Consider the following 72,089-nt stretch of genomic DNA (forward strand, 5'->3'; position numbering starts at 1 on the left):
CTCTCTCTCTCTCTCTCTCTCTCTCTCTCTCTGTCTCCCATCTTTTCCCTTTCTTTACCAAACACAGACGAGTTCATTTTAGATCTTAAGAGCTCAGCCTCACTTTTACAAGTTTCCTGAATTACAATAGGACTATTATTATCATCAGACTATTGTCGTTCTGCTCCAGTTTGAGGGAAGTGAAGATGTGTGGCAGCTGCTGCAGGTTATTTGTGATGGAAGTAAACACCATCTATCTCCATGTCCCTAATGGAGACGACCTGGTTGCGCTCCTTTTAAGACGGGCCTACATCAAAGCTCTCTTTCTACTTCAGAGATCACTGCACCCCTACATGTCGCATATGGACTCACACACATGTAGACACACACACACACACACACACACACACTCACCCTTGAGAGCATGCTATTGGAGAGTGAAATCTTGTGATGCTCAGGAACTTTACACCACAGAGAGTCTGCTAAGGGGGAAAAAAAGCCTAAAATGCATGAAAAAACATGAAGTTGCCGCTGTTTCAATGGACCAGAAAAAACAGCAGAGAAAAATGTCAACAACAAATAGCTGCTGGTTTCTGTTGCCGCGGGCGACATGGACTTTGGTTCCCTCATGTTTCTTTCCTCCCGCATTATGCATCATCTTTTCATCCAATTAAACACACACACAGGCTACAGAGCACAACTCGGGGAGCATTTTAGAACTGCATGTTCTGGAGAAAAAGAAAAAGAGGAGGGAAAGAGAGAGAGAGATGCATGAGGGAGGATACAAGATAGAGCAATGGGCAGATGTGTGAGTGTGTGTATTTGTGTCTGTGTGTATGTGTGTGTGTGTGTGTGTGTGTGTGTGAGAGAGACTGGGTGGCATCTGCGCGGCTTCACTTAAAAAATGGACCTTTTGGCAGACCATCTCTGTGTGTCTGCCAGTGTGTCTCCCTTCATTTCTTCATGTTTCTGAGAGTCTGTGGAGGGCAGCGCTTTGCCATTGTTTTGTTTTGATACAGCAGCATGAGCAGAATGCTGTGCGGTTTATCTAAATGAAGATTGATGATGTTTGCTCAATTCTGTCTCAGCACAGACATGAAGCATGGCAGGGCTACTCCATAGCTACCCCCCACTGAACCTGAGTCGTCCTTGCCCCTGTTGCCTTGGTTACGTGCAGGTAGTAAAGTGAGGCAGCCCATGAGAGGGTGTGAAAAGCCATGTTTAATTCCATCTTCAGGCAGCCATTGAGCCACTGAGGGTTTCACACCTTTCCCTCCGGGCACTTGGGCGAGTATTGCTATAGCAACTGAGCACTCTTAACCTTTTGACCTAGTAGCGGGTAGAGCATGGCTGCCACTGACTTGCTGTCTCTCATTTGCATAAGAGGAGACAGGCAATTTGGCAAACTGCCTTTTCACTCTGATTCTGACAAACAAATGTAAAGATAGAAGTTTAACTGAAAGAAAGATACCTTTCGACAAATTCCCCTGTTCATTCAGTTCTGCATGGAGTCGTGGAATTCCAGTGAACTCTACGACTCCATTTTCCCTTAAGCGTTCCTTAAAGGGAATACTGTAACATTTTGGGAAAAATATCATTTTTCTGACTTACCCAGGCTGGGACAATATGTTCAATACCATTTTCACATCTGTACATCCACTGCTTCAGATCCTATTGGTAGCATTTCGTGTTAGCAAGTACCTTCAGTGGTCAGCAGATCACTGCATCAGATGGAAGGATACATGTATTATATTGGAGTATTCCTTTAAGTAGATTCAGTGTCAAATATTGTGAATCATGGTTGCAACACTTCAGCTGAAGCTGCATCACACTCATACTGAGTGAAATATTTAAACCTAAGATGCCATTATTTTATGACTGCATTACATCAAATAGAAAATACCTAGATGTCTTGTGCATTATTTTAGACACATTTTTTAGTAACTCACTGTGGCACAAACCTTGGGATCTCCACTAGAATGTAAAATAAAGTTGTCTGAATTTGAACAGCTTGGACAAACCGGAACTTTTACATATAAATGAACATTTTCTTTATGTTCAATCTAATGCCAAACAGGATCACACAATGATTATCAAACCTATCCCCCACCACTAATATTCCTTGCATTTTGTATAATCACATTGTAAAACTGTTGTGTATGGCGGCATTCCCGTGCTGGTGCAAAGACCTTTCATCACAAGTTTTACATAAGCCACATTTCACAATTTGTTTTGGAGGTGTATAATTGAAATCATAACATGGCTAATGATTTCTCTCAGTTGATTCGTGAGTAACTTAATATGGCTTTACATCGTGGAAAAGTAACATGTGCAGGCATATGTTTTAACAAACTTCATGCAAACTTCGAACTAATGTATTAAAGCAATGACTAAATTTTGCAATGAGGCTCTTTCCACTGTACCGCCGGCCAGCAAACGGAGGAACGACAGCCGGCTGGAGAGTATGAGCTCTGGCCGTCCATTTGGCAGTACGATGACATTGTGCTTTTGGGAATCCAGAATGGAGTGTTTCATGCTGCTCACACAGACAAAAGTTGATTAGGCATTCATTATGAAGCATGTACTTTGTCACTTGTGAGAGGCATATTGTGGCAATGTTTGTACAAGCCTTTAGTGTTGGTCCAAATGTCTTTGTTATGTTTTGGGGTACGGTCAGTGTTAACAACAGTCCATCTGTGCATTTAGGGACACGTTGATGCTGTAGTGGAGTGTATACATGTGCCTGTGTTTCAGTGTTTGTATTTGTGCATTAATACAAGCCAAAGATTGAGAGCTCCATCAGCTTAACTTTATCCTTTGTGCCCATTGGAATACCTAATGTAGATTCAACATTCTGGAAACTCTAAGGAAGCATATGGTCTTTCACTCCTATTGCATAATAACTCAGCGGCACCACCAGCAGCAGCAGCAGCAGCAACATTACGAAGATCAATAACAGCCACAAGCTCTGTTATAGGACAGACTCCAATGTTCACTAGATGGATGGAGCATCTCCATGCACTCCAACTTTGCAAAATCCAATTAGAGTGTCTGTGAATGTCTGAGTGATGATCTACAGTCTAGTCACTCACTGGGCCAGTCCACCTGTCTAATCTAACTATGAAGAAAACACTATGCTCCAGCTGAACTCTTTCACAGTTCATTGTCACAGTGTTTATAATTCTCCTCACTTTCCAATTATTTGGAGAGAATTCTCCTGGAACTCCTGGAAACTGAAAATCTATATAATGATAGGCTTGGCATCAGTGGCTCAATACAAATAGTCCCATCTGGACAGCCGAGTTTTAATGCTTAAGAACCTTGCTCTTTGACAAGCAGGGTGCCTGTAGGCATACACACAGTCCAATACACAGCTGTGCATAAGTGAGAGAATGTGTGGGTGCACATGGACACATAGCGACACAAACACAACCACGCACAGAGTGCAGTTCAAATATGAAAGCAAAAATTAAGACCAAACATCCACACTGTAGGTCAACAAGTCCTCTCAACAAACCCATAAACATTAACCCTGAAGGGAAGCGTGAAAGGGAGAATGCAATGGGAGAGAGAGAGAGAGAGAGAGAGAGAGAGAGAGAGAGAGAGAGAGAGAGAGGGAGAGACAGAGAGACAGAGATGTTATAATAGGATCGGTGAGAAAGCAGAGATAAAATGGGCTCAATGGGATTTTTTAAATGCAGGTTTTAGTTCTGCATCTGCTTTACACAGTGCAGTCACGTGTGAAGAGACGGAGAGCAAGATGGGCGGAGGGTGAGAGACTCTGTCTGTCTGCCTGAGAGGACATGCAGTAGCCCTCAAGGTTTATTTTCTCCTTTCTCTTTGCCTGGACTGGCTGGGGGATAAAAAGAGAAACAGGCTGCATCTTTGACAAATGGGTCATGGCTTGTTTCCATTTACCTCAGAAATCTCCCCAAGCCCTCCCAGTCTCTAAACTGCAACAGGGGACCTCTACATGGAGATGGAAGATAGCAACCAGAAGAAGGCAGGACTTGGTTAGTAAAGTGTATTTCCTGAGAATGGCCATTAAACATGCTGGCACTCTGACCTGTGCAATGACTCAACATCACTTAAACTCACCATGGCATCTGTGGGCTTCTCTATTATTCCCTGCCTCATGTTCTACTGCATGTATCTGGGGTGAGACAGGATCCATGATGAGACAGTAGAGTACAATAGTAGTCTGTTCATAAAATGATGAATACAGACACACAGGGAGGCAAGGATGACTCCTCCATGTATTTTTTATTCTCTTTCTCTTTTTTTTTTTGCTCATCCCACTGGATTCATTGGCTTTTCTTTCTTTCTTTCTTTCTTTCTTTCTTTCTTTCTTTCTTTCTTTCTTCTTTCTTTCTTTCTTTCTTTCTTTCTTTCTTTCTTTCTTTCTTTCTTTCTTTCCCTCACTCTCCCTCCCTCCTTCTATCCCAGCTACTCATTTCACCTCCTCATGGCTTGTCCTGCTGGGAAAATAGAGGGATGTGCACCATGCAACTGAGGGCCGCAGCAAGGGTAGAGAATTTCAACCTTACTGAGCCATAAGCTGGGAAGAGGCCATCACTGTGGTTGATCAGAAACTCCTTTTGGGTGTGCTATAAAGTAATAGTAATGTTCTCAGAAATTTAAACAATAGTATTTCTGTTATTCCATCTAATGTGGTTTCAGCTCATATGTAAGGCAGCCCTCTGGGGCAGCAAGCTCTTCTATATATCTCAGTCACACTTCAGTTGTTAAATGAGTTGTTAAAGGAATGACAGAGGAGACATTTACCTTTTAATGCATTACACACACACACACACACACACACACACACACACACATACATTTAGCTATAGATAGATAGATAGATAGATAGATAGATAGATAGATAGATGGATATGTAAAAAAAAATAATAATAAACTTGGGGTAGGATGGGCAGAAGATGCTGTTATATTATTCATACCCAATTCAGGATTGCCAGAGGCCACAAGCTCATCCTGTCAAAAATGCAGGGTAATCACAGGCCCACCAGCCGAGCCCTGGAACACAGAGCTCGCATGAGTGCATGTTCACACAGGAGACAAACATACATTCACATACTGAACACTCATGGGCACACACGGATACACAAACACACACATGCATGCACGCACACACACTTAGAATACATACCACTCCCCAGTGCGAGTACATGTACACATACAGTACTCAAATATATACAAGCCCTATGTGCACCAGCCCCAACAGACACCTGTCACAGAAAAAACTTATTAGAATTCCTAACCATGACTTCATTATCTCTGCTGGCTAATGACATTCATTATCTTCATCTTAATCAGGACAAGAATAATCTTTATCATTTCCCTAAACCCCAGATAATCCCTCCATGTTAGCACCTATATTAATTGAACACGACATGAAGGTATTAATGTTGTTTTGACAATCACTATCCAGGTCTTTCACAATGCACACAGTTATCAGCTCCAATCAGTGTGTGCTGATAACCAAGACGTCATTATCTCCATGCTAAATGTCAACCCTTTCTTAAATCCTGTGTATCTGTCATTGTGCTGGAAATCCATATTGTGATGGTGAAAAACACTGTCAGTGAAAGCATGTTTCTCTATCTATCTATCTATCTATCTATCTATCTATCTATCTATCTATCTATCTATCTATCTATCTATCTATCTGTCTGTCTGTCTGTCTGTCTGTCTGTCTGTCTGTTTTGTTGAATTAAATATTGCCAGTGCAAGCAGGTCTCTCTCTCTCTCTCTCTCTCTCTCTCTCTCTCTCTCTCTCTCTCTCTCTCTCTCTCTCTCTCTGCCCCCACCACCACCACTCCCCCATCCCCCGTAGACGCACGCACGCACGCACGCACGGCTAAGCTGGGCTGCATCAAAGAGTGGTACTTCTTTGAAACGGCTCCCAAACACATAGATGTGCTGCTCCTAGCGTCGACACCTCGCAAGCACAGCAGTCACCTTCCAACCTCTGCGACTCTCCTCCGCTCTCCTCGCTCAATCGCAGCTGTCTTTTTTTATTATTATTCTGCGAGGAGAGGACCGCTTGTCGTTTTCGCCCAGCTACAGCATTTTGAGAGACTTTTCGAGATTCGGAGAGATTCGAGATTTTTGCTTTTGCTGCCCACAAAAGAGTCTATGCTCCACAAAAGACACAGGGCTGGTCGTTTCTCCGAGCCAGAGAGGGCTGCCGTGCGTCCTGGTGATGAGGTTGGTGGCGCACAGCCGACAAAGCATTAAAGGAATCCCTCTACATCTGAAGAAACCGCCCCAGTAAGGGAACAGGAGAGAGGGGGGAAGAGCTGCAGGAACTAGTGTGGGCTGGGACGCTGTCATTTCGACTAGGATGCATCTCTTCAGTGCCATGTTCCTACTTGTGATGTTAGCTGTCATGCCCTGTGAGGTAAGGACTCCAGCACAACCGCTTGCACGCTATGAATAAACACTGTGTAAAAGTTGCTAAAGCAGCGCTGGACGTCTATGTATGAATTCTCAAATATAGAGAATTCAAGTAGGGGATCAACGCCTCAATAAGAGCTGTACTACAGCAAAGAGGGGGGGAAATGCTGGACATCAAGTGCGAGGACTGTGTGCATGGTGCAGCATTAAACAGGCTACGGAATAAATTGTTGTTGTTGTGAAGGTTTCTTCATCTATAGTGTATTGTCGAGAGTCAAGGGCAGAGAGAGCACAAAGTTCAGAGGAGATAAGCAGGAACAGTGATGTAGTGGAGAGTAAACCGCCTTAACTCGATTCATCCACCTTCTTATGTCGGGAACAGCGTCGGCACACGTTTCTAGCCTGACAGAAATCTTGATGATGTTAATTTGTATTTTACAGCCCTGAGGAAAATGATGCTGGTTATGTGAGGGTAGAAAATTACAAAAATGTATGAGCCCTTGTTTTCTAAAATAATAATTACATAATTAGTGTCTGTTAAATTTAGCAGCTCCTGTACCTAATCATGATCTCCGAGTGGAGGTCATAGTTTACCCACCTTTACATCTAGCCTACCTCCACATCACAAAGCCTCAGGGGCTTCCAGGGAAACACCGATTATATCCGATTACGTTGATTAAACCGGGAGAGAAACGAGCAATGAATGACAAGACTGACAGTTTAGTTTGCAGGATACGTGCGCGATTTGTGGCTGTGAATACGAGCCTGGGTTATTAGTGGTGAACGAGACCAGCGCCTATAAATGTTTGTTTCCTGGAGACGTGTGTGTGTGTGTGTGTGTGTGTGTGTGTGTGTGTGTGTGTGTGTGTGTGTGTGTGTGTGTGTGTGTGTGTGTGGCCATAGGCTATGAGACTCGAGAAAAGCCATGTCCGTTTACCCAAAATGACGAGCCCTGATGTGACACTTGTAAATTGAAGTGAAGGACGGTAAATTATTTGACCCAGAAAAGCTTTCCGAGTCAACGCAGGAGCATTTGAACTTGCAGGGGTTCAGCTGGCCATGACCGCTGATATAGTATTGAACAAAACCCCATGCCAGCTTAGAAAGTATTACGCTTAGGGACTGCAGTCAGGGAGGGTACAATTTGCCTACCATTTAGGAATGCATAAATCGATGGATAGGAAAAAATGAGCGTGGACAGCGCCGTGTGGCACCTTTGGTTAAAAACAGCAGTCCTGTAGCGATTTCAGCACCACGGACAGCGCCTCACCGTACCTTTAATGTTGAGCATCTCCATTTGGCCACTAGGCTACCATACAGCTTCCAGCCAGTTACAAGGAGGAACTAGAGTAATCCCAAAATACATGTACGCAAATGCAACAGCAAAATTATAAACAAACGTATAGGAATATGCCATCACTACCAGAAGAGATGAAATATGTGCCATAAGATTACAATCAGGCCTCCAACGTTGTGTCCCACATAAGAACATCATACAGATTTTTATATATTATGTTATACAAATATTATGTAGATATTATACACACTTTTTCAGTGACTCCCGCTACTACTCTCTGACAGCTCTACAGTGTAGAGTGACTAGTCTTTAGTAGTGCTGGCAAGATGTCTCTGTTACAAGCCCTAGTCTAGAGGAAAGGGGCAGCACCATAAAATAGCGAGCAAGAAAAACTTTAATTATATAGCACATTTCATCCCAGGTGCTTCACAGAATGTGAGCTACCATGTAAATTACAGGCACAAAAAGTGCATGCATGGAGTACAAATGAAAACATTAGACATAAGTAAACAAAATTAAGACAACCACATGAATAAAACCAGTGAGTTAAAAACATTAAGAGCAATTAAAATAATCATAAGAATAACCCTGCCACGAATTGGAAATGGAAGAGTGGCCTTTTGTTTTACACAAAACTTAAAGAGCACCAACTCTTTAAGTTTTGTGATGTTTGAGACAGTGGAAGCTACCTGCAGTACACATCCATCAATAAGATGTTTCACTCTAATCATCAAGTAAAAAGCAGACAATATTGCTAATTTATCTATCAGACTGATAAGTGTTTTAATTTAATTCGATTAGAAATGGAGACATACAGAAATATGCAAGGGCAGTTCTGAATCAGTGCACATCAATGTCTCATGCCATGTGTCATGTCTACTGGTAGGCAGGAGACTGCAGTTGACCTTTAACAGAGGTGGAGCCCACAGTATGTTTTCAGTCTGAGGGATGTGCACTCCATGCAGTGAGAGACGAACAGATTGTAACCCTAAGAGTCAGGGTATAACATACTGCACATATGGTATTGCACTGATGCCATTTAATATCGCACTGAACTTTATGAAACACTTGAATTCGCTGTCTTCTACAAAGACACAGTACTGTAAGAATTTTGAATACACTTCAATTCATATTTCCCCGACAGTAATCCGCAAGTCAATTTTTTAAAACAGTCGAGAATACGACAGAAAATGTAGCTGATGTTTTACTATCATCTCTGAATTGGTGGAACCATTTCCCCTGCCTCAGAAGGTTCATAATTTGCCTTGGGGGACAATTTGTTATAAGTGTTTACATTAAATATTTAAAGGACTGAGAGAAAATATGATGCCACCCATCTTCCCCAACATGGCGCTGCAAACATAAAGAATTGATGAATTCTGGTGTATCTCCTGCAATAAGGGTAACTTTCCCCACCAGCAGAGTTGAGATATCCACATATTTTCACACACAGTCGCAGCACAGGCCTGTATGAAATATTCAGAGGGCTTTAATGAGACAGATGCAGTTGCTCATTCACTGCATGTGTTTGTTAAGTACCCACAAAGCCCAGGGGTCCAGACTGCCACTGATACAGATGGCACCTGCTTGACCTTGGCACTGATGCCTTGCTATGGTGAGCACGTCAAGCCACACGACAGGACAGGCTGACATGAGTGCTCACCATACAAGCATGCGTGTCTCAATGTGTGTCAAAATGTGCAGTGGATGTGTGCGTGTACATGCATGCTAGACATTATTGGCATCTGCTCAGACAGGGTGAGAACAGAGGTGTATTCCTCCAGATGCAATGCCAAAGAAATGTCAAGAATTCATTTCCCATAAATTTGTAAATCTAATTTGAAAAATAAAAATAATTCGAGGTGTCCCAAATATGCAGGCTGTTTGTGAAAAGTGTTATCATTCTGAATCAATCTTTTTTCTGATGTCCTTTTGAAAGTACCAGAAATTGTTATCATTTTGTGCAATAAATTCTTTCACAAGGCGTCAGTCTTATTCAAATGATGGATATCTCATTTTAGCACAGAACTTTTCAAATGCAGGATATGCCACGGGAGAAAACTACATGGTAATGACTGTTGTCAGTGCAGTTTGAAACAATACTACGCTGGGAAAATGAGGATTCAATAGAGTTTTCTGTGGTGAAACTCAGCTGCTTCCTCTGAACCGCCTGCTTGTTATTGTTCTGTTTAGCCTCTTTATTGTTCAGAAAGTGAATTTATTTTAACAGAAGACATTTTGATTCACAAGTGAACTTGTTTCATGGAAGATGCTCCCTTTATGTAGACTAGGACTTGAATCTAATGTGATTAAAGAAATTCATGTGAACTGTGACACAGATATTTTAGAGCTGTTTAACACCAACAGATAAAGATAGCAGGAAAGCAACATTCAAACAAGCAGTCGATGCCAATGGTTCTGATACAGATGGCAGCACTGCAGTGTTGTCTTAGCAAGATTTCAGTGTTAGTGAACACTTTTATCACAAACAAGGTTTTTTGATATTTGCCTGGTGAGAAACATCATCTCCACTATCATGAATAAATATAGCTTTTTTGTTCAGAAAGTAGGGATTTAAATAAATCAAAGTCAAACTGTCAAGTGGATATGTGTTTAGCAAAATGATGCTAGAGCACAAAGATCAGTGTTCTACGAACACTGCTTTCAAACTGTCTTAAAAAGCACAATGGAGGTAATATTGTTGAAGTAGACAAAAAAAATGTAAAAATACTTTGTCTTGTTTTCTTTAACAGCTGAAATTCTAAGTTGTTAGGTATAAAGATTGTTTCATGTACATGAAAGACTCATATTACAGCTTGGAGCATGAAACGTTGTTGTGGTCCCATCAGAGCAAAGTGGTGTCATGGGAATGTAGTTATTGGTTTAAGATGTCTGGCCTCGAAGACTCCCTCTGCTAGCATGGCTGAGAGTGATGGAAATGAACACTTGCTTTGGTGTTTCTCTGTTCAAACACCCAATGCAATGGGGGGAGAGAACATAATTGCTTGTCATTGTCAAAGAGAAAGACAAAACCCTCTGTAAGCAATTGAAAGGCTGCATTTTTCAGTAATTTACTTGATCCCCTCTCTCACTGGGGAGCTTGATAAACAATCAGTTCAAATAGACTACCACTTAGGACTCTTTAAATTTTGCTTCCTCATTCTAGATTGGCGTGATGATTGCACCAGAAACTAACCCACCGGTGGTCGATTTATCGTTAACAGGCAAGCAAAGGGGGGAACTGTTGTAAATGCATGTTGCTGTTTAAAATCCAGTTTAGCCCAAAACATTAAGCTTATTTATGTTCAGCTGATTATACAGTGCCTCTGAGTGCTGTAATTTAACTGTTACTGAAAGGAGATGGCATTATTGAGGCAAGTGTAAGAGTAGCTTGGATAATTCTACAGAGAGAGGGCTGCGTTTGCTGTGTCAGGCTCAAGGTTATTAGCGAAACCTGCCATACATTAGCTCTGAATCCACACACAGACAGCCTCAGTGATATAGAGCAGTAAGCTGACCTAATGTTAGAACTATCTACAGTATCGCCACATGAGAGGACAACTAGGACAGACCTCCGCTCAATCAGAGCCAGGCAGGACAAACAGCTGGGTTGGCTGTTGTCCAGTTCAGACAGCTTTAAACAGTCCACTGACCTGGCAGTGAAACCCTTTGGCCGAAAATCTCCTTTCCTGGTGCCAGTCCAATGAGAGTAAAGCAGCACGGACGCAATTAAACCCAATCCCTGGATATGAGTGTGATCGAGCCACTTTGGGTAAATTCCTGTCCTTGTCTTTGCGCCAAATGCCTATTACACAGCAATCTTACCAAACCAAGTAAGCTTGTCATACGTTGTAAAAAAATGTATTTTTTTTTATATCCCTCTGCTATGAAAACAGTTTACTGCCAGTGAACTTACCTGTTAAAAGTCCCGAGGAATGTGACCGAGCAGTTGGACAGTAATCAAAGAGGAGTGGAGATGTGAGAGTCGTCCATCCTTCTCAGGATGAAGGACACGAGGAAGCAGGGCTGGAGAGAGTGTGCTGTGCCAAGCAGTGGCCTAACTTCCACCTAGGGAATTAAACAAATGAAAAGCTGCAGGAGCAGGGATGTAAATCTGCCAGTGAAAGGCAAGGACACACACCACAGTTAACCTCACCTTGCCCTGATAGGGCCTGTCCAAAGCTTCTCTTGACCACCTTGGGGCATTGCATGATCCACATCGTGTCTTTACTCCTGGCCCTTGTAAGTAGAGGGCCAAGCTGAGACACACAGACACAGTTACAGTAGAGTGCATCTGAGATAAGATCATATAAGAAGCTCACATTTTCTCAGTTGTGAAATGTAACAATATTGGAGACATTTTCTCACATACACTAACTACACATTCCTAACTATACAAACTAATTGCCAATAAAATCTAAGCTTGTTGTAATTTTCAGGTGTTCCGTGCCCTGCTTAGACATTTAGCCCACCTAACCTAATTTCTGTGTTGTGCCTGTCAGTCAGCCACAATCATGTTTAGCAGTGTGTGGGTGAGTGAGTGAGTGAGCAGGCACAGCTAGATTAGGCTTACATCTGCATCCACCTTCATGCACCCCCTATTAATATACAAAGGTGCTGCTTCACAATCAGCCACAGATAATGAGGTTGCATTATGTCTGATTCATCACTGCTTGAAGAGATTGAATAGTATGTGCTCGTGTCATGGCTGATTAGTGTAGAGTTTGAATCAGTGCCAGATAATGAAACTGTATTGTGTGAGTCAGAACCTCACCAGTGTAAAGAGATCTGTTTCATAAAAGAGATACTGCTTAAGAAAGGGGGTGGGAGGAGAGAGGGCTATTGAGCCTTTTGTGCTGCCCACTATTCACTCCCTCATCTTAATGTTTGATGTGCTTTCATGTAGCCCGCTTCTTCTCCATCAGAGTAAATTTGTGTGTGTGTGTGTATGGTGAAGGGAGGGGTGAGGACAGGGGGCACTGGGGTGTACATGAGTGTATTTTTTAAATGGAATAGTCTGTTCATATTCCAGTGCAGCGTGGTTTGCATTGATGCACCTGTTTCTGGGTCAGTTTTCTAAACACAATGTGGCCATGACTCACAGAGGGACGATATTAGCGTGAAATGTGGTGGCAGTGAGTTTTCTGCGGTGCGGCCCCGGGTGAAATGGGTGAATGATTTTACTACTGCAGTGGCTCGGACGTGGCACGGAGGCAGGCAGCGATCTGCGTGGTAATTGGCTAACAGATGGAATACTGGGTAAAGGAGCGTGTGAGGTCAGTGACCTGATTCTCATAGTAACGCCGCGTCCCTGTCAGGGTCGCTCTCCGGAGGTAGATAGGGTGTGTCAGCATGTCCTTACCTTTCCCCACTCGGTCGCCCTTTGCTCCAAACCTGTGTCAGAAATTGACCAACGATGCTGTTGCGTGTAAATGCTTGTATTTAGTCCATGTTTTAAATGACCACTTAGTCATTCGGAGCCACAGACTGACCACTACTTATCCCTGGGGTCTTTTGATGCTCGGAATGACCTCTGATGCTGTTTTCTGTCTTGCTGAAAACCCCAGAGGGGTGTTGTCCTAAAATGACGATCAGCATCCCCATGGACCGGTCAGCCTGTCTCTACGGCTGCTCATAATCATCATTAGAAAGGTCTTTGGGGTTTGAGCACTGACCTTTCACATTTATACATGGCAGCTAAACAGCAGCTGTAAACTTTAGGACAGACCACTTTGGGGCCTATATTTTTCCTTTTTTTTTTTAGCCTTCACTAACCCTTGATTTCCTTTCCAAGTAATGTTGTATTGACTGATGGATTCACAAACAATTTCTCTTAATCCTTTTCCCAACTCAGATAATATATAGGTTGTTGTGTACTTGCTGTCGACAGTGTATAGTGAGATCAGCTTGACTGGTGGAACGAATATCATCCCTATATCGCATTCTCTCCCCCACTTTCTCTTTTTCCTTCTGTGTGAGTGTGCTGGAGGGTGCAGGACTCCCAGAGGTTTATGTCTGTGACTCTAAGCCAGAGTGACATTTCTCTGACAACACCCAGAACCAGGCACACACACACACACACACACTCTCTCTCTCTCTCTCTTTCCCCTCTGCTCCTCTAGTTCACAAACATGTCAGCGATGGGTTCCACCAGGGACAAAGAGCTGAACAACCAGTGGAATCGATACAAACAAACAAAACATTGCTGAGGCTCTTAAGGCAGTTGCAGGGTGTCATATGAGTGATAGATGCCAATTAGAGCACAAGGATGGGTAATCGTCTGATCAGCGCTTGATACGCTGCCACCAGTCACCAGGGTAACAACAGAGGTAACCTTAGTAACTGCTGCCATGGGGATCACCCAGCATTTTTGCGTCCATCTGGTCTTTTTTTTTTTTGCGTTGCAGCAGGCACCTCCTGACCAGTTTTCTGTACGACCTTGCTTTCCCCTGCTCGATGAATCTTTTATGAGCCTGGCGATGTGGGTTTCTGTGTAGAAGATTGGAATATAAATATGGCTGTTGCGCCTAGAGCTCCTCTTCCCTCTCTGATACAACAGCTTTCATAAGCAGAGACTGAGCAGATTGGGCAAGCTGCTACCTGAGCGGTGCTCCTCACATCTCTTCACTTTTATTGCAAGACACACATCCTGTATCAGAGAGCCGCATGCATTCCCAGTCACTTAGGCATACATTCTGGCTGTGACTGCTGGATGTCACATCACTGGACAACATATGACACTCCTGGGAAATCTTATTTTCTCTTGACATGGGATGGATTTCATGTCAAATTCCTCGTGGACATAGATTTTATGCAGCTACACGGCATAGTTTGCTCTGTCTGACAGAGGCTAGTTGATCATCATTATTTTTACACATGCACGTCACCTGAAGTTGAAAGTACTATCACCATCTGACATTGAATGACAGGAGATAAAAAGAGGACACCAAAGTAAATCTCAGTTGAACTCTATCTACCCTGTCTTGTTTTCTCTCTTTTTCCTTCCCTCTTTTATCTCTGTCTCCCCATTCCTCCCTTTCCTTCTCACTATTTCGTGGGATTCTTGCTACCTTTATTCAAGAAAATCCTGTCTTCACCACCATGTGTGAGTGTGACAGCACTGCCTCCCATGTTGAAAGCTAACTCAATCGCAGGGCTTTCATTTTAGGGATAAGGGATGAGAGCTATGTAGCGCGGCAGAGGCGGGTGGCGAGAGGAACCTTTTAATCGATGTGTTTGTCGCGTGGCACTGTCACAGCCACTCAGTAGGGCCATTGATGAGGGGGGCTCTCTCTGACTGCGCCAAGGCTTAAAGGCTCCAGTCAGGGAGGCGTGGGAGCCCAGCAGCCACCAGACACTGCTGCATATCAAGCAGGCTGGCAGAGCTGCTCTCTGCAGCCCCATGGTGGGGAAGGTAGAGAGGTCCTTTGATAGAGACACTACATGTAGGAGAGAGGAGATAACAAGATGCTCCACTGGAAGGAACACTAGCTTACATCACATTATGCTGCCTTCTAAACCACTGGGATTCCTAAAAGTCTCCAAATACACGCAGACACAGAGGCGTGTAAATTTTGACCACACGCCACACCACAACACACCTGGAAGAGGTAGTCAAAACTAGAGACTGTCGTATGTCTATGTTGCTAAGGAACTGGAAACTCATTCACTAAAAATCTTGTTTGACTTTATACTTGAATGATTCGTTTCAAAGAAAAAAGAAAAATGCATGAATTAAAATACTATCTGTGGCTTTCAAGGCGTGAATAACAAACGCAATGCACCTCAGCTTTGATGTATTACAGACAATTAGAGAAAACTGATGTAGCCTGCTGACTTTTGCATCAATTTTTCATACATCAGAAGTTTGGCTTGGATTTGGTCAGAGAACCTTTTAGAAGCAAGGATCTGTCAGCACAATGCATTGACTGCTCATTATGCCATTTTTGATTACTGACTGAGTATAAACATAGAACTCACTTTTGAAACACTGGCCTTGAGCTTGCCCTGAGTTTCTCACTCGCAACATTTTTCATTTCCTTGTTTCAGTAATCTGCAGCCAGTTCATCTTTTGAACTGTAAAGAGAGCATCCTTTTCCTCCACTAGGCCCTGAGTAAAACTCTTGGTAATGAGCATGCATCTCTGGACCTCAATACTGTGTAAGAGCGTGTGCATGTGTATGTGCATGTATGTGTGTGTGTGCGTGTGTGTGAGTGTGGGTGGGTGTGTGGGCAAGGAAAGTGCTTAGTGGTGAGCACCTAGTATTTATTTGGCTTCTTCCATGACAATAAACACATACAGTTTACACACACACATACACACACACACACACAGATGAATGCTGTGGGTTGAAGATACTGTGGCGATCAGTGGTGGTGGGCAGGTTGAGGCGGTGTCAGAGTACAAAGTGGGAGGATGTGAAATGGGTTTGAATTAGTGCCCAGTGGAGTAGCTGAGAGACAGTAGCTAAGCATGGTAGCGTGGCTGGGAAGTGAAAGGGGAGAGAAAGAGAGAGAGAGAGAAAGAGAAACAGAGAGTCGGAGAGTGAAAGAGAGAACTGAGACAGTGGAGTTGGTGGGAATAGAAATTGGAGTAGATTGCGGACAGAGGTGGAGGGAGAAAGCAAGCAAGAGTTCCTGCCGACTGTGCCTGCAGGGTTATTATCTCTCCCATCCTAATGAAGAAGAGAAGAATAATTAGACGCCTATCGCTCCGTCACCATGATTTTATTCCCTTCACTGGCACTGACACTCCTTGCAGATTTTCTTTAATTAGCTCCACATCGCTAAATCAATATGGCCATGACCATGACTAAACAATGGCATGCGAATCCTGTCTTTTGGGTGAGAGAGGCACATTTGGGCAGGAAACAGCATGACGAGAAGAGGAAGTGTTGACAGACAGGATGAGAGGAGAGTGTGATGAAGACTGACATTTCTGTGAGACGGAAAAAGAAACTTCATGCTCTGATAAAAACCTGCTCTCAGGATGATTAGAATCTCCGCTTGCTTCATGTGTGATAATATTCACATTCACATTTATTGCACTTCCCCTCCTTTTGTTCATGTGTCTATACTGGAGACACATTCAATGTCAGTAACTTGCTGTATTGCGCGGCGAAGAGGGAAAAAGGGACGGATTGGCACAAATGCCTTAAAAACATTCCGTGGCACATATAGGAGACAAAGGCTGATTTGTCTTCCTTTGTTCGTCGTGACCAAGACAGTTGATGGCACTGTCATGTCAGGATGCTATGGGATCCAGTGCTTTAATCCCCGTCATGTTTCTGAGCTGCAGAGTTAAGTGCTCAGGCTACATTAATGGTGCTGTGATGAATAGGTATTCAGGAGAGGTTTCTGTCTAAGACTTAGTGCCTCAGGCAACTGGCCCTCTCAGGCCCAGTTCTCATCTCTTGCACTCCCCTTGGTGAGAGTAGCAGCATGCAGGCAGCTGGTGCAGGCATCTCCAGAGAAGGAGGAGTACTTCTCACTTGTCAGACACATTTTTCTACTTAGTATGTTAGGGGTCGATAGCTGCAGCCGCCATGCTTTAATCTGTGTCGATTTCACCCAGACAGCCCTGAATAAGACTATTAATGAATTAATGAAATTATTAATAGTGGCCAGTGAGATTCATCCGATTAGGGGGTACTGCATGCTCACTGTGTTTCCTGTTGAGACGGATTTGTACCTGCAGCAAGATGTCAGATGTGCTTGATTGCAGTTAAGCACCACATTAACGTGGAGGAAATTTGAAAATTGTCATATTATCATTGACTGCGGGGGGGGGGGGTTGACTGAAGAGTCCTCCTTATAAGCCTTTGCTCTGCAAATCAACATGAACACCCGATTGTTGAAGCGCAGAGGTGGGCTCTTTCATGGATGTCATTAAAATTTAGATCGGTGATTTAATCTGTGGGTGGCAGAACTGTCCCCAGAATGTGTTACCCTCTCATGCTCATTATTAAAGGGTATTTCTATTATTGTAATCTCCCACGCTGAGAGGTTGGGGCTTATTTCTGAATGTATTCTTGTCCATATTACCTAAGGCAATCAAGTATAGTCAACAATGATATGTCCCAGGATGGATGAGCCACAGACTGGCATGTCTTAAGGAGAGAAAATGGAAATATTTATGTTCACGATTAGCAAAGGAAGCGCCTCCTTAAGGGAAAAATCATTTCCCTATCCCTCCTTGTGCCTGAATGGAATATTAATGCAAGAGATGGCTTTTCTGATATCATATCTCCCAGGCTCTACTCACAAATATCATCATTAAGCACCATAGATACGTGGCGTGCTCAGACTGGGAAACAGATCGACGCTGCACAACATCCTGCATTGATTATATTCCTGCAGACTGAGACACACACATACACAGAACTACACACAGCGACTGTTTGCACTGTGTGCACCCACACACCCACACACCCATTTTCATGAACACACACAAACCCTGCAGTTAAATATAACACTTTTTTTTTTTTTTTGGAGGGGTGGGGGGGGGGGGGGTGGGGAGGGACTGAATTGAGGCAATGCTGCACAAGAAGGCCTCATAATACTGTCTGTATTACTGTCTGGTACTGTCTAAATGTTGCATCTTTAACTAAGAGAGCATTGTGTGCCCTTTGGCAAACAAACTAGCCCCCTGCAGTACCACTGAAGGAGTAAACTGTTCACTGGCATTATAGGGCCTACATCTCCACCTTGCACTCACCAACACTCCCCACGCATGACAATTCTCATCTCACACTTGGCTAACTCTGCGGAATATTACGGGCTTATATTTGATGTACAGCCCTCTCATTTCTGCTCTGTGTGCTCATTTTCTCAAGAATGTTGATTTTTTTCCCTCGATATTTGTTTGTGTAATCACTGTACGGATCGGTGGCTCCTCATACTGACAATGCAGCCAAGAAGTCGCAGATTACATAGCTGGAATCATTGGCAGGGTGTTGGGGGAAGGCAAAAGAATCATAGGCTTATACTCGACTGTTTATTTACAGTAATAATCCTTTCTAGTCTTTCCATTGGCAAGGAAGAACTCTGTGAAAACATACAACAATGAGCTAATTTGTTTATCTACAAGTTTCTCCTAACCATTTTTGCCTATAAGTCATTTTGGTTGTACAGTAAATGTAATATTAAGTTAAGGGCTGTTTTGGGATTTCTCTTCACTGCACAATGTGCCTGTGCTGTACTAATAATGTCTGTCTAATTAAATGTTACAGCTTCCTTGAACACTAATGACCTGAAGACAGAGGATGCAACTGGAGGGTTCAGTGTGTGAGCTCTGTTGGCTACCTTGGCCCCTTTATGTATATATATATATATATATATATATATGTATATGTATATACATAGATAGATAGATAGATATAGATAGATATAAATATAGATATATATACCACATAGCTTATGCGTCTTGGTCATTGTTTTTTTGTTCTGGACCATGTCTGAGCACAGGGCTTGAAGGTTTTGTTTGTTGTTGTTTTGTATTTTTATTTTTATTTTTATTTTTTTTCCTAACAATTGGCTGCAAACTCACTGTCAACCACAGACCGGTTAATTGGCACAATCTCACTGCTCCTCTCTGGTCCTGTTAGATCTGCTGTTGCAAACGTGGCAGAAAACAGACAAGATGTAAATTTATCACTTCAGGGAGCTTCAAATACATCACCCGCTCTCTTTTTTTCTCTCTCTCTCTCTCTATCTCTCTCTCTCTCTTCCCAACACTGCTCTCTCTATTTTACAACCTTTTTGTCACTGCTTTCGCCCACTCTTGTCTTATATTCTCAGGCTTACCTTCCTCTGGTGTAACTTCCTTTAGTGATTAGCTAATCACTCTAATACCTTCAGTCTGTGACTAGGTGACATGTGTAAACATTGACTCAGACGAAAGGCGAATGAGCTAACTCAGGCACTTTGTCCACTGGCTGTCTTTTTAGACATCTGACAGAGTACAAGGCATCTAAGATTCACTCTCAGCCCCTGAATCTTGTTAATGAATACATCATTAATAAAACAATGTACTTTTGCCAGTACATTAATAAGACAATGGAATGGCACTCCGCTCTAGCAGTGCAGAGGCAAATTAAAAAATGCTGTCAGCAGCAATAGCAATATACAGTATAGGTGCCTAATAGAGATATATAAACATTAGAATGGCAAAACAGATGCACTTTATTGGCCTCTGCTGTCTAGCACTGAGCTGCTGTTTGAGAAAAAATGATCCTGCTAGCACTCAGCCGAAGAAAAGTGACCATTTGACGGAAAAAAAAAAAAAAAAAAAAACTCCAATTATTCTGGGAGATAGTGACAAGACCAATACCACAAGCTCGGTGAAGGGCATTTTGATGAGGGAAACGGCCATGGGGGGCAGTCTCAATTATCAGGCTTTCTTTGAGCTTCAGCTACCTTTCTGTCAGGTTGAAGATTCCTAATTTGCAGTCAGTAATTACTCCATTTACAGGAATTCCCTTTCCTGTCCTTACTCCCTAAGCAACAGAGTGAATGTTTGATTAGTTGGATGGGAGAAAAGGTCAGGATCTGGCAGTGGCTTCCAACTGCTTGGATCCAGAGAGGGGAGGGTTTTGTGGCACATTGGTAATCAGGTCATGGAGGTTGGATGAGCCAGGAAGTGATCATAGTAATTGTGTGTGAGAGTGTGTATCTTTGTGCGTATTCGTGCGTGTGTGTCTGTGTGCAGTGATTTCAGTCAGGGACATTTGCCACAGGAAGTGCTGCGCTGAGCACTCATTCAGCTGCTACTGTTGGCATGGCTAGGTGCAGAACAGTGGCTAGAGTCATGCTGTGCTGCAGAGCGCATGGCAGCTGATTGCTGCATGTACTTCTGGCCCACCACTTGGATCAAGGCTTTTCTGCTGCATGCCTAAACTCAAACTCCGTCTGAGATCAGTGTCCTGCTTGTCCCTGATTGAGCTGAGATTCAACCTGATACCATTCTGTAAAACCCTGTGAATAATAATGTATCATAAGCCCTCAGCAGTTGGCGGGATTGTAACCGGTAATCAGTGACAATCAATCCTGCTATGGATAAAATATGAAAGCACGGTTCATCAGCATGTTCATGAAGCCTCTAAGAAAAAGAATATTGATCTGGGATCACTGTTGACAGCAAACACAACAATGTCAGCCTCGGTGTGGCTAAAGATGTTATTTTAGTCCTGGAGATATTTTCTAAGTGAGGGCACTTGTCTTCAGTAAGCTCTAATAGCTGTACTGTAAAGACAATGGATAGACACACCACAGGCTATTGTTGGTGTGTTACAGTCAATACAATGAGGCAGACACACTTACTCTATTGATTTTCTTTCCCATTGGAAGGACTGATTCACACCTGTTAACAGCCAATATCATGTAGTTAGGCACTTCAGGGCTAAGCCTCGGGCCTAACACTAGCATTGTTGGGTTTCTTACTTTTCTTTCTTACATCAGTGACTGAGGTACAACACATGTGCATGTCACAGCTCAGCCAGTCTCTCACGCAACACTATGGGCACCAGCGTTATAGGGTATAGTAAACATTTCACAGCTCAGTGGAGAGAAAGGGCTGCACATGCAAGCACACACAAACACAGACACAGTATTAAAACACATAAACAAACATAGGCAGGTATATATAAGGCATCAACATATGAGTCTCAAATCTCATACACTAATTTTAAAATCAATGCATCAATATTAATTTTAGATCAGATCTGTGTTTGGGAGCTCATAGTCCTTCATCTGTGTACACGCCTTGTAAAGCTGCACTGGTGCACGCTCAACATGCAAGGTTAACGACTTTCATGTAAGGTCTGCATGCAAGTCATATGTATCATGTCCTCATGCTATAATTTATGTGCTGTCAATGGCCTGTGTGGTCGCAGCGGCTCCTGCTACAACAATCCTGCTGTGGCGAATGCTACTTGCATTATTGAACCCATTCAGTCCAATAGGATATTGTAGCTGTACTTTATGTATGCAGGGGTCGATGCGTGTGTAAAGTCCTCCTGTGTTATGGGTCTCTACTGGAAAATGTGAAAGCCCTGATGGGCTCCCTTAATTAAAAGCCTGTAGGAGCAGTTAATAGATCAAACACTCAATGTTGAAAGCACACCAGTGTGTCTCCTGCTGGACCCTGGGGTTGAGCCTATTTATGCCATTTAAACAGTTGCCACGGTAATAAGGTCACACTTTGTTTAAGCTGATTTTGATGTTGATACAGTCAGAAGGCAGTGGGCCTCCATGTCCGTCATCTAATTAATGGATTATGACTCAGAAAACTAGCCAGCATTCTTAGAACTGGATGACTCCAGCTTGTTTCAGAGCTCAGGCGACGGCCGGGCTCCTGTGTGGCCTCGATGCCTCAGTCGTGATGGCTCAGTACCAGTATGAGGCAGGTCTGTTTGCCTAGCTGAGGTGTAATCTGGTATTTCATTCGTGTCTGACACAGAAAGAATCTGTAACTGGCTCTGTGTTTATGCTCTGTGAGACTGTGGCTAGCGCTTTCTGCTCCCCAGTATTGTTATCTCACCCAGAGCTCGTCCCTGCAGCCCCGGGGCTTTGTAGCGCTCTGCTGCCATCCACGGGTGTACACACATGCTGCCATTTCTGCAGTTGGTGGGCATTTTCACCGTTTGAACTGATTAAAAATGCCCTTTATAGAACATGCCCACAGGCTAGGAGCACAATGGATTTTTTTCCCCCTTAGATGTTTATTATAAAGTGCAACACCATGTTGGCTTGAGAGAGTAGATGTGGATGTCATGTTTTGAGTGCATGCACGTGTGCAGACTTGAGGCCAAGCATGTGATAAACTAGTTAATATCACCAGTGAGAATTTATTGGCTGAAAACAGGAATGGAAGATATGAGGATGCATGCAGGTTGAAGTGATATGATGCCATTTCTCTTCACTGACAGGGGGCCAGGGACAGGGACAAGCACAGAGAGTGAGAGGTGACGGTAAAGGCAGAATAATTGTCACAGAAGAAGAGAACAAAAGGGAGAGGCAGAGAATTAAAGATAATGGCACAGCAGAGTAGCAGAGAGAAAATGAGGCTGGCTGATTATTAGAATGGAAATTGTGAGAAATGGCTGTGAAAATTAATCAGAAAGGATTAAATTAATACAGGTTAAATGGCTGACTTCCTCTCTAGCTAATATTTAATGAAAGCTTGTTCTGCCAACAGACTCTCTGATTAGACAGTTGATTGGCAGAGCTTGGATTCCTTTGAGGTAAGGCAGATTGTCCTCATCATACTCACTAGTCCCATGCTGTATTAAGTCCTTCACTTTATGAAGACTTCACTTTTTACAATTTATGACTTCTGACCTGTACTCTATAAAGGGAATTTTAAAACAGAAAGCACTCCAGTCTATATGGCCAAAGTGACCATGGTGGTCTCAAATGAAAAGATACCTTAAAATAGGGGATCAAGATTCAGAGGTGAAACACCTTAAAAGAGCTATGATATGAGATTTTCTCGATGATGGCGGCTTCCTTGAATTTCATTATGATTTTATAGTGCAGCCAAGAAAAAGAAAAAAAAAAAGAAAGACTTAAAATAACAAGAAAAATAGAGGGAACCGCAACACATACTGCAATCACACTCCAAAATCCAAATATAAGCTATAAAAAAACACCACACATTGCGAAACTGAGGGGAAATGAAAAAAAGTATATGTTTCACCAAGAAGGTTTTTTGATATGTTGATGCCAAGCATGACTGTTTGCATTTCAGTGATTTTTTTATAGAAATAACTAGACCTCTGAAAGGTCTGGGATTTCATTTAGTAAATAAATCATGATTTTTACTCTCACATGTAATTGACTTTGAAAATATATTTCCAACTAGGATATTAAAACAACTTTTACTATGATAAAATAATGACAAAACGGAGTAGGAAGCACTGATATATCACAAAACTTTCATAAGATTATTGTACTGTGAACAGTATTGAAATGATACATTGGGAGCTATGAGCACACCATATCAGTGTGTGTGCATGCATGTGTGTGTGTTTGTGTGTATGTGTGTGCGTGTGGGTGTGTGTGGGTGTGTGTGGGTGTATGTGTGTGTGAATTATCCAGCTTACCTTGGTTTCTAAATTATTGGGTCTGGTTGGTCTCTTTAAATTCTGATTTGAAAACCACCATCTTGGATGATTTTCTTTTGCCACCCAGCCTGCTCTCAGTTCAGCTCCAGCCCCCTGCTTGAAGTGGCTGAGTAGAAGAGCCAGGTAGAAATGTAGATATATAGATACAAGGCACAGTATAGCTGCTAGTGCATCAATGTTTGAAACTCTGCTGCCCCCCTGTGAATATGATGCTTACTGCATCCCCTCTGGACAGCTCTGCTATAGAGAGCCTATAGAATGGCAAACCACAGAAGACAGCAGTCTGGCATCTGCTGTGTGAAGCTCTCGCCAGCAGTAACACTGCGGTTTCTTCACTCCTTTAATTTGGAGTGTCAGCACTACTGCATTCACACAAATCTGTTAATGTCATTTCGTTACGAGTGATTAGACAGATTATGCATGTTAAAAAAAAAAAAAAAAAAATTGCCTGTCCAAAAAAATGTTTGAGAAGTCTGTGGTTAGACAGGCTCAAAAAAACCTAGTTTCAGTTTTTACCATCTGGCAGACAGTTCCCTCAGGAAGGCTGAACCGTTATAAACATTAACTCTTTGAAACCTGAAGTCACTTGAATTGAATTCACTTGAATTCTTTCAAAGAATCATCACAAAACAACCCCGACAAAAATTGTAACATTGTGAAAAAAAAAAAAAATAGCCAAAAATTAAGAAAACAAATTATAAGAAAATCACCTTAAAATGACCAGAATATTATCACAAAAAATGGTTAAAAAAAAAAAAAAAAATACAGGACAATTACCAGAACAGGAGCAGAAACATGACCAGAAAATGAGAAAGAAAAGTAAATTACAAGAAATCTTTATTTATAACTATTATAATTCTCTATTTAAAAAAAGGGGGTAAAAACAATGAAAATTATAAAACTTAAAATTATAAAAACAACAATTAAAACTTTAAAAACGTAAAAATAAATAATTAAGTAAATCAGTTAATTAAAAACCTTTCAGAACAAAAGTCTGCCCACAAGTTCCACGGGTCTGAAATGGTTAATTTGTGTCTGAATCTGTTGGGATTACTAACACTCAGGGAGACAGACAGAACCAGAAGGCCATATGGGACATGCAGTGGGTGTTTATCTAGATGCTCAGATAACTGAGTCATTCTTATTTATATTAGATTTATTTGTTCTGAGTTGGTGTCTCATCTCAAGTTTTTACCATTGTCACTAGATGGAAAATGGTTGTGATGAATTTTGACTTTAAATTTGTTTATCGATTATGACTTTGTTGAGGAAAAGCACTTTTGCCCAGATTTCCACATTGGTACAACAAAGGCTATCTGATACTGCTGCTCATAATTTATCTTATACACATTTGACTGATTGGTTTAAATAAACACAATCTAGACCTGAAATACAGAAGACGCCTCTCTCTTAGATGAACATCTGATCACTTGTGTGAAATGTAATGAGATGAGCTAAGTGAATTAACTTGACTCTCTCAGGTTTGGCACCGTGCCTAATCCTGGCTGTTCCATAATGGTTCTTGGCTTTGGGCCCTGTCATAACCAGGATCAGAAAACCTGCAGTCATGAGTATACTTTGCATGTCCGTGCGTGTGTGTGTGTGTGTGTGTGTGTGTGTGTGTGTGAGTGAGTGTGCGTGTTTGTGTGTGTGTACCACGTTTCATAGAACCACTTTTTCTTCAGCAGAACTTCTCAGTCAGACATGGTGCGCAGTGTGACTCTAAACGGTGATGCCACATGCCCCCTCACATCTTCTTGATGCCTTCACAGAAAGTGACAACTACATGTCACCAGACTCAGTCTTGCATAGCAACAACAACAGACACCAGCTCTGGTGGATGTAATTCATATGACGACCACATGGGGGCAGTCTTGCTGCAAAAATTGCACAGCTGAAGCGAGAGTGGTGCTGGAGCCAGCAGGTGAGCTGAGGCGCGCTGACATTTTTTGGATGGGTCTCAGAAAGCTGTCTCCTCTCATATCACATCACAGTGCACCCCACACAGCGAAGCCCATATCACTCACACTGCGTGACTGGATGGGGAGGGGAGCCCAACCATGGCTGACAAAATGAATAAGTCAGCAGACCAGGGAGCAAGCAAGAAAGGGAGATGACTTGGCCATTTGGTCTGAGCAGGCCATTCTGTCATCATTACGCATTGCTGTTGAGGGTGTAAAATGAAAGTGAAGCAGAGTCCCTAAGGTGAACTGACACCGAGTGGCAGAGCTGATTTCAGGTCTGAAATCTGACTCCAGCTTTCCAGCTGTAAACATACTGAAAGCTCAAAACATTTGAATCATAGCAATATACCAATGATAAAACATATGCCAACTGGAAGATAGCTTCCCGTTTTACTTAAGGGAGGAGAGCACAAAGAAGAAGGCATTTCATGGCAAATCTAAAGTTTTATTTATCAAGTTAACATCCGAAGTGTGCTGATAGCTCTTATCTCTTACAAACAATCGATGTCATCAACTCCCACAATACAATTTCCATGGAAATCTGTCCTCATAGGTACAAGTTGGATAGCATCAGCAACACATGGTAAGCGGTGAGTGCCAAGAAGACACTATAACTGTGTGTGGCGATACGCGGAGGGTCGAGTGGGTAGTGCAAGATACTGTAGGAGTGAATGTTTAGGGCTGATTAAGGAGGTGTCACGAAACAGAATGACGGATGAGCTGTCAGGAGCAGTCGTGGGCTGGAACACCTCACCTTCTCCCACATTTATACCTTGCGAAACCACCTGCCCATGTCGCCTCCACAGCCGCCCCAGGCATCCTTTCATTTATCCGTCAGACCCTCTATTCCCTCAACTCTATCCAGGACAGATGACATGAAGAGGCCAATACTGCTGGACAGCCTGCGGACTACTGTGCTTAGGAAGAACTGAGAACACACCATGTTATTTTGTCACCTCACTCAGAACTCAGATCCCCTCTCTGATTTTGGTTTCCCTCAGATCTCCACCCCACACAAAATGTGTGTGCGCACACACCAAGATGTGAGTCATAAAAGAACAGGCAAATGTCAGAGAAAGAGCGAGGAAAGGAAAAGAATGGATGCATGCATGCAAAACAGGGCTGGCAAGAAGAGAGCAGAGGCTGATTGGGAGGGGATGAGACAGAGAGGCAGCCAATGCGCAGCTCTGCATCTTGAGAAAGAGAGAGGGAGAGAGAGGGAGAAATGAGGGGAGAGTGAGGGAGTGAGAGAGATGGAAAAAGAGAGAGAGAGGGAGAGAGAGAGAGAGAGAGAGAGAGAGAGAGAGGGAGGGGGTGAGTCTGTGAGTCAGTCACTCTGAGAGGGAAGATTCCAGCGTGATGCTGTTGGATGTGAGCTGCTTTCCTCCTCTACCCGGTCTCTGGCTTTCCCTTTGACTAAGACTGTGGTGTGAGAGCCTGGTCTTGTGCTTTACCAGCTCTGTGGCTGTGCTGCTGCTCGGGCTCAGGCTGAGGCTGACTGACTGGTTCCCTGTCTAGGCTGTGTGATCAAGTGCCGGCAGAGCAGAGTGGGGTTGACTGGAACCGAGGTAGGGCAGAGCAGCGAGGGCTGGCTGGAGGGCCGTTTGTGCCGGGGCCCGGCAGGCAGGAAAAATGAGTGTTCCCATGCTGAAGATCGGGGCGGTGCTCAGCACCATGGCCATGGTGACCAACTGGATGTCCCAAACACTGCCCTCTCTGGTGGGACTCAACGGGACCACCATCTCCAGAGGGGGCACCTCCGAGAGGATTGTCAGCGTGCGTAACTCCTTTCGCATTATTGCAAGTGTGTGTGCACTGTGTTTTATATGCAGTGTTACTGCTGTGTGCATGTAAGAAAGCAAAAGAGAATGGGACAGAGGAAAGAAGGTGACACAGCAGGGAGACAGAGAGGGAGAGAGTGAGATGGGGAAATTTGGGAGGGTGGAGGTATGTGAGCTTGGAGCTTGTGTGTTGTGGTGTGTATGTGTGTATGTGCAGATATCTGCACAAATAGCAATGGCACCGGGTTCTCAGGGCAGGGTGCACGAACAGCATGGGGACTAAGAGGGGTCTGTCTCAAGGGCTATATTGCATTAATGAGAGAGAGATAATGGAGGTAGGCATGCATGTGAAAGCAATGCTCCAACCAAGTGTGAGCGATGCACATGTTGTGAGTGTTGCATTAAGTATGAAATGGTTGAATTGTGAGCCTGTGACTGTGAGTGATGGTGAGAGGTGGAGGATGCAATGTGTACGGTCATGGTAAATCATATGTTTTTGCTGGGGTGACAGGGGGTGGAGAACAGTTCTGAGTGATGCTCAGGCTGATCCCATCTGTCAGTCAGCTCCGGGGTGGGGAGGATGCTGTTCAGATTCAGAGGTGATGGGGGAGCCGGGGAGGTTGAGACTCTGTTGCAACTATGTCTTATTTCTCTCTCGCTGCATTTGTCTATAAATCCTCCCAATCCTCCCTCTCTCTCCAATACAACACACTTGACTTCGAGAAGGTGAAATGTATAGTAGCTGAATGGCAGTGGCATAGGAGTGTGTGTGAAGTGATGATGTCTGTTGTTATTTCGTCAATGTCTTACTTGTGTCTCACATACGCATACAAACATGCTGGCACTGTGTTGCCCATATATCTATGAGTCTCAGCCTGCATATGGGAGATAAGAAAGGCAATTTTCAAATTTCAAGCAATGGAATGATTTTGCCATTTTCTGGATCATTAATAGTGAATGATTGTCTTTGTCCCTATCTTAAATGTTGTTCTGGAACTTTATCCAGTGATGAATGCTTTGCTGCATTGAAACGACTGAGCATCCCAGGGGATCTGAATCCATCTGGGTGTATGTTAGTGTGTGTGTGTGTGTGTGTGCATGTATGTGCTTATGCATGTATGTATATGTGTGATGGCATTTTTGTCGCAGGGGTGAAGGTCCATCTGTTTGAAGTGGACTCTATAAGTATGGTTTATAATTTATAAGTGTTCATTTAAACATCTGTTACCCACTTTGCGTCTACTTTATGTTGCAGTGAAGAGCCAGGTTGAAACCTCTTCAGAGGAAATGTCTGAGCAGAGTTTCATCTGTTTTAAAAATGTTGACGTTGTTGGCAGGTCAGTCAACACACCTAGCTACAAGCACTGGCTCCAAAATGTTTTTTAATATTTAGTATTATCTTCTCTACAAGTTAACTTTTGGTATCTGCAGGTAACTTCAAGTACAGCATCAAAGTTGAGATCAAATCTCTGCAGTGGTATCAAAGCGTAAGACTTGTTTGAATTATTCAGTGTTAAATTCTATAGCTGAACACTGGTCAATTCCCAGTCTTAGAAGGTGTGATCCTATTGGATTTCCCCCCTGGAGATCATGAACTGGATAAGCATCTTTTCAACTGGATGCAGTTTTGAGGGGGTAAATTATACGAAAAAAAAAAAAAAAATTATAACAACAAATGCGCTTTCCAGCAAACTCATTCAAATCAAGACTTGTGGCTCATTATTTCTATTTCAAATGATTGCATGCAATAAAGCAGCTTTGATTGGACAATGTCTTAGCGGCAGCCCGCATTCTCAATGAGTGAAGGAGAAATGCCGTTATTGAAGTTCATCTCAAAGTTTCATCAAAAGCAGATGAGCCAGTTTGATGGTGCCAGGAAACACTGCACCAGGCTGTTGTGATGGGAAATGTCTTCACTTTGAGACAGGAACATCCCCCTCTCATAAACAATGGCAGAGTATGAAACATTAATGTAAATCCTCGCCTCAAAGTGCCATCACTATTAATGAAACATTTGCCTATGACAATCTTAGAAGCAGTCATGAGTCATAGAAATGTTTAGAAGCTCTAATCAAAGACAATCTAGCTCTGGTGTCTTGACATTGTGGCACTTGCATGCCAGTGGCTATGCGTGGCTGCTCCACACTCCTGCATCTCCCATGCATGCTGCGTCCCATATTCTCCCAGCTCAGAGCTATAATCAAAGTCTGCTTCACTTGCTTTCCGCCCCTGTCTTCCAACCAGCTGATCCAAGAACACAGCTGACAGAGTTTATATGCGCCTTTCTGTGACGGCACCGAGCACAACATTGCCTGGATGTTTGTACACATCTGGAAAGGGCAAAACCATGTTTCTTAATGAGCCAAAGGAAAGCCTATAACTCTCTCACACTTTGGGAGTGGAGTGCACTGCAGTCAATCTCCATCTTAGCAAGTCATTTAGTCTCACAATGAGCCTTAAGAATCTTGCTTTTCTTAAAACAAGTGAAAAAAATCTGCTAGTGGGAAGAGATAATCTTGCTTATTTCCACTGCAGATTCAAGAAAATTATTGAAACAACTTGATTCGTACTGGAAACATTTTGAGGACTGAATATCAGACTTAAATGACTTGTTAAGATGGATTTATGTATTCATTGTGGCTATACTGTATGGCACAGCCAAGTACGCTCTAAATGTGCCAGGCATGTATAGGCTATAGACTGGACCTTATTTATAGCTGCTGTTATAAATGCTGTGTTCCTGTGGGTCTGAATCTGCGTGGGGCAGCAGCAAACACCTACATATGTACATACGTAATACTGCATGACCACAGAACAACACATTTATTTTTTTTGGTTTCTGTTTGAATGCATTTGTATGTGGTGTGGCTGATGTCAGTGTGAAGTCGGTCACACACAAAGGGCTGTCCCTCTGATTTCTGAAATAATAAGAAAGCTGTGAAGCAGAAGAGTGAAGAAAATATTCCCGGGCATCAGAGGAGAGCGTGGAACAAACAATGGCAGCGCACAAAAGGGCCGGGGCTGTGATTCTGATTGGGAATACCCAGCCTCCGTCTGTCAGCGTGTGTGACTGTAAACTTTATCACATCCACAGTGCAATCTAATAAAGCGGATTGTTAAGATCGATTCCTGGCTATGGATAAAAGATTAAACACTGCTGCACATTTTTATGGCAGTACTATGCTTTTATGTTTATCGTGCTGCCTCTGCCCGGGTTTATATGAGTTCAGACCCTGGCAGGTGTCCTCCACTGGCCGTTAAATGTGAAGTGGTGTGGAGAGCCACAGAGCGGCAATTGGAACTTCAGGGATGGCCATTCTTGTGATATGTTTTGAAAGTTCTCATTTCAGCAACTAATAATTTGACAGCTTGTACCCACACTGAAAAAAGAACATTTAGTCCTATATTCAGTCATAAAATCTTGCTTTTCTGAAAATGTGAATATGTTAAAAAGTGAAAAAATCTGCCAACACGGTGGGATAATCCCACATTTCCAATATAGTTTCATTTCTTTCTTGAATCTTTATCGGAGCAATTATAAATAAGTTGAAACAAGGCAGAATAAGGCAAAATTCACGAAACATGTTGACTAGCACTGGAAAAAAGTGGAATTATCTCATCGCACTGGCAGATATTTTCACTTTTTTAAGTTTTTTCAAGTTTTTAGGATTATAGTTTTAAGATACTAAATGACCTTAAAAATCATTTAGTGTCTTAAAATCTGAAAGCCATAGTATTTTTTAGATACTTAATTTATGTATTTATTTGTTCATTTGGGGACAGAGCAAATTAATTTTAAGACTAGAGGGAGGGTTTTTTCAGTGAGCTGTATTTGAACCCAGGTTCTTGGTCCAAATACATCTGTCAGTTGTTGCACTGAAAAAAAAAATCTGTCTTATCAAGTCATTTAATCTCAAATTTGGTCCAACAAATCTGACAGGGGGATGAGATAATCCAATTCTAATCATCTTGTTTCCAGAATTAAGTGTCATTTTCTTGATACTAGTTGGCTGACCTGCCTTAGTCTGTCTCATTTTAAAAATATTTAAACTTGTTCCAAGAAAACAATCCTGATACAAGAGAAACTGCACTCAAAGCAAGTTGGGTTGTCTCATCCCACTGGTAGATTTCATTTCTCTTGTTTTAACAGAAACAAGATTTTAAGGCTGAAAATAAAATTAAATGACTTGCTGGATGGAGAAGGAGATTTTCTGCAGTGTGGACTAATAATTGGGCTTTTGTTGCCTTCCTTTGCCAGCGTGTTATATGAATTTGTGAACTCACTTGTGAATCTCTGCTTCAGCCTTCAGAACCATTTGGATCGCACCATTCACACGCCACTGCAGTCCTTACTCTCCTCCACTGCAAAACTGACAGTGTTACAACAGTTGATACAGTGTTTTCTCACACTAGCCACGGTGCCTCTCTCGCCTCCCTCCTCCTTTTCGCGCCAGTCATGATAGAGCTATCTTGTACCCGTCTGACAGTGGAGTGGATGCCAACTGCTTTTCACCACGGCACCCAGCATGCCTCTAACAACCTGCTCCCAAAAGTGTGCAGTTAGAGCCACACTTTTGTGGGCACTGGACATTGGTCAGTGTCAATCATTTTACCTCCAAAAGAGCTCCGACCGTTTCGCTTTGTCTGTCCCGTTTCAATAACGCTTCACAGATCTTCCCCGTCGTGCTCTCACTTGGAAAGAGGGAGCCGCAGGTGAAAAGTGAGCGTGCAGGAGGGGCGTTAGTCATGGAGGGGAGTGATGGAGAGGGCGAGGTGGGAGGTGGCAGAGAGGCAGCGGGAAAGAGGGAGGAGGCAGACGGGAGAGGCGTATGATGAGTTTATGAGTCATATTATTGACTGGCAACCATGCTGTGCTGATTGTGGTAATCTGTTTTCCTTGGGAGCAGGGGAGACCAGGGACATCATGGGGAGTTTCATTGAGTTTTATTTTAGAGACCAGCAGCTGGCCTGTGTATTGAGAATTGAGCAATCGTTCATTTTAAGTGCGTGCGCGCGTGTGTATGTGTGTGCCTGCACGCCTATTTGCGTGTGGCTCATTCCAGCATTAGCTCGGCAGGCCAGAAAATTAGAGAAATGAGATCTGATCTTTGGCCGTAGCAGAGATACAATGGAACTCTGTGTTTCTTAACCAAGCAGGGACAGATGTTTCTGCATTGCTGTTGGCGGAGCCGGGGAACAAACATCCAAAGATGATAACACCTGGCAGAGCACATCACTCTGCAGAGAGAGAGAGAGAGAGAGAGAGAGAGAGAAAGAGAAGCTGTGGAACTTAGATAAACAAAGTTGCTATTGTTACAGTAAAGGGGAAGTTATTGGAATGGAAAGCAGAAATAGAGATAGGCCTGTGGCTGCTCTTGCTTTTTTATTGTCGCTCTCAGTCCATCTCACCTTGACCTCTCATATCCTCATTGCTGCTCTCTTTTCTCTCTCAACAACTTTTATTAGATCTCGGCTCTCTTGTTCTTATGTCCTCATTGTTGCTACAGTGTCTGAGTAGCAATGGAGAGCTCAGCTCACAGTGCAGCGGTCAGCTCTGCCCCACATCATGGGGTCGACTCTTGCCTCTGCTTGCTTGCTCCTTCTGCAGGTTGCTTATGAAAGTTGTAATAGACTTCCCGTCACGCTCATAAAGTAGGGAGCTGTAGATTTATGATCTCATTTAGCTCTGGCTTTACAGCAGCCAGCTCTGGGGTCGCTCTAATGAAACACTGGAGGAAGTCTATCCTGCAAGGCCTGACGCTGACACCGCAGGCCCTAAGGCCTAATTGGCTAATCCCACTGAAGTTTGTTAATCGTTGCTCTTAAAAACACAGAGATGCTGAGCTTATTTGCACTATGCAGGACAACTCATTTAATATCATCAGGTAGATGGTTTGGTTTCATAGTACATGCCCCCCCCCACCTCTCACCTTTCCAAACTTGTCCCCTGAGGCTATGGAGGCTTGTGGAGTCCACGTTTCCAAACTACAGTAAATCATGGCATTGTCATCTGAGACAACATCGACAAGTGACGAGGTCATTTTCTTTGCCTTTTCACTAAATTATCTAGACTGCAAAACATTACATCAGAACTTACACATGAGATAAGAACGTTAGTCTTAGTTGTGAAATGGTATTCTTATGTAACACCCTGTTGATATAACCCCAGCAAATTGTTGTTGAAGCACCCACATGTAAAATTAAAGGCTTTGTAGCTTTTAGAGTTTTTTGAACATCAGTATGAGAAAAGGTTTTCGCAGTAGCTGACATGCCTCAAACGGCTAAGAATTTCAATCAATGAAAGAAAAACCTTTCAAAAGCTCTTTATTTTGGTTTGGCTCCTGTGATATTATTGCTACTCAGAGATAAGGTGCACGTAAAACCACTATCCATGCTTAGGTAGAATAAAAAGATTTATTCTAACTTTATGAAAACATTACAATTATTCATTTCTTGCTTGTATACACTAATAAAAATAATGTCTCTGAAAATTATATCACATTTCTGTCTGTACTTTTGAAACAAGTGAAAAATCTGGTAGGCAGATGATAATACCACTTATTTCCAATGTTAGAAATGCAAGATTTTTTTCCTGTGTAGTGTAAATATACTATATATTTTATTTATTTATTTATTTATTTTACTTTCTCAGGGACAATACATATTAATGGACACTTTCGTGTAAATATGTAGGATTGTAGCGAGCAGCTAATTTCCATCCTTTGTACCTTGGCACGTTGATGTTAACGTTGTATAAAGACTACTATATACTAGTATAAATACGTTAAAGTTGGTCAGAATAAGGCATATCAGCCCAGTGTTAAGAAAATTACACAATTTAGGAAAATTCTGGAGACAAGTTGATTATCCTTGGAAAAAAGTGGGTTTAAGTCACTGTTCAGATGGAGGTATTTTTATAGTGTGATTGCTCATACAATAAAGATCATAGTTAATAGACATCCAGTCATGATCATTTGTTGAGCATATAGTGGGACTGGATTAATGTAGTCTGTTGTGTACAGGAAAGAAAGAATAACTTAAGAAAAGGTCTTGGGGTATTTACATGCTGTGCTCATGAATTTTTAAGTTTAGCAATGACTTCACCCTCTCCTCCCCTCTGCCTGACATCTCGTCTCCTCTTCCCCTTCATCAGCAGACACAGCACTGAAGTTGTGGTTCAGCACTGTCAATGATCACATCTTGACCATTTGAACTTCGCTAAAGGAAAGTGCCTTGCTTGGACTGAAATTAGAGCCGTTCCAATTTTCCCTGTCAGCCTTTCTCAAGCCACAAGTGTTTTTCTGCAGCCTATCTGTCCATCAGCATCTTTCTTTTCATCATTCTGTTTATGGTAGGATGTGAGTATGGGAGGTTGTGGTCGGAGGAATGCTACGCTGATCACTCCTCTAACCACATGCTGGTGAGGGAATATGTTGGATATGCTGCTCCTGTGGACTGCAGGACATCATGTTGGGATATGAAGGGAACAGAGGGAACCCCGGAGTGATGCATTTAGCGGGGCATGTTCGAAATCTTAAGAATAATTTTCATTTTGGTGACTTAGTCCAATTGATTTTTAATCCCTCCTCCCAGTCTCCTGTTGTTTTTATTGCCGCTGTCATCTTCTTAATGGGCTTTTGCATGGCAGCCGTGAGTGTGACAGCTTCAATTCTGGCACTTACATATTCTATTTCATCCTTCACATCTAATGGAAGTGTTTCTGGGACAGCGAACTGAACGCCTCCTCTCTCCTTAAACCACCGTCTGTGTCTGGGAGGAGAGGATTATCCCCCAGACCTGAAGTCATAGCTCGCTGCCACTGATAGCAACATGTTCAGTGTATCTCATTATCAGGACTCAAATGCAGCACTCTCAGGCCTGACCTCCCTCACACACTGTGTATATTTCTCATTCTACTCTGCAGACCTTATGTATATTTTTGAGTAACATTATTAGATATTGAGGAAACTGTTGTTCCCACCCTAATGAGATATCTGCTGGGCTGTATGGTGTGAACAATATGCTGGATGAACCAGTGTCAACGAGCCATTCTTCTCTGCAGAGAGGGAACTTAATAACAATCATATTTACATAAGTAAGCTAGTGTTGCGAAACATACGCAAGTTTACAGCCGCTACACTGAGAGACGGATTGCTTATGAGATCTGGTATATAAATAACACTGCAAGCAGACACAAAGCGACAAAGCATATTGCAGAAGTACCTCTGCCCCCCTGCTCTCTTAACTGCTATTGTGATGAGACGGGGGAAGATAGTGCAGAATGGATAGGTGGGTGGTAATGAAATTGGACCCGATTCAAATAAGCTCTTAATTTCAACTAAGCATTTATGAAACATTAATGAAAAGATGAGAGAATGTGTTGTTGTGAAAATGCTCAGGCATGGGAAGTGCACATAAAGAGCACAGCATGGGTTTAACATGGAGGGGGGGAAGAAGGTATGTATAATAATGATGCTGACGTCCTTCTTATATTACTTTTTTGAATGGTGAACTAACTGCATATCACTGTCCTTGCTCCCTGTGTGTCAGTAATAAAGCCAGCGTGACTCCGACCATGGCTGACATTCAAGCTGAAAGGAGCATGAAATATTGATGCACATTTCTGCATCTTAGCAAGAATGTTTCTTTGCCAAAAGTGAATATCTGGTGCGTGGGCAGACAGCCCCCACATGTATTGATATGAGGTAATGTTACTGAAGGCAGGCGGCTGCACATCAGAGTGAGTATCCAAAGTGGAGTCTGCAGTCAGAGGCAAGCTAACCTCCACCTGTTAACGCTGCAAGATATCAACTGTAATGAGGAGCCGGTGTGTCCTGCTGTGGCCTCAAGATCTACTGTCTCACACACTTATTCAGCAGAGCAGTAGCCATTGTAGAAGTCCTCCCTCAAACCTGAATAAATATTGCATTAGCACTGCAGGGTTTTTCTGTGAACGTTCATGCAAATACAACACATACGCAGTGCTAATATGTACATAGGCAGACATTTACAGGCAAACACAGGCATTCACACAGGAATACGCAGACTTAGGACAGATGGACACACACAAAAGCCCAGACAAACACGTACACACTGCACTAAATGAGGAGTCCTGACAGTGAGTGAGGGGCAGAGCAGCAGACAGAGGGAAAAGAATCTTCCCTCCAGGCAATGGCAGAATAAAATAGACACTCAGATGTGGAGAAATTGGAAGAGGTTCTGCTTTGGAGACTTCCTCTTTTGTCTTGTCTGCACTCCAACCAGCTTGCACAAGCTCTGGCCTCTGTAGACTTCCGTCATCTCTCCACCTTACAGCCGTCTGATGCTGGATTGCCTTAACGATAAGATGATAAGAAAGACACTGACTGACAGGGACAGACAAAAAAAGAAGAAGTAAAAAAATGTTCAAGTCACTGTAGAGACTGACAGCTCAGAGCCTCAAAAATACCCTTAAATATTAAAAATAATGAAATGATAATTTACCCACAGTACCAGCTGATCCACAGATCCGCCAGAAGTCATTCATGAGCACACTCATGCTGAGACATTACTTACTGAAAAAAGTATGAACAGATAAAGGAAATGGAACATTACTCCCTAGTTGGATTAAATTTAGATGTGTTATTATGCCATTCTATGAATCTATTTTATATATTTTGGACACTATGAAAAAAAGATGTAAAATCTGAAGAGAATGGCTGCTTGACATTACAGGGCATATTTTGGAGTCTGTGTCTGGCGCAACTCACACGGCCATAGTCTATTGTTTGCCACATTTCATTTAGTGTGAGTGTGGCAGGCAGGTTTAAAATTCACTCATAGTCAGAGTGGGAGTGAGAAAGAGCAAAAGAGTGAGCGCAGGAGATGGAGGGGAGAGGAGATGTGTGTGTGGGGGGGGTGAAGAGGCAAGGGATTGGCAGGAGTGACAAGATGTGGCAGTGAGTGCATTGGCTCCTGGGGTGGTTGCTACTTTACACTCCAATCACATAGTCCTCCTGTCCCCAAGACATTTTAATCTGATCCTCCGACCCAAGGAGACGAGAGCACAGCACAACACCGTTCAAGGCTCAGAGGAGAGCAGGGGAGAGGACAGCAGAGTGGAACAGAAAAGCGAGATTTTATTTCCTAATCTGTCCCCCCACTTATGTGGATGGGTCTTTAATTTCATCACTGAAATGCCTGCTTCCTCTCTCATTTCATTTTGCTTTAAATATTCTCTCACTCTGTGTGTGCGTGTGTATGTGTGTGTGCGCGCGCGTGCAGATGCACTGTGAATGAACGGATTGCTCTGCACAGGGAAGTGTGCAAACAGCACGTACATGTGTGTGCACGTGAATATGTGTGCTTGCATGCACGCAGCACTACTTCTGATTGGATTAGTCAGAAAGAGACATCCATCCTCTCAGTCTTGCCCCTCCTCCACTGGTAAAGAGCTGCATTATCGATCCCAAACAGCTCCATTTCCTTTCCGTGTCCAAACTTATTAGACGTTCTGCTTTCACACAAGCTCGCCCAGATCCTCCTCCTCCCTCTATCTCTATTCTGCCCCCCAGATTTTCTTTGTCTTTCCTCATTTTCCAACTAACCATCTAGCTCTTACTCCATCTCTGTCATGCCACTATGTGTTTCATTCTTTTGTGCTTTCTCTTATCCTAGAGTGCACCCATCTCCCCTTATTTACCCTCTTTGACTTTCCTCTCTTTTCTCCTCCAAATGGCTTCTGTTCTCCCTTTCTCTCTATCCTCCTCCTCTCTCTCCCTCCTTCCCGCCCTCATGTTGATGCTAAAATTAGACCGAGAGTGATTTTTGAGTAGTGCAGAGATCAATTGCCATTCACTGCCTATGGGGAAGAGTAACTTTTGGCCGAGTTGCAAGAGAGAATGCCAGTGAGAAATTATGACTCTGCAACTAACTAGTGGTGACAGAATGAGCACGACCAATCAGGGAATGTTAAACCAATTTTCCTTTTTCTCCAAACAATTGCTAGAACACTTTCAAGTCATAAATAATAGCAAATAATACATGACTTTCTTCTTTTTAAATTCTATGTGTGGTAGACTTTTCAGATTAAGATTCTGGCACCATAAAATGTCTTGTCTGCCTGCTTGCCACAAACTCAGATAAACAGCAGATGACGACGGCAACTAGCCCCCGTTCGTTGAGTCTAAAATGTACATGTCTCTGTTTCTGCAGGCACTGTACCCGAGCCCAGAGGAGGGCTGGCAGATCTACAGCTCTGCACAGGACGCAGATGGGAAGTGTATCTGTACTGTGGTCGCACCAGCCCAGAACATGTGTAACCGCGACCCACGCAGCAGGCAGCTTCGCCAGCTCATGGAGAAGGTGACAGCTGTCAATAGCACACTCACTCTGAGCCCCGGCTCTGAGTCGCATACACACACACACGCCAACAGACAAAGTGCCACCGTCTGTCACATACAGGCTGCTGAAGTGAACAGTCTCACTTTCTTTACTCAACAATTGATCAGTCGTATAGATGAATGCTCACATTGTGAATCTGAGGAGAATTCCCATTGTTCGTTAGGCTGTTCTCTTTATTATGAAAGAGTTCCTCAAATTGAATGAGGCATGAATCACATCAAAAAAAGGGAAATGTCCTAAATTTGCCCATGAAATTGGATTCATTGAGCCTTAGCCTGATAGTGATTTTTATTCAATTGAATTCATTAAGTTCAAATTAAGAAAATGAAAAAAGGATTCCACCAATCAGTGAGGGGAGTAACAACACTGTTTGCGTAATATTACAGGATCCATTCTCTCAGACTCGATCTAACCGTGTCAGCTTCAAAGTGACCCATGAAAAATTCAAAGGCATAAATAAATACATTCAGGCATAAATCAGCATATTTGTGCATGTACGTGCCTTGTGTAGCAACTAAATAAATATAAACTGCAAAAAAAAATCTCCATTCCAAGTTATTTCGTGTAAGATTCAGTCTTGAAAAGCTTTCTTAATTCTTTTTTTTTCTGTTTTCTTAAAAAAAAAAATCTGGCAGATTTTTTACATTTGTTTGAAGAAAAACAAACAAGATGAAGAACAACAAACAGTGAATTTGAGACTAACAGACATGTTCAGATGGATTTTTTTGTGCATATTAGTCAAACATAATAAACAGTTACCACACACACAGACACACAGTCACAAATCTTAGTAAGTATGCTGTACTGCCGGACAATAAATCTATCTGTTTAATTTACATAAAGTGGTTGAGCCAAAAATACCACTGACTGAAAGAGCTGTTGTAGAATGTGGAGTATGCAGATGTTTCCTGCTAGTTTATCGTGCAATACACAGAGAGACAAATCAGGGGTGAGAGCAGCTCCGTTAATGAGTGAACCACAGGCGCTCGTTGACTCCCCTGATCTGCAGTTGCATCGATCGGCAGTTTGCGAGCAGAGCGGCAGCGTGGAGAAGTGTGTCAGGAGAGCATCAGATCCTGCCTCTGTTATCCCGAGCCCTTCACTCCCACACTGAAAAATATCTCCATCTAAACAAGCCACTTAGCCTCATCATTAGTCTCAGAAATATTCATTATCTTTTTTTACGAGAAAAAATTCTGCCAGTGGGATGAAACAATCCCATTTGCTTCCAGTGCTAATCAACTTTTCTTGAATGGATGTGTCATTTTCATGCTACTAGTAGGCTGATCTGCATTATTCTGCCTTGTTTCAACATATTTATACTAATTATGCCTCAAAAATATCTGAAACATGTGGAGCTGCATAGGAAGCAAGTGGGTTCACCCCACTGTTAACAAGTCATCTCACCCCACTAGCAGAATTTTTTTAATGACTTTTTTCACTTTTCAGAAAAACAAATTGTTAACACTTAATATAAGACTAAATTACTTATAAAGATGCAGTTTTTTTTGCGGTGCAGAGGACATATAGCATTCACTCATAGGATGGACTCCTGTTTACTTGGCTTCTAAGCTGCAACTCTTATCTCTATAGTTTATCCACAGCAGGGCCACTATTTGCTGCCCGGCTTCAGGGACACAGGGAGGGAGTGGGGACACTGAGATCGGTGAACGAGAGAGCAGATCCACAGCAAGGCAGAGGGAAATACTTGGAGCAGAGAGGGAGAAAGGGGTGGGTAGAGGAAGGAGGGGGCTGACATTGATGTGGTCTTGTGAGAGAAGGTAGAGGTAAATTGAGATGCTGAATAGGCTGTGAGGCCCTGGTGGATCAATGAGACACCTGAATTCACATATTGCTTTCATTCTCATTGAAGTTCTTCCTTTCCCCTGACGGCCTCTGTCTGGTGCTGTTTCAAACACACATTCATACAGACAAAATCCATACTCCTGCATATTTTAAAGCAGGAGCATGGAGTAAAGCTATTCAGAGAAACTGACATGTATGTGTGCATGCGCTAATGTATTTATGTGTGTATTTGCACATGGAAAAAGAACATATGCATATTTTTATGTGTAGACACTCACACAATGTGGGGCTGTGTGTTTGTGCATGTGTCTCTGTGGGGAAAAAAAAAAGTGTACAGGCCCAGTACTAAAAGATAAAATTCTGCCGTTCTTTTTTGAAACAGTCAAGCTGCTGTTTGTTATTTGATTACATGTGCGATTCCTGCTGGAGCCACATGTTTTTTTTTTTGTTTTTTTTTTTTAAATGCAGGCATTCAAGTTTGTTAAAATGTGTGTGTGTGTGATATTGAATAGAGGGTGTATATGTCTGTACTTGTCTTCACATTTGTATACATGGGCAACTTCTGAGCTTGCTAGATGCCAGTTGTCAGAAAGGCCAGCCTAATGAGGACACCTGCAGTGACTAGCTATATGAGTGGCAGACTCAGCTTAAAGTGAAAGGAGTACTGTGCATTTGTGTGTGTGTGTGTGTGTGTGTGTGTGTGTGTACTCCTGATAGCACCATTCTCACCAAAACACTGTCATTTAATCCCTGAACCTTATGTGAATTATTGCAGCACACCAGATACACAAAGCCTCTCCCTGACACAGAAAACCAAGGATACGCTAACAATGTCAAAAGTACCCTCTGCACGGAGAATGTAAAGTAGCCTGCTGCCTGCTCCTGTCCAGCCTTCTGTAAGGCCGGACAAAATGCCATCAAAAGCAGAGCTGACCCTGAAGGACAGCGGTGTTAGAGCACTCACGGCTCAGACATTTGAACACCTCATCTCCCTCTGACCTCTCTCTCTCTCTCTCTCTCTCTCTCTCACTCACTCTCTCCCTCTCTCTGAGTGACTGAGTTGAGATGAGTTGAAATGAGATGGGGAAAGGGAGGACACACACACACACGAACACCCGCATGTACGCGCACACACGCATGCACATAGACACACTGGTACATAGGATTTGGTGGGAGTGAGTCATAATGTTAGACATGAGGCAGACGGAGCAGACAGATTGGAGTCTTGTCTTGATAGCTCAAACACTTTGTGCGTGTGGATCCGTTGCCACAACTCAAAGGATGAAGCTATCCCAGCTGCCACCTGGGCCCAGGAGACTTGGGTCAGCTGCTTTGGTTGAAACTCCACTCCCCCAACTATTTTGTCTATAATGGTGTTTATAAAAAGGTTTATCTGTAAGAGAGAAAGCAGTTTCTGTTGTTGTTGTTGTTGTTGTTTTTTACCAGATAATCTCTACTGCCAGTTTATGAAGTATGTGGGAGACAAGGTGGCATGTTTGTTGGGTGCAGGAAACAGTAGGATGGACATGGAGCGGGTAGAGTGGGCTGTCAAACAATGGGCAAGCTGGGCATTTTGTGGAAAACAGATTTTATGCCAAACTGTGACCTTTGCAAGTTGAGACTGTGAGTGATTTGAATAAATATCAGCACACTTGCTACTCCATAAACATGAGCTGCATTGTGTTTGTGTTTGTGTGTGTGTGTGTTTACTTGTATATTTGTGTGGCTTTGTGAGCATATGTGCATGTGAACCCCATGAACATAGGCTACTAGAGGCCTATTAAAATTCTAAAACGTTTCTCAGTTTTGAGATGACTCCTGGCCAGTTGAATAAAACGTGTGGGAGATGCGTGGGTGTGTGAAGCAGTAGGCTGCATATGCAGCAGCAGAGTGGGATGTCAAAGAGTTGGCAAGCTGGTTATTTAGCAAAAATTGAACTGAGCCCTATGAGAATTTACATTGTGTGGTTGTTAGAGCTAGTCACTTGAATAAACACTTCTACAATGTGCTTGTTGCTCCATGAACTTCATTTTGTATGTTTGTGTGTGTGTGTGTGTGTGTGTGTGTGTGTGTGTGTGTGTGTGTGTGTGTGTGTGTGTCACAGGTTCAGAACATCAGCCAGTCTATGGAGGTGCTTGACTTGCGGACATACAGGGACCTGCAGTATGTGAGGAACACCGAAAGTCTCATGAAAGCCGTGGATGGAAAGTTGAAGACGGCCTCTGAAAACCCACGCAGTCTCAATCCAAAGAGCTTTCAGGTAATTGGCTGTCTGTCACCTTCAGAACAGCAGTACACATTCATATTATTACCAAGTGAATGTAGATGCCATTAGCTGTGGCGCTGCACTCAATGTACACAACAAAATTTGCCAGATTTAATGCGCCGCAATCTTCCTGTCTTCACAGGCCATAAAACTTAATATGGCTCTCTATAGACTGCCATACAAACATAGGTATGCACATTCAATTTCCAGAACTATCTTGGAGTCATTGAGTCATGCACAGAGGCAATTTGAGCAAATTCACATGCGCCTGAATTATTAAACTCCAGGACCTAGAGGAAGAGTGTTTTTATCTGTTTTCCTCTCTTTACATCCTTCCCACTCTCCCTTCCTACTCTCCCTTCTCCCTTCCTACTCTCATATCTTCCTACAACGTATACTTAACATTCTGGTCTCTGCTCTTAGATAACAGGCACATATATTCACATTTATCTCTACCTTATCTCTCTACAAGCTAAGGCTCAGCTGCCATTATCAGTGAGCCTTTTTGTCTTCCTGTCAGAGGGCTGTCTTGCCTGGCATTTCGCCACATTTCTCACATTCTTACAGCTATTAGATGGACCATAAAATAGTTTGATTAAAAGATGCCTTGATAAATGCTAAGTGTGCTTTACCGCTGGGACTCTTGCCTCAGCACTGGGTCGAGTAAGTTGTGTTTTGCTCACAGTGTGTTTTTATTAAAGTAATTCCAGTATAGGTAATGGAGATGTTTATGAAATTAGCCTATTCATCAATAAAGCCCGAGATGACTAAAACATTGAGAAAGGTAGCTATGCATTATTTCCAAGCAAATGTCTGGATGTAAATCCGCAATCCAATAAAGAGAGAAAAGACCACAAGTCTAAAAAAGCAGGATTTGACCGGAGTTGGATGGCTGATGAATGCGCGCAGCTCAAAGTCGCCGATGGCAGAGCGTGGGAGATTAACGAGAGTGAATTTTCGCAGCTCGAAAGGGAGAAAATGAGATTTATGATGTGGCGCCGCAGGGCTGAGAGCTGCTCCATCACCAGATTTACGATAAACCCTAACAAGGAGGAAACAGCCCCTCCTGTGGCGGCCACACTTTATTGATACACCTACTGCTTCTGGGCCTTATTGATATACCTTCCAACAGCAGGCAGCCTGGCTCTCCTGCCGCTCCCTGCTTTCTTGTCTGAGGACACATCTTTCCTTCCACTTCTGAGCACATGATGAGCCACAGACCCCCTTTAAATCCCCCAATAACATGCATCCTAGGTGTTCAGATTGTGACTCTGATCACCAAAGTCAGCACCAGAGGAGCTCAGAATTGCATTTGGCCACAGCAACAGGAGTTCAAATTCAATACCTCTCCAACACACTTATATCAGATACATCAATGGAAATCAACTTAACACACAGATCCAACTGAGAAGCGTATTCAAATCAAACAGGTGGCATGCAGCTTGGAGAGTAATTTTCTTGCCTCAAAACAAGAAAATCAAACGGGACAAGAAGTTTATGGTTAATTTTAAATTATATAAACCTTAGGAGAGGAAGTGATACGTACACCATTCTTTGATTTTGCAATGGAGAGAAAAATCCAATTTGAGAGTACATGGCCGATGTGCATTGTAATGCCAGGTATAAATGTAATCCAGGTAAATGAAAACTTGACACAATTCAAGACTTTTTTTTTTTTTTTTTTTTTTTTTTTTTACAAGACTTTTGTGCAATTCAGGGAGGTACAGGGAAGGATAGATGAACCAGCAGCCACACACTCATCTTCAGGGCACATCTCCTGTGTGAGAGATGAGCTCTGACGATTGGAATGCTGGCTCCTGCACACATAATCCTCTGTATTGACAGGTGTAGATCGACCTCATCTCTGTGAACTCTTTATTCTCCTGGGGTTTAATCTTTTCCACCCACTTTGCTCTTTCATGGTTCTTGCTCTGTGGTGGATGTCTTAGGAGTTGAAGGACAAGGTGACCCAGCTTCTCCCCCTGTTGCCGGTGCTGGAGCAGTACAAAGCTGACGCCAAGATGATCCTGCGTCTTCGGGAGGAGGTGAGGAACCTGTCTTTGGTGCTAATGGCCATCCAGGAAGAGATGGGTGCCTACGACTATGAGGAGCTCCGCCAGAGAGTCCTACTGCTGGAGACCAGGCTCCACTCCTGCATGCAGAAACTAGGTATGACATAGAGCCATACATGTGTTTGCATTCACGTGTACAGCTTTATCTGTATCTGTGTCTGCGCAGTGTATACCACAGCTTCTGATTTGAAATTCATAATCAAATACCTTGATAGCACTTAGCAATTACAGCTTGGGCAACAATAGAGAGCAAACAGGGACTCAGTTTTTTTTAAAGACAAAACAATGATGTAGACAGGAAATATGGATTAAACTTAAGGTTATTAATGGTCAAAATCCTGTTGTACATGGTCAATGTTCTTAATCTGCTCTGGGCTTGAATTATCTACATATATTAAGCAAAACTAGCCTAGAGAGACTGAATGCATAAATTATCTTGTTCTCATGTAATGTATTAACTTAAACTGATGATTTTACAAAAATTCCACATATACAATCTGATGACTTAACAGAAAAAGACTGCAGCTTGAGCACAGCCTTTAGGTCATTAGTATTTAGGTATTGGTTTCTTAGGATTTAAACCTTCATATAAAGCAAATGTCTTCACATAGACAGATAACAGTAATAAACTTTATTTATCTAGCATTTTTCAAAACAGCTGTTACAAAGTGTTCTCCAAAACAGGATAAAAAAGGACAGCGAGAGTCGATAAAAGGAAACAAAGACAGTCAGGATACAACAGAATACAGTAGAATGAAAGCAGACAGGTTCGGAAGAACAATGGAACGGGCCATAAAAGAACATTGTGAAAATGCATTCCTGTGCAGGAAACTTTTGCAAAAGTGGATTAAAAGATGCTACTCACGTGTCTGTGAGCTCCTTTGAAAAGGGAATTTTGAAGCTTGGGAACTCTGACAGCAAAAGTGCGGATACCTTTTGTTATATGCCAGCCCCTTGAAACAAACAGTAAGGCCCTGTCAGATGTGTTAAAAGGGGCAGACCGCACTGTGCCCCAAAGTATTCAGTAAAAATAAAAAAACTAACTGGCAACCATGTAGAGCTGCCACAGTAAGAGTGATATATTCTCCTTGATAATAACCTTGATACTACATTTTGCAACAGACGCAGGAAATAACGGAAAGTGGAATTTTTTGTGCTCAGTGGAATACAAATAACACATTATGTTGGAGATATTTTTAGCTGAAAGAAGCAAGACTGAGCAACCGTTTTTCTGTTTAAAGTAGGGATCTGAATCATATCCTACACCTAAATTCTTGGCTGTAGGCTTTATTTTGTTGCATAAGATACCAACATTGATTTCAATCTGGTTGATGACATTCTAAGGGCGCAAATAAAACAATCTCAGACTTCTGTTCATTGGTTGAAGGAAATCCATCTGCCATTTAATACTGAAAAGGCAATCTTTAAGGCTCTTGATAGTGTTGGAATCTCCGGGTTTTATAAGTAAATACTGTATATCTCTGAGTGTCATCTGCATAACAGTGAAAATTAATATCATGGTTATAGATTATATTCCCAAAACACAAACACAAACATAAAGAAAATAATAGAGGGCCTAAGGTTAACCCTTGTGGAACACCATATTTCAGATGAGTTCTAGGAAGAAATGAGGTTGCATCGCACAACACAGAAGACTTAAACTAAAAAGATTTCAGCTAATTCAGAGCTATTTCTGTGAACACTACCCAGTTTTCCAAGCAATGAAGCAATATGGTAAATAATGCCTAAGCTAAGATCTAGGACAATCAAAATCAAACAGTCACCTATCAGCAGTAATTTCACTGGCAACCTCAAAGACGGCAGTGTTACTGTTGCTTTAAAACCTATTTTAATCTCTCTTATTTGTATCTGATTTTGCAGTTGTAGCTGTACTGTGTGTGTGTGTGTGTGTGTGTGTGTGTGTGTGTGTGTGTGTGTGTATACAGTATTACAGTATGCATGGTGCATATTTATATGTCCTCTGGGGTATATATGCATATACATAAGGTATATACAGTATATATGCGTGTATGTTTTCTTACCATCTCTTTGGCCTCCAGGCTGTGGGAAGCTCACTGGCGTCAGTAATCCCATCACAGTGCGTGCATCAGGATCGAGATTCGGCTCCTGGATGACTGACACCATGATTCCCAGCTCAGACAACAGAGTGAGTATCTCCCTTCTTTTGCTGACCCCTGACCTCTTACCCTTTACTCTTTGACACAGCATCCCCCTCTCAGCTCAATACCTCTTACAGATTAAACTCTATCCCTAGATGAAACCAGGCCAAACTCTTTCAAATCTACAGCTTTGTGTAAAAAACAACAAGTCAGAAAACAGCTCCCTCACAGCAAGACTGTCATGATATTTCAGTGACTGATTGACTGTTTGCCTGAGTGGGACTTCTTGTGAGCACTGGAGGAAGACAGATAGAGAGACAGAGAGAGAGATGGCAATAGAAAGCTGAGTCACTGATGGATAGCATTCCTCCCCCACTTCCCTGCCCAATCCTGTCACAGCTACTCCAGCTGATTAATCACTTCATCATCAGTGAAGAAATGAATGAGTTGTTTGGGCTAAAGTTTTGAAAATCACCTAGGTAATTACCAGGAGTGCTAGCATGCTGAGATGCTCTGGGATCAGATGATATAGTAATGGCTTTAGCTGATTAGAGATGACATAGGGTTTCACATGAGCAGGCACACAGTAAGGAGGAGGGGAGAGAGGGACGCAGAAGTGGATGAAGAAGAGGACCAGGATGGCCCAGGAAATGGAGGGTGGGGGTGCAAAAGATGTGGAAGAGCACTGGCCATTTGTAGACAGATGAGATGGAGACAGATGAGGCTTGAGAGGACAAAAATAAAGATGGCTTTTCTCATCCCCACCCTGGCTCATACACGCTAAATGGATATTGCTAACAGCAAAGGTCAATTTCTTTGATTGAATGCCCTGAAGTCTGTGTTTAATCACCTCGCTTGCTGAGATCACATTAGTATCCTCATATCAAGCACTGATTACATTAATAGCCTGATACATCACCAATATCACATTAACATACAAATCAATCATAGTGATCACATTTGGGAAACATCATTGACACTCGGGAGCCTGACAGAAAAACAGACTAGAGGAAAAAAAAAAAAAAAAAAAAAAAAAAACTTGGTCAACATGTGCTAGAGCTTTGCCCTGTCTTAGATCGCACCTCCCTGTTCAACTCTGGGGACTCATTTAGCAGGCATAAGAGAAACAATACCTAATGCTCCATAATCTCCCCTTCTCCATAATTCAGCTGCTGTTCCACACCACCCCCGCCTTCTCCCCTCCCCTTCCTCTTCCCCCACTGGGATCCTTAGTGAAGCAAGTGCATTTTCTATACCTGGAAAGGAGGCGAGAGCAGCGGGAAAGGGGAGGGGAAGAGACAGGATGGGGGCATGTATGGAAGAGAGAAAGCTAAATCCTAGAAAAGCGCTATTTAATACATTAAGGGCAAAATAAATATCCAAGACAACTGCAGATTAAGTGAATCAATTAAAAACTGAACTGCGTCTTAACAGTAGCATTGGGAGAATGAGACCGGAGAGCTGGTCAGACAGGGGCCACAACTGTCAGTGGGCCGATCCACTGAGAGTGCTTGAGGAAAAAGAGAGAGCTGCTAAATGGATTGATTTCCTGTAAATGTGGACTGGAAAGGGCAGGGAGCAGAGGCAGTTGGTTGACTGCAAAGCTCAGGCAACATCTTCACTCCCACGCTGAGCAGAGATCAATAATACTGCACATATATACAATACAAGTATGCACAAATGCATGCAGACATACACTGGTGATGACACCCACATACACATACACACACTCAAGCAGGCAGAGACTCTCCACATATGCAGCACTCTCATTCTTGTGCTTAGGGCATTGCCGCAGGTTATAATGAAATATGAGCCCCACTGCCACTCTCTAACACCAGAAGGGGGTTTTCAGATGCAGTTCAACAGCATCATTCCAAGGTACAAACTCTTCTCATCCCAGTTTGCTGTTCCACCTCTGATTCTGACTTTTGTCTCCCCAGGTGTGGTCCATGGACGGTTACTTCAAGGGCCGGCGTGTCTTGGAATACCGTACCATGAGTGACTTTATGAAGGGCCAAAACTTTGTGCAGCACTTGCTGCCTCACCCCTGGGCAGGCACTGGCCATGTGGTCTACAACGGCTCCCTATACTACAACAAGTACCAGAGCAACATCATCATTAAGTACCACTTCCGCTCCCGCAGTGTGCTGGTGCAGCGCAGCCTGAGCGGGGCAGGCTACAACAACACCTTCCCTTACTCCTGGGGCGGCTCCTCTGACATTGACCTGATGGCAGATGAAAATGGCCTCTGGGCCGTTTACACCACCATCCCAAATGCTGGGAACATCGTCATTAGCCGCCTTGAGCCCCAGAGTCTGGAGGTGCTGCAGACCTGGGACACGGGCTTCCCCAAACGCAGTGCTGGAGAGTCCTTCATGATCTGTGGCACACTGTATGTCACCAACTCCCACCTGGCTGGTGCCAAGATCTACTTTGCATACTACACCAACACATCAAGCTATGAGTACACAGACATCCCCTTCCACAATCAATATTCCCACATCTCCATGATGGACTACAACCCCAGGGAGAGGGTCCTGTACACCTGGAACAACGGACACCAGGTGCTGTACAACGTCACACTGTTCCAGGTCATTAAGACTTCCGGGGACTGAGAGCCCCCAGTGTGACCCACTCAACTAACGCTGTGATCATTGTTGGGGTGGGGTGGGGCAAAGGAGCGGGCTGGAGATTGGTTGGTGTGGGGGTTGTGGGAGGGTTGTGGGGTTCAGTGTAGGGGCATAAGCGTGGATTTTTTTAAAAAGAATTTCAATCTTCATAGAGTGCTATTATTCACATTCTGAAAAAACACACCCCGACAGCACGGTCGGTAAAGATATATGGACGGAGCGCTTCTCTTCTTTTTTTTTTTGTTTTGTTCTTTCTGTGATGAGTAAGCATGGTTCTTTTTATTTGTGATGAGAAATAAATATCAACCTTTACCATTTATGACTTTGTATTTCATTGAGCTTCTAATTTAATATAGACAACCCTGCTCTTTTTTGGGGGGTGGAGGTGGGGGTGGGGGGTGCAAACAACAAATAGAAAAATCTTTGGCCTTGTTCTATAGGCATGGATTCAAACTGGAATGGGAGAACAAATTTGGAATAGATAACTGCAACACTTCACGGCTAATTAAAACTGACGGAAGTTCTTCTCAACCATATGAAATCCATTACCAAGATAATCATCACTTATCAGAGTCAGGTGTGTGAATTTTCAGTCCTATAGTGAAGTGGACAAGCAAGAACTGGCACATTTGTGTCGTTTCATTGGAATATAAATGAGGAGTGTAAAATTGTCAAAACTGAAATTATTTTGCATTATCAGCCCTAGAAAGTGTCAATTTTGAAAACACACTGGATGAAACATTTTCAAAGTAATTCACATCCCAAACTAATTTCTATCCCATTATAACTGCCTTGGTAATAGGTGGTTATTACTGCCACAGCCTAATTTCAAAATAACTGGCTAAGAGCATATGAAAACTGACAAGCCTGTATCCGGTGGTATATTAAGCTGTATCTTGAAAACATTATTTTATCCAAGATTTTTCCATCTAAAAACTTTTTGCATATTTTCTGTATAATTCATGTCAAGGTAACAGCAATTTAAGAGTAGAGACACTGCTTTTATCTACCACAAACAGTTTGTTTACACTGCAGTAGTCATGGCTATCAATTTATTTTTTTCAGTGTGACATGAAGCTGAAAGCAAAATATTTGTGGTCTTTTGGTAAAAAGAGAAGACGGGGTGAGAAGGTTTGAGGAGCTGAAACAGAGGACAGTCATGTAGATGTAAGGATGTAAAAGTAATTGCAGCAGCATTTACATTCCAGCAGAGAAATGAGACTTCGGCAACCAATGATGCCCGCTGCTGCTTGTGCTTGTCAAGCAACAATCTGTTTCTATCTTTTTTATTAGTGTGGCTGTTGTGAAGTGCTTTCTGCAGAGGAATGTTCAGACACAGTGATCACAGCAGGCCACAGCTCATGTGAAAGTCTGCAAACCTTTTAGTGCATCTTATTTATTCAGTACAAAGGAAATATAAAACTAGCAAAATAATCCTGAAGCCCCATTGGCATTCATAGTATCTCTGCTTTGTAGAGGGCACTTTGGTGGAAAGACAGCAACCCACTGTGCTGTCATTTTTTATTCCTTTCATTTATAAGGTGCGCAGAGATACATCCATTCTTTCAAGATACAGTGGTGGATGTAGAGGACATAAAATAAAATGGAGACTCCATTTTTTTCTGTGAGTAACCATGGCGATCCTATTCATCTCAGATGGCCTTTCCATCAATAAGGTGTTGTGCTGAAGAAGACCCTGATGAGTTCATCCACAGCTGTGGCTGACATTTAAAGAAGAGCACAGTACAGTGCACAACAATATGCACTTCCCAATGTGACCTCCAAAAACAGCGATATGCCAACAGACACTATCAGCCACACTGAATGCAATTATATCATCTAAGTATACAAAGTTAATTTGGAGAGTGAGACTGCATGCAATGGTGTTGTGATAATTTTCTTTAAAAAATGGGGCTACAGTTGCTTAGTTGAAAAGGAACAAAATTTAGTGGCAAGTGATCATTTGTTTTTAAAGGTGCACTGCGCGAAACTTGCAAAGGGTCGGTTGTGGTGAGGACTGTTTAAAATGTAAAATAAGCATCTATCAGTGAGTGAGAATCATGTTAACTCTATGAAGTTACATGCTTATTCCAGGGTTTTTGTTGTTTGACTCTAAAGGATCCTGACTTCAGCTGACCCTCCAAAACGTTGCATCTTGTATCTTTAAAGCTAGGACTAAGGACAAAAAGTCTTTCACTGCAAAAAATTTTCATCTTAGTAACTCACAGTCTCATATTCAAAAAATTTAACACTAAATATGAGACTAAATGACTTGTTAAGATGATGATTTATGGAGTGTTTTGACAGTGAGATTAGCAATTGTTGTTAGAGATCATTGTAGAAACTATTTTATACGACCAATAATGATTAACAATGCTTCCAGGTGATGAGTTGGTAAATTGTAGTAAAACATAATTGTGTAACTTAGTATTTCCGTAGATTTTGGAGGTAACATAATTCAAAAAAGTAATTCGAAGTAACCACATGACTGAATTTGAATAATGTTGAGCTGGGTGGTGAAGCCCTCTCACCTGGGATCAGATCCCTGTAATAGCTGTCTCTCCTGTGTCTCTCTTTCTCTCTGCTTTCCCACAGTCTGGATAAAAAATAAAAGTGACAGAGATGATTACACTGCCCACTGACTTAATTAGAAAAATAATAGTCTATCGTGTGTTAGAAAATGAGGCAGAAGCATGCTTTAATGAGAGGTGTTTCACAACTGGTCTTTTAATAAAGACAGCAATGGACAGTTGACAGTTTCAATAAGTAGCACAGGTATTCAGAAATAAAATGAAACGAAAAAAAAAAAAAAAAAAAACAGGCCTACGCATTCCAGTCATACAATACTCTTTCCACTTACGAGAAAACATGAAACGGAATAATGAGTGCACATAGATAAATACAATCTCTAGGATCAAACACACTGAAAGAAGTCCACCGATTGTAATGATTTCCTCATCTAGGAAATTTAAAAGGAAAGCAGCCCTCTGTGTCTCTAACTCACCACATCTATCTATTCATGTCTCGTCTGTTTTAAATTCTTTTCATGCATAGCCATGGGTGGTCTTGGCATTTTGGCAAAGGTTCGAAACCGCCTCAGGCCCTAACAGCCAGAGGGCCCTACAAAAGACACGAATGACCTGATATAAACTTACATTTCATCAGGTTGAAATTTTCTTATTGGAACATCCCTGGTATTTTCGCAGAGAAAATGATTTCACTGTTGAGTCATTTGAGATCTGGTGTGTCAGCCGACAAGCCAACTCCCGACCCCGACCCCCCCCCCCCCCCCCCCCCCCCCCCCCCCCCCCCCACACACACACACACACACACACACACACACACACACGCACGCACAAACAGTCAGGCTATTAGTAGTAGTGTGCGGATCAGGCCTCGTATTTGTGTCCGAACCCGACCCGAGCCTGAGATTTTACTCGTCCTCCACTCTAATTGCTAGTGGCCTATTCTTCTCCCCTACTACTACAAACTGCGTCTCCATTTTGACTTCATTTTCCTGGCCAGTGAATCAGTCGCAAATGAAAACAAAACAAATAACGCAGAGCTATGCCAAAGTTGTGCCGAATAACAACAAAAGAAGCAAATGGAAGATTTGTTGACTCTTTTATCATCAGAGAATCAGCTGCTGCTAATGTTTGTGACTAGCACTGTTATGTGTGCTGAGCTCAATGAGTTGTAATGAAACAATCATGAACGTCACTGCCAGCGCCAACATCGATGATGCCGAGTGCACCGTGCCAACTGATGGGGTCAAGGCCTCATAGACATCAGAGACAGAGATCATAATACCAAAGATGAAAGGATGATGAACACGGTGAGTGACTCCATGCAAGTGTGAGGCCTGAGTCTCTCTGGACCCCACCTTTCACACTCTCTGTGTCCCAGTTACCACAGTAAAACAGCTGTTAAATTCCATCTATGGCTATAATCAGAGCAAAATATAAAGGTATTTTATAGATTGTATAAGTTCACATCAAAATATGGGTTAAAACATCAACAAATAGCCAACTGTTATAACAATTCCATTCTTACAATTAACTATGAAGGCTGCCATTTTTGATGGCATCACTGACGCTAAGTCGGATAAATTTGAGTTCTGACATGACCTCCTAATTTCCAACCTGTAATATCAGAGTTTGACACCATTCAGTTCATTTTGAACAACTTGTTGCTCATTTTCCGATACATGCTCTTGAACACAACATTTATCAGAGCCGTGGATTAGAGAGTCAGTGAGGCCTTTGGGAGTCTGAAGGATGACAGTGGCCATTGAGAGGTATGTTTGGAGCTGCTTTTAATTTCGTGAGTAACCTGGTTTAATTGTTTATTTAATAGTCTGTGGACGTGTTTCCTGCTGATTAGTGCTCCCCGTCATTACACATGGTGTCGGTAACAGTGTGCACTCCTGGTGGTGGTTTGGTAATGTTGAGTGTGTGTGTGTGTGTGTCTGGGTTGGAACATGGGTGTGTGTAAGGAAGTCTCCTGGTCCCTATCTTTTTGGCCCTGAGGTAAGCGGTGAGCTGCCTCCGGTCTATTTTTCCATTTCCTCTTGCTCAAAGGGTTCCTAGTGGCAGTCAGTAGCCAGACTAGATGGCTGTACTAGATTTTATATCTGCGCTGAATAAAGTGGTTCTAAGCATTCAGATATTGTGCAAATAAATTACCCATCCTTCCTCAGAATCCATGTCTCTGTTGTCCGTTACAAATTTACCCGTTTCCTGAGCTGTTCTTCTCGTTTCCAGCACTATCATTGTGGCCAGGAGCAATCAGCTCCAGTGTTGTCAGTACACAACCTTTGCTAAGGAACACCAGCTGCTGCATGCACTTTGCTCAGCCCCGTATTAAAACTAATTTATCGAAAGGGTGGATTTAAAAAGGCTGAAGGTAGGGATTAAGAAGCCTCCGTGCTTGCCTTGACTCTTGGCCCCCAAATCACAAACAGTTGAAATTCATTGTTAAAAATAAACAGTCAGACTTCAGCCTCGTCAGTGTATGGGCCAGTTTCACTAAATACGGATGTTAACTGATACTGCAAATAGTAGAAACCATTTTAGGCCACATTACAGCACTTCATGCTGATGTCAAATCAAATCTGTGCTGTGCTTTTTCAGAACCAAAAAAACAATCCTGACACTATGCTTAGCCAAGTTTGTCTTAGGCCACTATACTGCCGTGACATATGAAGGACAGGAGAGAGGAGCGGCTCTGCTTTGAGCTCACATCCAAACTTGTTGCTGCTCATGTTATTATCGAGTGGCCCGATAAAAAATATAGTGCCTGTTTGTTTAAAAACACAGACTAGCCAACAGTATGACTAATGAACAGCAGTGTAGTGTTCCCATAATAGCCCTGTTAATTAACCCTCATCCTACCAACATATTTAACATACAAGGACTGTCGACTAAAGACAGGGCAAGAATAAACTGCTGTAAAAAAAAAACAAAAAAACAACCATCACAGAGAAATGTTAACTTATTTCTTACAACACTTTATTAGTTGTACTTAGTTTCATCTGGGAAAAATTATTTTAGGAAAGTTAGTTAATTTGCATATTGTGTAAAACAAAAATATATGTTTCTCTGTAATACAATTTGCAGCTTTTATCTCATATACAATCCATACTGATATTTAAAGTCTTATTTGCCATAGTTTGATTCTGGTATTACTTAGCTTTCAGTAATTTCAAGTAAACATTATTTGTGTTATAGTTATGTGATGAAACCAACCAGGGTCATTTTGATCTCAGGATAAAATAACAGAAATAAACCCACATCATTCACATTTCAGCACTTTTTAATTTTGTATGTCATTCAATGCAAAAGTAGATTTGTAGATTTGTATCTTATGTAAAATGAATGGGGTTTACATAGAACTATAAACACAAAGATGTGTGTTTCTGCATCTGTGCCTGTCTCCTTCAAAATGACTGACAAAACGAGTGCCTCTACCCCGCCTGATAGCGCATTGTACTTTAAATCAGGACACATGGCAAGCATGAACTCAGCAAATAGATCCACCTGTTAAAACTGCACAGGCGTAATTGTGTGCTTTTGACAGGGGTCCCTCAGAACCCCAATACCAAAAAAGAAACAGAAAAAAATAATACAAAGTCAATAGGAACAAATTGATTGACAAAGTTATGAAAAATTGCAATAGTAGAATAAATTACCTGTGAGATATGACAAAAAGCCAGTCGATAGGATTAACGTCAGAGTCAAGGGATGAGGTAAGACTTATGTAAGTGGAAACATGGCACAGCTTTTAGGCCTTATTTGATCTACACTAAGCTTTTCTCTAGGCCTATAGAGATTTCAGTCCTTGAAAATTAGTGCTAAGTGCTATATGGGAACTGGTTGGCCTGTTAGGTGTGCCAGTGCTCAACAATAAATGCCAAGCCTGGCAACCCACAGGGGTAATTTAAAATTTCTCATCTGCACCATTCCAACTCAAAGCTATGCACTTTAGTAGCAACTGTCAGCATGTGAAGAATTTGTGCGAGGGATGTAGAAGGATGAGGAAAGCCCAACTTTACAGCCATCTTATACACTGGTAACAACATTCCTGCCCTCTAAGGAGATGGGCCTTCAGGTGTTTTTACATTAGGGACTCGGGCCCGGATCTGAGTTCACTTGACCATAAAGTCCATTTCATTTGATTAAGTGTTGTGAAAACTGCATACCGTACACGGATCAGCGTACCGTGCCCGATTCACTTGGAAAAGGTGGTGTCAACTACGGTCCAGTGTTCACGGGCACTATCCGCATGGTGTGTGAACACGACTGTGGTAGACACAGAAGTGGGCCACTCCCTCTCTTCATTCACTCTCAAATTAGTATCAACAGCAAAAAAGACCACAGTGTATGTAGTTACAACTTATGTCATGTAGTATGTAATCACAAACATACAATCACACACAGGATAAGAAATCAGCACATATATTGAATATATAAATATATTGGTATATACAACAAATCAGCACATATACAGGCGGAGTGTATAACCAGGTTGGTAATCAGTTTCCAATAATGCTTATTGAGTATTTATTGTTTAACTATCATGCATGTGTGCATGTGCACGCACAAAGCATCTGAGTGCCTGTGCCTGTGTGTGTGTGTGTGTGTGTGTGTTTGTCCCCCACCCCCACTCCCCTTTTCTTCTTTTACTGTGAAATAAAGTGGTCACAAAAAGTGAAGACAAGCACAGGCACACACACACACACACACACACACACACACACACACACACACACACACACACACACACACACACACACACACACACACACACACACACACACACACACCACTAAGACAGGTTATAGTGAGACAGACACAAGCAACAAAAGCTAGAGGGACAAAATCAAGCTGAGGAACACAGCATGAGTTCAAATTGGTTGTGGTGTGTGTGTGTGTGTGTGTGTGTGTGTGTGTGTGTGTGTGTGTGCATGTGTGTCTGAGTGTGGTCTTGGGCCTCGTTGTGTGAAATGTAGGAAACGTGAACACGTGTATCACTCAGTGTCCTTCAGACGGCAGCAGGTGAGAACATATTGTGCAGCTTTATCACAGCTCTCCTCTTCTGCAGGCAGTACAAAGGGTACTTTACTGAGTGGTGTTTGGTTTGGTCAAGTGTCAGGCTTACTAGACCACCACTCCCTCCCTCTCTCTCTCTCTCTCTCTCTCTCTCTCTCTCTCTGTCTGTCTCTGAATGTGTGTAGATAAGCAAGTGTACTCAGGTATGGAACAACATTACTGATGTTAAAGCTGACCAGCAGGGCAGTGGAGGGGGTTTGGCAATTATACTTGGGCACGGTGCAATGCAATCGTACCTAGTGTGAAAGCCCCTTAAGTCATTTACTTAGCGTTTGCCATTTCAATTATATGAAGAAGAGAAATCTCAGTTAGGCAGAATGATTGTCGGTTTCATGGACAGGGCTAATTGTTAATCCATCCGCAAGAGAAAGAACAGCAAATTTACTGTGTGATGCAATAGAAAATATAATTATGCATGAAATGAGTTAGGGATCTGGAGACAGTTGAACACTTAAACACAAATACAAACATGCAAAGACACACAATATTGTAAAACTCATTACTTTGATAGTGCAATTAAAAATTCTGGTCATGCGTGTCCAAGTGCATGTTGACAAGACGTATTATCTTTATTATGAGTTCCTTAGAATTAAAAACTGTGGTGGAAAGGTGACAAATATTTACTCTTGAAATATTATGCACTCTCTGAATAGCATTCAGACAGTGCATAATATAATGTATTACATATAATTAAAGAATAATGAGGTGAAATTGTAGAGCTGACAGAGCTGTCTGTCCCAGCTGATGAAATGGGAAGGAACTGCAACCAGTATAACTTTGCTTTGAATAACCTGCAGCCATTCTTCAGTTAACTTTTTCAGGGGTGGCAGAGGTCAGCAGTGACTTTGCCAAAACATTTCGATACTATGAATCTGTGTTGGTCTGCAGCGGCAAAAACAAAGGGACCAACTTTAAAGTGGAAGTTGTACTGCATAATAAGTAACCAATACAGCATTTTTATTGGGAGGATGTATTAACTTAGAAAAATTCTCTCAGCGTGAGCAGCTTGCATTAATGCAGAGCAGCAATCCAAGAGGAGCAATGGAACACAGAGAGGCATAGGCGGTTTGATTAGCTCAGGAAGTGGCTATAAGCTTGCATTCGCACATGCACTTGATCTGATTGAGTAGCAGTATGGCAGCAATAGAACCGGTTTGATAGAGTGCATAGGGTTGAGCTACAGAAACGGAGACAGCAACTCGAGTCTTGACAAGCATACGCAGCTCCCAGATTAATCATGCAGCCTTGGGAAGAAGGGATCTATTCTGATGAAAACACCATTGTCCCTGTGTTTGCAGCTGCTCCTGAGATGCTCCTGTTTGATTAAAACATAGCCTGAACACAGGCTACATCTGCTTTCTGTCCCCGCAGTAAATACATTAGTTATAATTGGCGTTATCCTCCAACAGCAGGGCCCGCCAAAATTGCCACACTTGGTCATCTGCCTGCTCTTTTCATTCACCTGTTCCCTCATTGTGCCATTGTTGATCGGCTCCCTCTGTAACTGCACGCCCTGCCAGCCTTGGAGCTTCACCTCGTCTTCCCCGTATTCGCAACCAACAAACGTTTTCCTCACCTCCCTGCCCCTTGAGGTGACAGAAGCACACAGCTCTTTGAACGCTTGTTTCCTCATGATTAAGCATAACTTGAGCTTGGTTTCCTTATTTCCCCCCACATTTTACTTTCATCTTTGAGCCAGAAAAGGGATGTAAAGGTGTAGGGGTGTGCAGATGGAATAACAGGAGTGAGGGAGAAGGGAGGAAGTTTTACTCCACTTATCTCCACAGAGAACCATGCTCTTTAATTGGCTCTTTAATTGTGTTTTTGAGCTTTCATTGATTCAGCACTCCCATCCCTAATCTCATTAGCTACTGTTTTGTGAAGGACAGTAAAGCTGAATTATTCTGGGCTGCATCCATGGGTCATTTGCTTTTATAACCCCGATGTCCTGACATCGCACACCTCATTGAGACAGTAAAGATTTACCATGGAACACGGTGTAACAGTGGCTCCTGGATCCCCATTCTTTTTCTGTAATTAAGGTGCTACTGGTGAAAAGGCATGATAGTTCAGCTTTGTTGCGTGAGTTGACTGGAGGGGATCAGGAAACATAAATACAAACATCATCATGTGGCCAAACCCCTTTCCATTTTTTTTTTTTTTTTTTTATCTTAGCTCACTTGCAAGGAAAGCTGAAAATGCCACATTTGCACAGTCAAGGCAAAGGAGGTTATGTTTACTTTTGGGGTCAAGTACTAATGATGAAGAAAAGAGAATGTGCTGCTCCTCCCGCCAATCAGCAGGCTCAATTAGTGGTGATACAACTGCTATAATACCATTTTGAAAATTACACATCTTTTCAACAAAGGAGCTGTCATAATCCTTTCAGCTCACACTCCTGTTACTGCTTTCCTGCTCTTTTAACTCACAACTCTTCTCACAGCAAATGCACTAATTTGTGAATAAAAGATGTAAATGGGTATAAATGATACAACACTTCCTCCATTCGTGCCACTTAGCAATTTGCCCTCTGTCTTTCATTTTAATTCACTCTATTTTCTCTCTAAAGGCAGCACCATGTAGCAATACAGTGGATACACTCTTAAAGAAAGGGAGTGTCTGCTTGCGGGGCAAGGTGTGCATGTATGTATTGATCTGAAACCTCCCCTCAAAGAGGAGATGCAGGGCAGCGCCATAGGTGTTGAGGAGCATCGGAATATAACCGACTTCAAACGCTGCACTCTAAATTGGAAAGTTCAGGCGCGAGAAGTCAGGGAGTGTGTATGAGGGAGACAGATGGAGTGTCAGGCACAGTGAAATCCAGGTGAAGTGAAAAGGCTGTCAGATCACAGGCCGTCAGTACTGTACGGCACTGAGAGAAAATGCTATTCTGTCCCCCAGAGGATCATGGGAGAGGAGGGGGGACTATCAGAGGAAAGAGGAGAGATTTCCTCCACTGTTTCCCTCTCTGTTTCTTCTCTATTCTGTGACAAATGAGAAAGTTTTTTTTTTTTTTTCATGGGCAAATGAGAAGAAGCTCTGTCAAAAGACCACGAGGCCAGTGACTGTGAGAATGGCAACAGGAGAGAGCCCATTTTACAGACCTGAAGTGCTATGTGGCTAAAACACAGAACTAATTGCTGCAAGATCAAAGGGCCAAGCCTCCAAGGACACACTCTCTCTCTCTCTCTCTCTTTCTCTCTCTCTCTCTCTCTCTCTCTCTCTCTCTCGTCCCCCCGCCTACAGCATATATTCAGTTTTGTGTTTGAGTCCACATTCCTCCCATAAAGCTATTGTATAATTCATGCCTATAGAATAGAATTCTGTTTGAAACGGGTGCATAAATCTTCATCACACCCTGTGCATTCACAAAGTGATTTCGCCATACTGCACACATGCATTAAAATATATTCAGACTTGGCATCTAATAAGGGATCAGATATTCATTTATGTGGGAATGCACAAAGCTCTCAAACTGAAATCACTGAGGAAAGAAATCGATGGGGCTAGATTTGTATTTGTGTGGTTATTCTTATTCAGAACACATTAGGAAAAAATCCCACCATAATTCCTCTGGGTGTGGTAGGACATCAAATATCCCTTAATAAATAGCCTACGCAGAAGCATTATAAAGTTTCCACCAGGGAGATGCTGCCTTTGCTTGCCTTTACTGCGACGCGGCAGGGCTCCACCCCTGTCACCTCCACAGCAACACAAAGTAAGGGTAATTAAAAACAGTCGCCTCAGCCCCACCCGTCCATAAACATTGCAGACTGCACGTACCATGCAACATTAATATGCAAATTGGGGCTAGGGCTGTGATCACAGCGCTACTGATCCAGTTATTAAATTAATTTCCCCAAAACGAGCAGCAGGAGCTGCTGAGGTAGTCGATGGGTTTTCCTTCTATCTACGCATATTAATGAGCCTTTATCAATTTTACATTCATCACGGCAGGAAGACGGAGGGGACTGTGAGTGCTGGCACCACCATCCCACTCTCTCAGGTGCAGGCCACCCCGCTCTGCAGTCACAGCCGCTCACACGGTCGTCCATCACCGGAGCAACCCAGAGACGCAGAGGACCAGGAGCTCCATCTCACCCCGCTGCCCTCCCCTGATGAGCCTCATCTCATCTGTCTGGCTCTGGCCATGCACTGACACGCACTGGGACAGCAGGATCGGGTTGTTGCAGTGACAGCAACAGGTGATGTCACACAGCAGCCAAAATGCTGCAGTCTCAGAGGAACAGCTTTATCAAACCACTGTACCCGGAGGTGAGAGTAATAGATTGCAATTCAGTGGGCATTACAGACACACACTCACACACACACACACAAACACAAACACACACACGCTATGCGGATATAAGCCTATGTGGATGGACGAACACACACACACACACACATACACACAAGGAAAAGAAATCCCACTGGCAGAGCGGTGACGGTTTGTAAAAGAAAATGAAAAAGACATGCTGGTGGCAATATTGCTATATTTTTCTCTCTCTCTTCCAACAAATACACACATACACACACATGCATCCATAGACAAAGTGGTCTACCATCAGACCAATTTTCCACAATATGAAAATAAGTGACTTCCTATGGTCAAGTCAACAAAGCGGAGAGGAGAGCAGGTGGAACGAAGATTTCCTCCTGAGTGCTCTGAGGAAACAATTAGATTTTTTTTTGTTGTTGTTATTTGTTTGTTTTGTCTTGCCTTCTTTTCTGTATCTGGGATGACCTTGAGCAAAGACTGAAGCATGGGGACATCAACAATCCAGTTAGCATCATTACAGTAATTACAATGAAATCATGGGGCCACGGGGAGCAATTATGTGCTTTGAGTTTACAATCCTACACAGGATAGCAAAAAGGGGGAAGAGACCGGGCAGAGAAGAAATTGTGAAAAATGGAGCGATGGGCAAGTTGGGGAAAGGACAGGGAGAGAGAGAGAGAGAGAGAGAGAGCAGGGTAAGGGCGGGCCATGAAGGAGGAGAAGGGTGGCATGTCAGCACAGGCAGCAGATGAAGGGTGTTGGCATAATGGTTTGTGAGAGGACAAGAGGAGAATAACGACGAAAAGGAATTTCAACAGCAGAGAAGAGGACTCCTAGGTGTAATTGAGTGAACACTAGTGAGGAAAAGAGGAGGAGGAAAATAGCCAATAGCTCTTCTGGAGTCTCCAGAGCATGCATTTCCTGCTGCTGCAATAAGTTGGGTTTCTAATACTGCATCTCAGCCCTCTGAGGCATAAATTTCAAATGGCTGCCGTTCCCCAGTCCAGCAGCCCTCACTGAGAGTCGTGAGAGGTGACGAGCTGGCCCGGCGACACGGCTGGGCTGAGTCTGGGGTCGGGCTGATAAGAGCGAGGTGGACGAGGTCACCGGGCTCACTGTATTGAGACATGCAGCCGGTCAATTCAATTTCCTTAAGGACACAAGAGTCCAAACCGCAATCAGAACATTTCATATCACAGCCGAGCGCCTCTTGCCCTTTTCCCAATCTCATCAGAGGATAAAGGGAGAAAGGTAAGGGAATGAGCCAAAGGGAGTAAGAAAAAAGGGAGGGCGGGGGGCTTAAGAGAGTGTTGTTGGTAAGGGTGGAGAGTTTAGAGGGTAGTGCAATGGCCCAGAAAATCTTAATTTCCTGACGGTGCTATTGTAACCAGTGATTAGGCTCCAGCTGATGTCAAGAGGAAACGAGGGGGGAACATCAGAGAACACACGCACAAACAGATTCGATAAAGCTTTAGCACTTAGACAAACAGACTAACACTGTCGGGATGTCAGGCTCTGTAAAAGAGTAGAATCAGCAGCTCCCCAATGCTTTAATTATTCATATCAGTGTGTATTTGACTTTCAGAAGAGAGCAGGAGCAGTAGACACACAGGCCACCCGGTGGATCAAACACCACGCCGACTGCAACTGAGGCTCCAGCGACAACGACGCCAAGCCATCTTCAGATGCAGAGAAGAAAAGAGATGAGGGGGAGGGAGGGCAAAAACACAAAACAACCATCTCACACTGACAGGAGACTTTAGGACCCCTGTGGACACCCACAAACCGGGAACAAAATGAAAAATTTAAAGTTTACATTCTTGGCCTACTTAGAGCAAACATACAGTCAAGATACTGCCTTGTTTTTTGTTTTTTTTGTTTTTTTTTTAAGCACTCCAATTTTCTTGACTCCAACTTATGCCACTCCAACTTGCTTGAATTCTTGATGCAGGCATACAGTCACTCAAAGGGAAAACCTTTTGCTCCCATTCAATCTCAGGATCAATGTCAGAATCGCAGTCCTGATGTGATCTGACACCGGCAGTGGTTTAAAGTGGGAGTAGTAATGATTAAACTAATGAACACCTCAGTAGTTTAGATTTTGGACTACAGTAGCCCTGAATGGACAAACAACAATGAGGGGCCTGATCCTGCCAGTTGGAACCAAGACGTGCTGTTGGATCCGAACTGAATTTGGGGATTTTCTGTTGACAAGGAGAATGCCAAGCTAGAAACAGAGAGGTATTAATTTTCTTGAAGTTTCGCTGCCTGATCCATCTCATTCCACTGAAGAGATAAAGAAAGTGGTCCAGATTTTAAATGTCTCCTCTGGCAGACAGTGAAATTGTGTGAGAGAGTTGGTATTTGCAAGCCAGATGCATAGATCATTATTTTGGACAAGGGACTTGAGCAGAGAGGAAAGTTTTCCCTTCGCTTTCACTGTTTTGTGGTTAGATTTTTTTTTTTTTTTTTTTTTTTTTTTTTTGCGGATATATGAGTGCATTATTGTGAGTGTTTCTCTGTGCTTTTGCTTGAGTGGGTATGTGTGACTGTATATGTGTATCTATGTGCGTGTGTGTTAGGGAGGGAGACTAACAAAAGGAAAAAGAAGCACAGTTAAATCAAAATCAATTCTTCCTCTTTCTGTGGTTCAGACCGAACAGAAAAGAAAATCAATCAAAACTTCATAAATACCATCACTAATGTTATCAGCCTCACTGCCCATAATAGGGAGATTTCATTGATGACGTAAATAAAATGCAAAACCTAAATGGATGCTCTTCCAGTCGTTCATCACTTCATAAATGATGCAGATACAGCCACTTGTGTGGTTTGCGAATCAATAGCTGTGGAAATTTTTTTTTCCTCAGACAGTTCAAACCAAGTGACTGTCTGAAACGAAAGTTTCAATGAAGAGACAGGAGGTTGGGAGAACTGTGAATAAGTCCTTTTGTTGCAACAGTGACTTCATCAGCGGTGAAAATGCAGATCGAGGGCGGAGCCAAGGGGATGAAGAGGTGGTGATGAGCAGAAGAAGAGAGGCTGATGAAATGATTAGCACGTTTACAAGTAGATAAAGGAAAAAGGAAAATGAAAAGCCTATGGATCACAGCGCAGTCATATGTCTGCTCATTTGCCGCTATTCAGGAACGCAGGGTATAGGACTACAGACCTGCAAGGACAAAGACTATACTCTGACACCTGCATTATCTAAACAAGTTCTTTGTTTCTCTGCGTCAAGGTTTCTTTTTCTGTCTCCTTCTCTCTGTCACCCACACATACACAAACACCTGCTTTCATGCTGCTAAGCTGTACGTGCTGCCTTAAGACCAATATCATGGAAAGAGCAGAAGGAATCTCAAGGCCAACAGTTTCTACAGAGATATTACATAGATTGTGTGGCGTGCAGCTGACAGGCATGACACACACTGGTCGAAACTTGGCTTTCATTATCCTTCTCATCAACCCACTATTACTCCCACTTGCTAATAATACCACTCTGCTGTGGAGTATGTAGGACAGCAAATAATTATGATTATGCAGTGCAGTATGTTCCTAGTTCTTAGAGAAATAAAAACAGAGAGGGAGAGAGAGAGAGGATGAGGGAGAGATAGAGAAGAGAGGGGAAGAAGTAAGATACGCAACAAACTAACAATGTCATGCTGAAGAGAATCTCTGGAGTTTTATTACCAGACTTCAACAGCAACAACTCAGCCGTGTGGAGGCAAACATCACGCACAGGTTTTTCTCATCTGCCTCACTTCACCTGCACCCATTCCCCTCAACCTCCCCGCTCACTTTCGCATCCTCCTCTCCCTCCATATCTGCGACACCTTCCAAGTCCTCTCTCCTTGGCCAAACCCTCGGTCTCTCTGTCTTATTTGCTCTCTAATGTTGTTGGAGATGTTGCAACCCTTCCACGGGTCACTGCTTTGAGGCTGAACCTGCATTGCACTGCCTGACAGGTGATGGGAAGAAGGGGAGAGACGGGAAAGACAGAAGGAGAAAGAGATGGGGCTCTTTCATGCCGAACGGTGGAGAGGGATAGAGAGAGAGAGTGAAAGGTGGGTGGAAGGGAGGGGAGCGAGGGGGGGAGAGAAAAGTCGTGAGGCTCACAGAAGGCCTGATGCTCTGAGGTCTTCACAGAGACACAGCCAGTAGAAGAATACTCATACACATACACAGCGGGTTCCCCACTCTCTTACAAGCTTCCATCACACTAAAATACAGTACCTGACAGCAGCTGACAGGCTCTACAGCAAAGGAGACGGCACAGAGGAGCACAGAGCGCAAGCACATCCTTGTGTGCATATGTCTCGCATGTGCACACTCATGCATGAAATAGGCCTTACAACTGGTGTGACTGAAGTAGTCTTTGAGTGGCATGCATAATTAAAACGCTCCTGTCATTTAGATATAATTTGCATTAGGTTTTGTCTGACATAATTTCAATCTAAAGTTCTGTGCATGCATGATTAAAAAAATGTGAGACATATGATAAGCGGTGGTGGAAAGAGTACTACAAATTGCTACTCAAGGAGAAGTACTGTTACTGTGTTAGGTGTGATCTTTTCCATGCAGCGTGCACTGTTCAAACTAGATTCTTTTAAAGGTGCATTTCGCAAAATTCTTGAGGGTTGGTTGAAGTGAGGACCCTGTTGACTCAACTGACAAATGTGGAGGAAGCATATAATACGATGGATGATGGCTCTCATCATCCAGGCCAAACCCTTTTTAAACACTCATTCTTCATTTTTGCCAGCTGAGTCTACATGGTCCTCGCTTCCATCGACCACCTGCAAGTTTTTTTTTTGTTTGTTTTTTTATTGTGCACCTTCTATTGGAAATTTGGAAACGACAAAAAGTAGAACCAACAAAGTAGAAGCAGATTCCTCTCCTCATTTTTGTGGACTGAATAGTCATTGTGAAAGGTTCCACAATTTGTCATTGATCATTTGTTTTCTTTATAAGGGGCATGACTTAGAATGCAATACTCAAATACGCAAAAATGTACTTAATTGAAAGTACAACTAAATATTAAAAACTAAAAATATTCAAAAAGTACAAGTACACAAAAAACCTATTCAATTATAGTAACATGAGTAGATGTATTTAATTAACCTCCAGCTCTAGTGATAAGCATCCAGCTGTACAACGCACCCATATGTGTAGGCACCTTGTGTGTAATGATGTATATCATCCATGCAGGAGAGGGAATAAAAAGGGTAACATTTGAGTGATGTGGGAAATGAGATGTGAACTGGGGAGCGCTCATGATGAGTGAGAGATTGAGGTCATCCTGCACCCTAATCTCTCTTACAGATGGAGGAAGTCTTTCCCGAGGCTGCCACTTCATACAGTCAAGCCAGCTATTTAAGCACTACACTATCTCCCACACATATCTAAAAGCAGATGACATTACTGGGACAAACTTCATTGACAGCAGCAAGGCACAAAGCCTTCTTGAATCTTCCCATAAGGCACAAAGAGGTAAAAGGGGAAAAAAAATGTTTTTTGATCTCAACATCATTCATCATTAAAGCGGAATTGTTGCTATCAGACTGCATGTTACCTCTGTCTATTCAACAAACCAATTAGACCATGAATAAGACAGGCCTGTAATTTGAGTATGGCTGTGTGTTATGATCATGTTTTAGGCCAAAAGGATAGCTAAGACAGTAGATAAGGTGTCAAACTGAAATGTGCTCGATGGGAGTTGATCGACCAGGGTTGTGACTAAAACATGAACCTATTTTCCATCTGGTAACTGCAGTCATTTATAAGCTGCACAGAGCGGAAAGCTGCTCCACTACCACTCACAGGACAGGGCCTCACAGATGTTAACAGACACTGTATCACGAGTGCTTCGCTGCAAACTCAGATCTCTAATTACCGAGTGTACTGTTAATTAACAGTGCATCTTTCAATCGTTTTTGTCCCAGTTTCTGCATGTAGAGCATTCATTCACACAAGAAATGCACACACACAGAGATTAAAGTGGGAACTAGGTCCACAGCAATAGAATAATAAATGGCAGGTGTGCTAGATTTGAGCTGCAACTCGCAGGACTCCATAGATTTAATTAACCTCCCAGCTGTCCCGTTTCCCCAAGAACATCAGGCCAGAAATACAAAACACACAGATGGACCCTGCCTCTGAACAGTCCCACATACTGTAAGAAAGCAAGGAATAGGCACTGACCGCTTCTGGAAGCCAACTTTATGCAAGCCAATAAAACAGAAAAATTGGACATTATGTGATAGGCCGATGCTCATTTTCGTACAAAGACTTGTGGTTTTCTCTTTGCTTTGCTACCCCCCCTACCCCCGTGAGAGTTTGACACTGAGATGATTACTAAAACAAAGAGAGAAAAAAAACAGCTGCTGGTAATTAGCAATAAGCAGAAGGGCATACTCTTACACAAAACCACGCAGGTGAAATTTAATTGAATTTGGCCATGAAGAACAGATAAGAGCTTTGTAATCCTACCATTATTTCATACCTGATGCAACTTAATTGAACAGGAACTTTTCTGTTGTTGTTTTTTGTTTTGTTTTGTTTTGTTTTGTTTTGTTTGTTTATCATTCATTCAGTGAAGGGGTTAGTTAAGGCTCTTTACCCCAGACATTAGGGAATAAACTAAACATCCTCTCAGTGTTAAGTTCATTCGATACCACCAGGCTGTACTTTGACATGAATAAAATTGAGAGAAAGACTTTCTGACTCTGTTGATAGTTCAAAGTAAGAACTATGGATTCTGGCACTGAAGCAGGAAAAAAAAAAAAAAAAAACTCTTATCTTGTTTTTCAAAGTATGTTGTTACAATCCAAAACAGGACATTTATATTGATACTGTTTCTCTTTCAGTTCTACGACACTGGGCTCCAAAGTCATTCGCGCAATCATTAGATGTGAAGTCAACAGGGAGCATGGAGCAGATAGGGAAGCAAAAGTACAACTGGATGTTCGTACAAATACCTATAGCGAGAGAGATGAAACTGACAAAAGGTATGATGTTAAATTTCCATTTTATCTCATCTTAACTTTCATAATCTGTGTTTCAAAGCAACTCCAAGTGATTTGGCACTCGAATACTGTTTGTTGTGGCGCTAGTGAGGCTCATTTGAATTTCAATTTGGCATAGAGGACGGCAATAAAAAGAGAGGAGTGAAGGGGAAAAAGAAGAAAACTGAGGTAAGGAACAGAAAGGCAGCAACAAGTTCAATCAGTCGTAGATGAGAGTCATTTGTCTCAGTCTGTGGGGCACTCGTTCAATTATTTTTTAACTGTTTGCTTTGAAGCAGAGCAGGTATTGATTCATTTCTCTTTACGCCACATCAAGCTGGCAGACAAGAACCATGAATAAAATGCTGTTGCCACAGCCTCCATAAAGGGCTTCTTACTGTACCTGCTGGTAGTGTGTATTACAAGCCTAAAAAGACACAGTTGTGTAGCATTTGATATTTGACCAGGACTCCCTGGAAGAAGAGACATTGTGTCTCGATGGGACCTTCCTGGTAAAATAAAGGATAAATAAAAAATAGAGAAAACATCACAATTTCTCAAACCCAATTTATAATCCTTCTATCAAAATGTCTTTACAGCATCATCATAGGCGATTTCACCACTAGGCAATTGCCTGGGACCTCATGAACCAAAAGGCCTCAGGCTTAAAAACACTACACCTGATAAGTCATCAATAAAAATCAAATACAACCAAAAATAGGTTTAACAAATTGTTTTTTGGTCTTGGGTCTTGCTCATTAAATATATATGTTTGCCAACTTGCATTCGATAGTATTGACTACTCCGCTTCGTTACCTACACATAGCAGTCATATGCACTGATTAGTAACTAATTCTAATTAATGCCATGAAGCGATTTCAAAGTGGAGTGGAGAAAAAAAAAAGCTGGAATAATAGACTTAGCTGAAGAGATGGTACACAACAATTTTCACTCAGTCTTTAAATCCTCCGTCTCTCATTTCCCATCTCTGTAGACTAATATGAATATTTAAGAGCAATGCATTTATAGTGGATGAGACATAAGAGAATAAGCGTGTGTTATGTGAATAGAAGAGGATCTTGAAAGAAAGACTTCTAAGCAAGCCGTCTCTCCAGTCCCTCTCTCCAGATCTTTGATTAACTATCAAAGATTACAATCAGTCAGCGGACTAAATCAGAAGGACACACACACACAAATACACATGCACACACACACTTGTTGATTTGGACAGTCCTGCCAGAGAATAATTGATGTAATGTATATAAGAATTAATTTTGTATTAAAAAAAAAAGTGGAAGATTATAGTTTCTTGCAACTCAATATTTAATTTGGGTGTCTATTGTGGCTTTGTGAAATCAAATATCTGCCTCCATACAGTTTATACTGACCAACCAAAATTGCAATGTGGCAAAGGCCCTAACATTGCTCCTTGACTGGGGCCTCCATGTCACTAAAACCACCCCTGAACAATATACACAATAAGGGTATGTGGATTTATTTTTGGTAAAAAATCAAACTCGCTCCAGAAGAGTCAGTGGCCGAGCAGGATATGCTTTTGTGATTTCATCGTAAGCCCAAAGACAGCTCAGCCACTGTGTCAAGAGCGCCAAGATTGCATCACTGACCCTGCCATGCCGAGTGACAGCGGGTGACAAGTGGTCATGTCAAGTGGGCACCCACCAAACCGTCCTGGATTCTTCACAGGAAGCATCAAAAATAATTCAGAGAGTGCAAAACCAGTCTCTGTCCTGTTCATTTACCTCAGGTATATCGTGCACATTCATCAGGTAAAAAATAAAATTGAAAAAAAATTGAAAAAAGGAACAAAAAGGCTCTGCACTCACTGCAGCAGAGGAAGCTGGAAAGGCTGTGTTACAGGATGAGGAGCAGGGGGACGGTTTATTTATTTCTTTACAGAAATGAGTCATACCATTATGGATGCTGGCGACAGAAAGAACAATGAAAATATTCGGGCTTTGTAATGGAGTTTGAGTGTGTATGAGTGTGTGTGTGTGAGAGAGAGAGAGAGAAACAGAGAGAGACAGAGAGAGGAGAGATAGAGAAAGAAATTGTCAGTTTAGAGGTGCATGACTAAGAGTGTGCATGTATGCTGTTCACACATGTACATCAATGAAATAGAGAAAAGGGGAGGTGCAAGAGGGAGGGAGGGGGAGGGGGCAAGAGGGAGGGAGTGAGGCAGAGCCAACAGAGCAGAATTGCAGTAAATTGTTTACGGTGAGAACAGGCTAAATTGCTGACTCATGTAAGGAGCCCAATTACACTCAAGGAATGTCTGGCACCCCCCCCATGTGATTGAACGGCTGTTTGGGCTTTTCACAGCAATTTGTTATTTCGAGGATTTTTTAATGCATTCATTCCTAAATCAACCATTTCAGGTATACCGAGCCAAAAAATGTGGTCCAACGACACTCACATTTTCAAGATTTCAAATGAAGCCCTTGTTCATGTTGGCAGTTATGTTTCCTCGAACATTTTCTTGGGTTTGTGCCCTTGCATTACCTCTAAACTTTTCCACCACTTCTCCTTCTGTCGCAAATACAGTGGCACTGAAGTCCTTGCCCCAAAGCTGTAAAAAGCCATTAATTTAGAGACCAGTGGTGAAAATGTGACAGAGTTCATTTGTTGTGAGAATGGCTAGGATGTGCTCTACAGAGAAAATTGTAATAGCAGAAGAAATGATTGTCCTGACACCGAAGGGCCCGGAGGCGATGGGGATGTTTACATTTACAAGCTCCTTTCCATATAATGGCGCTATAACTGCAGGGTTTAAAACACAGTGCTTGCATGTGAACAAACACATAAACCGCTGCCATTTCCAAAAGTGCAATCAGCACTTAAGAATTGTGTTCAGCAACAGCTAAAAGCAACGCATAATTGGCTTTGTAGGAAGAGAACATGAGAGAATAAAAATAGAGGGGGGTCAAATATTGTCAGAATAATAGTCTGTCTAGACAGAGCAAAGCTACCTCAAAATTTAAGGTTGACTTAATAAACTATGGATATGACATAAAGCCATTTGTGCCCAGCGGATGTGTACTCAATAAATCCAAGCACCAACTCAGATTTGGAGTAAACTGCTGGCATATGAATGCTGCGTTGAGTCAGGTTGTAAAATTGGCTAACCATCTCCACATGGTGTCACTGAGGCCAGATAACTGAGCTGTGTGCAGTCACCTAAGATGGAGAGGAGTGTAATCTGTTGAATAGGACAAAGCTTTAAAATAAAACTCATTTCTTCCACCTCTTGGCATTGTGCTTTGTCTGCAAAAATGAGGATTTGCGGTGAGTTTTCAGACACTCAGGGCCGCTGGTGAACAAAGAGAGTTATTATTCACAT

General features: G+C 42.5%; 1 protein-coding gene across 2 annotated transcripts; it reads left to right on the forward strand.

The window, feature by feature from the left end:
* Window positions 1–5,972: 5,972 nt before the first annotated feature.
* olfm2a (olfactomedin 2a) lies at window positions 5,973–50,157 on the forward strand. 2 transcript variants are annotated; one of them, XM_030058146.1, is made up of 6 exons: window positions 5,973–6,400; window positions 38,756–38,905; window positions 42,855–43,010; window positions 44,966–45,185; window positions 47,149–47,255; window positions 49,149–50,157. In XM_030058146.1, exons 1-6 carry the CDS (start codon window positions 6,344–6,346, stop codon window positions 49,821–49,823), a joined length of 1,365 nt encoding a protein of 454 aa, XP_029914006.1. In that variant the 5' UTR covers window positions 5,973–6,343; the 3' UTR covers window positions 49,824–50,157. The 2 variants fall into 2 exon arrangements, with proteins under 2 accessions (XP_029914006.1, XP_029914005.1); XM_030058145.1 differs by lacking the exon at window positions 5,973–6,400 and adding an exon at window positions 27,414–27,557.
* The last annotated feature ends 21,932 nt before the right edge of the window (window positions 50,158–72,089 follow it).

This window comes from Myripristis murdjan, chromosome 8 (genome assembly GCF_902150065.1).
Source record: "Myripristis murdjan chromosome 8, fMyrMur1.1, whole genome shotgun sequence".
NCBI lineage: Eukaryota > Metazoa > Chordata > Actinopteri > Holocentriformes > Holocentridae > Myripristis > Myripristis murdjan.

Excerpts from the sequence above, each read along its gene's own strand:
- olfm2a (XM_030058145.1), top strand. The coding sequence starts at position 27,414 with ATGAGTGTTCCCATGCTGAAGATCGGGGCGGTGCTCAGCACCATGGCC. Across the intron at positions 27,558-38,755 it reads CCTCCGAGAGGATTGTCAGC|GCACTGTACCCGAGCCCAGA; the intron begins GTGCGTAACTCC and ends CTGTTTCTGCAG. Across the intron at positions 38,906-42,854 it reads TTCGCCAGCTCATGGAGAAG|GTTCAGAACATCAGCCAGTC; the intron begins GTGACAGCTGTC and ends TGTGTGTCACAG.